Source organism: Cryptomeria japonica, chromosome 10 (genome assembly GCF_030272615.1).
Source record: "Cryptomeria japonica chromosome 10, Sugi_1.0, whole genome shotgun sequence".
Taxonomy (NCBI): Eukaryota; Viridiplantae; Streptophyta; class Pinopsida; order Cupressales; family Cupressaceae; genus Cryptomeria; species Cryptomeria japonica.
In genome coordinates, this window is record NC_081414.1 from 25,781,871 (window position 1) to 25,848,365 (window position 66,495).

Sequence of the window (66,495 nt, forward strand, 5' to 3'; positions counted from 1 at the left end):
AACAAACACTCGAACCCTCAAAAATGTGTCTTTAGTGAACTGATAGTGGAAAACTATTAGGATTAATTGTTTCACATTGTGGCATTGAAGTAGATACAAAGAAAATTGATGCTATAGTTAACATGCCACCCCCTAGAAACATTTCTCAACTTCATAGCTTGAAAGGAAAAATTTAGGCCATCCATCAATTTCTTTCACAACTTGCATATTAAACCTTTCCTTCCACCCACTTTCTTAAAAAGGAATGTGGATTGTCAAGAAGACTTCTATGATTTAAAATGTTACTCAGATAATCCTCCTAGCTTACAACCAACAATATTTGATCACCCTTTGCTTCTCTACACTACTTCATCTAATTCTCTTGCAACTTTATTAACACAACATAACGAAAATGGTAAAGAATGTGTTGTGTGTTATGTAAGATACACTTTACTCAATTATGAGGTCCTATATATTGCAATTGAGAAACAATGTCTTGCACTACACAAAAGTTGAGACATTATCTTCTTGATGTTGAAATGCATGTCATCATAAAATTTGATCCATTGAAGCATCTTTTCTCTAAAATAGATTTGTGAGGATGTCTAGCTATATGGGTTACATTGTTAACAAAACTCGACCTTAAGTTTGTTTCACAAAAATCAATTACAGGCCAAGCCATGAGAAACCACTTAGTTGATGCTCCTTCACCATTTAATCTTCCTAATTAAGATACATTCCTTGATGGTATTGTCCTCCCTTTGGATGAAGATAAGACATGGGATTTTTTCTCCAATGATTCTAGATGTTGAACTAGCTTCAGTGTTGGTATCATATTAGTACCTCCTTCAAGAAATCCAATTCCTTTATCTTATCTTCTTAATTTCTTTTGTACCAACAACATCGCTGAGTATGAAGCCCTTATAGTTGATTTGCATGTGACCTTATCTTTTGAAAGTCAACGCTTGCGTATCTTTGGTTATTCACAGTTCATCATAAGACAAGTAACGAGAGCTTATCAAGAAAAACAAAGTAAACTCTCTCAATGTAGTGACTTATCCTTAGCATTGTTAAAAAAAAATCTTCTTACACCATTGACACAATCCCACAAAAAGACAATTGACATGTGGATGCAATGGAAAGTGCTTCTCCCCTCATATCCCTTGATGATCTATTCATGGATTACCAATTTATCATCCATAATCTTACCTCACTTGCTATTTCTAATAGCTCTATCGAGATTTCTTATTGTTATAACACTAATTTGATGAGTGCTACTCCCATATAATTTGATAGTTGTGTGATGGTATGTTTCTAGATCCTACAATTAAGAATGTTCGAGATCATACATGTTACATCCTTTTACCTAACATTATTTATTGAGGAGGATATAATGGTCTTCTCTTCTAATATATCAATCAATCAAAGATCCCTATTGCCCTTGAGGAAGCCCATTCAAGTACTTGTGGGGAGCATTTTGGTGGTAAATATTTGATTCAAAATTACTTTGTATGGGTTACTATTGACAATTTATGGAAAAATATTCCTTTTCCTTTGTCAAAAAGTGCCCTTAATGTCAACAACATAACAATTTGATCCATGCTCCTACCGGGGAACTTCAAGCCCAAGTAGCTCCTTGGCCATTTTTCATATGGGGTTTGGATCTTATTGGTAAAATATCTCCTCTTTCTTCTCAAGGACATACATTTATCATCACAACTACATATTACTTTATGAAATGGGTCAAAACCATTCCACTTCAATCTATGATTGTTGAAATAATTTGTCAATTTCTCCTTGAAAAAATTGTTTCTCATTTGGTTTTACCTTCCACTTTGATTTATGATAATGGTACATCATTTAAGATCAAAGATGTGAAGAATTTCCATGAGGAATTTACATTTAACATCGCTTCTCTACACCATATTACCCTAAATCAAAAGTTCAAGTTGAAGCTTCTAACAAAATAATAGAGCAAATCCTTTGAAAAAATATTAATAAACATGGTAAGGATTGGGATGCTCAATTGTTCTGTGTTATGGGCCTATTGAACAAGTATTTGTACAATTCCAAATACTACCCCTTATAACCTTGTTTACATGGTGTTGATGCAATTATGTTTTTTAGAGTTAGAAATTCCTTCATTGCAAGTTTCTCTTAAGGGCATCCTTGATTACATATCTTATAGAGAACAACATCTTCAACGACTTGAAATTATTGATGAACAACGTATAAATGCTCTCTAACATCTTCAAGATTATCAAAAGACTATACAACAAAGCTATAATGAATGAGTTATTCAGTGTTCCTTTACGATTGGTGACTCAATGTTCTATGAGAATCAACACAACATGAACATTCCTCTAGGTGAAAAAGGGAAGTTCAGCCTAAACTAGTTAGGACCATAGATCATCACTAATGTCTATATATTAGGTGCCTATGTACTAGTAGGAATGGATGGTAAATCGCTCAAAGAACCCATTAATATTGAGCACTTGTGTAGATATTACGCTTAATCTCCTTTTATCTACCTTTACTGGATGGTATGATATCGTTTGCATATTTAAAGCATGTTATGTTCGATAGTTATATTTTATTTCTATTTAGTTTGGATTGCTTCTTTCATGACAAACTTTAGGTTGTCTTGGATTCATTTTGTAGTTTCATTTTCATAAACAAAAAAATTATGTTCGTTAAGTCAGTGTATAATTCAATATTTCATGTACCATGTTAGTATTTAGCTAGATAAATGTCAGGTAGATCACACCAACATTTAACTTAACATGTGTAAATAAAATCATCAATTGTTCCACTTTATTAAGCACTTATGATAAGTTGTAAAATTAGACCACATTCCACATGTATCATTTTAACTATTATAGCATTTATTAAGCGATCTCATTAGGTCATCTAATCAATCACAATTGTATTAAATTAGACATGTGTTCCTCATTATGTTTTACTCATATTAATGTTTCATTTAATCAAAGAAATATAATACATTAATTTGCATTAAATCACATGTGACAATTATGTAAAGCATCTCACAAAACACAAATAATATCATATATATATGCAATAGCTTTCTATATAAGATATACAACAAAATTGTCATTGGAACAAAATGTAGTATACAATAATAACAATATGTCTAATCACCCTACATACAATGGCTAGTTAAACCTTCAATTCTTGGTGGTGATTTTTGTGGGATAGATGCATGTGTCTACGCGATTTTGCAGAACATGAGTAACTCTTAGAGTGATTGTGTCTCTAATCTATGGACAGGGTCTTTGAGCTTAACTAGCTCTGCCATGACCTTTGTGATCTCATGTTTCGAATGATCTCTCTTACCTCAACTTGTAGTTCAAATCCATGTGAGATAAGTCTTCCATCCTCTCTTCACAACTTGCTCCCAAATGCACCATAGGATAAAAAATGTCCTCATGTCTCCCACACTATGTAGTGGCCTACAATTGTCCCACACTGGTTGTTAAGTGTCTATAGAAGCTACCATATCTAGTTTGACATGAACCACAAATTCTTGCCATCCTCATGTGCCAACTAAAAGAAAGTAAACAAGTATGAAATCAAGCATCTTATCATGTATATCAAAATTGAAACACATATAAATCAATGCATATATATAATATATCACCTAGATCTTCGTCTCACCTATCTGGATTGACTAAAGTGATAGGAGTCTCTAACACCATAGCCTTTACTATAGTTGGGGGCATAGTAGATTTATCTTTTCTTGACTCCCAATGCTCATAATGGAGCATTGCCTTAGTTGAAGAGGGTCATGATTATGATACACATGTGCGAGATATAGGTCCCTCTGGTGGTTTATCATCATCCCTCATTGCAATCCTCTAATATCATTCCTTATCCTCTACAATTGGTGGTTCCTAATCTTGATCCTCATCATCATCATCTCCATCCTCATCCTCCTTTGAATTGTGTCTTCGATAAGAACATGGCCTAGGATCACCAATGGGATGATCAAAGGGAAACACAAAGGAAGGACAAGCAACGCTCCACTATCTAGTATATCCTTGTGATAGTCCTACATCATCCTCATTAAAGACTAGAAAAGTGTCTCACTCCTCATCATCTAGATCACTCAGGGCAATAGCTAGTGTAGTTATTTGGGGGTCGTCTCTAGGTCTTACTGTGTTATGATTTGATTGCATATACATTGATATTGGTCAAGGAGCACATTGTATTTGACCAAACTATAGTGTCACTCAGTCATAGAAGAATGGCATAATGATGTACTCATTGAAACCAATGAAAAGTTGATATCGTTGCATCATTTCCACCTATTTGTGACGTCTACCCATGATCTAGTCATATATGGCCTCCATAGGATGTCTATAGGCTCTAATCTGTCAAATACAACTCTCCGATGCAAAAAATCACCTCTTTTCTATGGTCTCCTCAATGGATAGGCATGGTCTCATGGTCTCACTCAATCAACCTAAATTGGGTAGCCCATTGATCTTGTGCCTATAATATGCCTGAATGCCTATACTTGGAGCAGTATGCAAGTCATCAAGTTGTGTGCCTTGTATTAGACGTACCGTCTAAGATTGTAATAGAGATACACTAACATAATTTGTTCCCGTGCAAATATGTCCTACTCTCCTCCATCCCTCAAATAGTGTGTACAAGGCCTCCAAGTAGGCATGTGCCTCATCCATCACATGTTATAACAAGAGTAATTATAGTGATGATATCTGTTGTAGGACAAGAATGTACACGGTACTTTGCAACATCAACGTTGATATATGTGAATCCTCATGTCTCCTGATATGTCTCACCCTACGCGATACATCTAGTCCTCATCAATGATGGTCAGTGTGTGTGGTCATACTAACCTCATAGTCTCACCTCACACTAGAAGTTTCAGAATTTGATATACATCCTTTACTGTGATCATCATCTCAAGAATATTTTCAATGATGGTGTTGTAGACTCAAAGGCTATTCAAAATATACAAACTTCAACAAACACACAACAAAACACTCAAGGTGTCAGTCTTTCTAGACAAAACAATCCCCTTGAGCAAAACAATGCTCCAAGAAGAAAATTCAGTCTCTTAAGGGAACCTATTGAAATTGCCATGTAAAAACTAGTTCAAGCTAAGATGATCATATTACCTAAAGTTAGGAATATTGAAAGTCAAGTGAAGCCCTCACGGTACACAGATAATGAGCTTTGTCACTATCATAGAATCAAATGGCATAAAACTTTAGATTGTGTCAAATTGAAACATCCTATCCAAGACCTCATAGACACTGGTGATGTTACCATTGAAGATAATCCTTCCACGTCAAACAACAATCTCAAGATATTCAAGGATCCACTCCCTAAAAATGGAAAAAGAAGATACCTCTAACAAGTGTAGCAATGTAAATGCCAATTATTCTACCATTCTATATGAATGCACTTTTAATCTTGATTTATCTCCTAGCTTTCTTATCTAGCTATCATTTTCAAACTTACCAAAACTGTCATTGTCATAGTTATAACAAGAAGATCAAAACTCGTAAGTTCGAATTGGGTGACCTAGTCTTAAAATAAGATCAAATGAATCCACAAGTGTGAGACAAGATTCAATCGCACCACAATATAGCTTCTTGATCTATCTCATCCCGCCATACCTCATGACTAGCTAAGGGCACCTTTTTTTACCTAGTTTTTTGGTTGGATCTATATCGCTATCTTGAGAAAAGCAATATCCCAAACCTAAACTTGACACTCAAACAAACTCAAACTATGCATTTCATGAGACAAGAACATTGATCCTTCACAGAAATCATGAGAAAGAGACTAATGTTAATCTAAGTTAGCTTCCCGCATGTCTTTTTGCCTAATCTGTCTAGTATCTATTGTTATCTAGTTATCTGCACCTTTACGGATGTATCTATTCTATATTATGCCCTATCTAGTTATCACGCCTTGACAAATGTATATTTCCTATATTAGGCTCTATCTATCTACATTGAGCTTATATTTTTTGTAAGAGATATGTTGGTTATTGACTGGTTTGTCATTTGGTCTTCTTCTTGTTAATTTATCTTTTGATCTTCTACATTTATCATTTCATCTTAATCTTTGATTTTTGATCTTGAGATTTGATCCTTTGTGTCTACTAAATGTATCTTTGGATCTCTTCTTTTTGTCCCATTTCAAGGAAGCCCAAGGCAACTTGGACCTTGATATTGTAGTGAAGAGTGAGGAATGAGGTATGCTCATTTCTTTTTTAATGTTGTTTGTAGAGTCAGAGTCCATGCAAAGGGATACCAATTCGCCCTAGTTATCTATACCTTGGTGTGTATATATTTGTTTTCCCTAATAATACGCTCAATGGTGATAAAAATCATAACAAAAACACAAGAATTCTTCCATTTGCATATCCTTCCATTTTCTTATCCTTTCATATCCCATCCATTCCACACATTTTTTGTTCACTCCATTACCCATTTATATGCTTCAAATGATATTTGATCAATGATCTCAATTTCACTCTACCGACTTCATTCTACATTATTTCTATCCCATATCCTATCCTTGAACCTAGCCTATCCTTTCTATCGCAAGATTGACTTGAAATTTATTTTTCTAGTCAATCAATTGAGGAGCATCCATCCCACCTCTATCCTATCATTGGGGCATGCCACTAATATCATTTTCATTTGAAACAGTGCTATTAAAAGTATTGTCTCAAAGACGAGCAACATGTAGACATCTAAAATTGCCTAATGCATTTTCATTTTGTCATTTTATCATGATCTCACCAAATCTTTTATCCATGTTAGTTAAATATTTTTTTGTTATTTTATTGAACTAATATTTACTCTCTTATCTATAATAATTAAGTAATTTTTTTATTTAATTATCCTTTATATTAATTATTTTATTAATTCATCATTTTCCCTCCAAGATTAATTAAATTGCTTTTTGTCTTCTATAGTTACATAATTTTCAAAATTTATTTAATTAGCTAACACTTCTTCTAAATTAAAAAAATTTCAAACAATTTATTTAATTTCTCACAAAAAATAAATCAAATTAATATTGTATTTATTCTTGCTATGCATTTGATATCTCTTAATTCTTTCATCTCATCAATCCATGTGTTAATTATAGGTCCTACCCTCTCATTTTTTCCATCCATTGATCTTTCTAATTAATCTCCACCATTAATCAATTATTAGGTGGAGCATAAAAATAAAATCCTTCACTCATTAATTTCCACTAGGTGACATTATTATCAAAACTTCTAGCAAGCACTATCATTATCAAGTTATCCATCCATACAAGTAAACATACTTATCGAGCATCAAACCATCATTTTGTTATGTTGATATCAAAGTTATGCTAAAATTTGGAGAGTAATGGGACATATCAAGCATTCAAGTAAAATCAATGGAACAATGGAGCAATCTAAGGTTTTTTTATGGTATTATTGTTTATCATTTGATTTTATGCATAATTTTTAGGATTTATTGAATTAAGAATGTGGATTTAGATCTTGAATTGCATTGTTTTCATTTTATTTGGATTCACATTTTCATCCTTCACACATGTTGATGCCTTGAAAATTTCTTGCAATTTTATGTTTACTAGTATAAATTTCTTCCCTAAACCCTTTTTGTCTTCAAGTCTATTCAGGCCTTATATTTTGTTGTTGATTGTTATTAGCCAGTTCCCAATCCTTTAAAAGTCTATTCAGGCCTTATATTTTGTTGTTGATTGTTATTAGCCAGTTCCCAATCCTTTAAATTATGACTTGAGCCTTTTACTATCACGTTTTGACCGACCCTTTAGCATATAATGCTTTATCCATTTACCGGCAAGAATGTTTTCATATTTCCCTATCCCTATCGATTGATAGCCTAAGTCGTAAAATTGGGCACATACAAATTTAAATCACTTAAGTTGGTCATTCCCTGTGCCCCCACAAACTATCCGACTCGCTCAACTAAGTTCAAATATGGTCAATAATGGTCAATCAAGTCTTGGTCGTCTGATGAAGATAATTGATGGTGCAAATTCAAAGTTGAAAAATGACTATTCGTAGAGCTAAAGCTCATGCGAGTGAGAATTAATGGTAGAAATGACTGATGTGTCCACCCAAATCGCAAATGAATACGAATTCCTAAGGTTTGTTCGTCACTTGTGCATTTGATTGAAGAGCCTGCGCATTCTAGAGTGACAAGGAAATTTTTCTTCTGTGTGCTAGGATTTCCAAAAATGCGATATCAAATGAGAGGGAGACTTTCCTAATCACTATGTTTGAGAGCTATTTTATCCAGACCTATTATGATCTCTACCAATTTCTGGGGAAGGATAGTGAACAAAGAATTCCAATTGAGCTTATGTTTACAGCTATGAAATATCCAAAACCTTATGGTGAATATGGAATTTGATTTTTCCACTTATCTCTCTCATGAGATAAGTGGAGGCCTGATGAAGATAAAGGCAAATGAAAGAACAATTAATTTCAAATTTTATTCCCTACTTTGCTACTATTTATTGTATGAAGGTAGCTAGGACAAGGCTCTATAGGTGACCACAACAAATGAAAACACTAAAAGAATGTATATCCAATGATGGACATATGTTTTGGATAAGCATTGCAACAATGCTAATTTTGTTGTATTCCATAATTGTTTTGCTATTAAAATCATGGGCTTCCTTGGGGAAGATATGTACAAATTGCCTCCTCAGATTGTTATGATGTTAAGGCCAAAGGCTCTAGAGAAAGCCAAATTTAAAGATCAATCACAACTGGGGTGATTGGTACCTGCACACAAACCACATTGTTTTTAGATTGAAAGGGTGCCATGTTCCACCCAACATCTTGCCTAATTTTGTGCCTAATAGAATGTCATTTTTGGAGTACATGTGGTAGATAAATGAGGTTGAGAGAGCATTTAGAAGGGCAAAAGAAAGGCACACTCTTGCCATACAGTGTGGTTTTTGTTGATTTCACCTCAAGTAGGAAAGAATTGGAGACTATCTACTCAATCCTAAAAGGATATAACCTGCAGACTTAGGTAACAAGAAATTTTGATCTTGAAGGATTTATACACCAGTTTAGAACACAAATTAAAAGAGGATCGTACAAGCACCAAATGCATTACACAGAAAATGTATTAAGAACTTGTCAGAATTTGGAAGAAGTGTATCAGAGGAGAAAATGGGAAATAATCCAGAAAGGGAAAAGATGAAAGAAAAAGAATAATCCTGGCTACCCCGATCACTCTAAGATCATTGATCCTATGGAGAGGATCAATTTGATTATCAAAAATTTTAAAAATTTGTATGGTAAAGCCCCAATGATGGAGGATAAATAAGATAGGGGTTGATCCCTCAAAACATTATGGGATAGTTGCCTCTACCATGAAGGAGGTAGACTTTGATAGCATAAACGTCACTCCTGAAGAAGGTAAAAATATGGTAGAGGAAAGTGGTATTCTCCTCCCCTCTGAATGGGATATCACTTGTGCACCAGCCCTTGATGCAGTTAGGAATCAAAAGGATCGAGTCTTTGCAAATGATGGAGGCAAACAAAGGAATAGGGGTCAGGATTTGATCCTAAAACAAAGACCTTGTGGGCCATTGCCCCATCGACTCAAAAACCAAAAGTTGCAGAAATAACACAGCAAATGAGGAGAAGTTTAATGGTTAAAAGACTATCAAACACCTTTTCTGTAGAGGTAGCGATACTAGCAATTTATATTGTTATGTTTAGTCAGACTCCAACTAAAAACTTGCAAGAGAATGACAAATTATATAGTTAACCTCCAAGTTGCTTATAATGACTTGTATCAAGAAAATGCCAAGCTAAAGCAAAGTTCACCAGTAGGAACAACCCCTTCAACTATGGTAGTGTACAAACCATCATCTCCTGCCCCTCCATCTGTAGACATTCAACAATACAAAGAACAGGTTGCAAGCAGAATTGAGGGCCTAGAAGAGGAAGTGCAGGAAGCAAGAGGGGAGAGTAAGGTAAAAACTTTGGATGCCTTAGAAGATGTTCTCCAATATAGAGTAAAGAAGATAATTAGTAACTTGGAGGACATCCATAGTAGATATAAAGCATTGTGTTTAGTCTTGCAATAGTGCAAGGAAAATTTTTCATTATTGAAACCCATTTTTGATAGACGGTCACATAAGAGGGCCACATTGTCTACATTATGTCAAATCACTCAGTATGAGCCAGATGCTCAACAGGCCCTGAGGCCAACGGAGAAGATGACCAAACTGATTGTTAATGAGTTTGGATATTTGCAGATGGTTGAGCAACACATAAGTCAAAAATTGACTTTTTTCATACTTTGCATCACTGGATTGTCCCAGACATCCTTGATGCTAATCAACAAATAAAGGATTATAATGAGTGGAGATCAGAATTTGATTTATTAGGACCTATCTATTATTGTTTAATTTGCTGATTTAGGGAATAAAGTTAATCTTCAAATGTTTAATACCACCTTGTATAGGGTCATTATTTTGGAGTATGGATTTGATAAATTCATTATGGAGACTAAAGCAACACTAGATAGCAAGTGGCAGAAACATTTGGCCAACGCTCAACAAATTCTAGCATTCAAGTGGCCACATGAGGTCATCTTCATCCAATGGCAGAAGAATTATTGCAAGCCACTTGATTAAGTTTTTGTCATAATCAATTTTTTGTATTTTTTATTAGAATATTAACTTCTCTAGGCACATCCTAGGGTTGCAGTTAAGAAAGATTTGATTTGCATTTCAATCATCATCTTTATAGCTACCCCGTTTTGATTTTTACAAAGAAGTTAATACAAAAGATTCGATTTACATCAGAAGAGCTTCATATGCCACATAATTAGACAGAATTAATAAGCTATTGCTTCATCGAAAAAAATCAAATCAGTTTTGGATCAACATGCAGACACAGCAGGTAAATCATCAATAGAAATAACTTCCCAACTACCACCAATAGCAAACAAGGATACTTTTTGTCTCTTATGCACTCTTTTAAATGTATTTGTGTTGTTGTAACTTTAGGCGGTTACTTACTGTAATAGCAAATGAATTGTACATGGCCTTAAGCTTGTTGCTTCCTTGACCTTATAAAAGGGAATTTCGAGCCATTTTGAAAGGGTTGTTCAAAGTTTGAGTCTTATATAGTCAAGTACATTCTTGTACAGGTCTTTTCTTAGGTGCTATATAGATAATTTTTTTACTGTTATATGTTGTATCGTATGCTAGTATTTATCAGAATGAATATACAATATTGGAGTGTTTATCTCAAATGTCTCCATTTTCATTGTACTCAACCCTTTTGGAATTAATAAATAAGTGTTGTTGGTTTCATCTCTGTGCATTTTCATAGTGTATGTTTTTCTTTCTTCATCTTTTCAAGCAAAAGATTATAACTGATTTGAGTAAAACATGATCTCACATGTAGAACTGTAAAAAAAATCATGTGTTAAGGGTATTATTAGAAGTTAGTAATATTGGGAACTCTATGATAATAATCATTTGTCATTTGCATATTGTATGCTCTCAAGAATTGACTCTATAGCCCTAAATAGGCACTGCTTAGATGTTTTGGCTCTGAACCAAAATAGAATCACCATTTGAAAATCAAAAAAGTTTATTTATTTTCTGTTTTTATTTTGTAGCAAATAGGATCATATGCTCTCAAGACAAGCAAATGAATAAATCCAAGGATTGAGCCACAATTGTTGAATTAACTGCCTAGTCTAGGTCTACAATATGAGAGCTATCTGTTGTGAGCAATACCATATTAGTTAAAGTTTAATATGTTCTCAAGTATTGTTAAGGATCACCCTCCTAGGTCTTGCAAAGCCTAAAATGAAAAGGAAAACAATTTTTCATATTGTTCCTATTTGTTGGCCACTGCCCTAGAGCCTTTAAGCATGAGATGTTGGCAAATCTCTAGAAGAAATTAGGTAATCTGTTGGAACAACCAACAACACATGTGCACATGGAGTAAATTTCATGAACCAACGTAAACATTAATGTACTCAAGACACTTCAACAACTTAATGCTTCAATGAAAGAATATTAAACAAAATATATTAAGGTCTAAACAACTTAATATTGCCAACTACCTATCCACCAAAGCAATTATATTTCCATACGAGAACTTAAACTAAGAAAGACCAAGGGAATGAATGGTACCAATTTGATTTGAATGCATAAAAAGATAAAAACTCTAAGGACAACCATGGAGGATAACTTTTCATCTTCCTCAAGCAACTTTAGAGCTCTCCTTGCAATAGGAATGAAGACAATCCATTACTTCATAGAATATCCATTATAGTGAGGTCCGTTATAAATATTAGAAGGAATCTCTAAAGAACAAAACGTAATAAGAGGAGAAGAAAAGAGAGAAGGTTGTGCACTAGGAGCATCAACAAATGGATGCATAATGTATAAGGTGTTTTGAAGAGTTGTTTTCCCAACTTCATACAAGTCGTTAGAGTAACATTCTTCTAGCGGGAACATTATTGGATGATTATAATTGCTTTTAACATTTGAAAAGTTATTTGAGGCAGCAGATTGAACAAAAGTAGTCTGTGTTTCATGAGAAGATGGATATTTTTTTGGCTGAGTTTGCCCTTTGAATGTAAATAATAGACATAAATATTAGAACATTTATATTCCACAACATTCTCGCAATGGGGACAGCAAGGGACGATGAGACATCTCGGGGACAGTGGACAAGACCATTTTTCGGAGATGGCAATGCAAGAAACCACTTTTTGGAGATTGCCATGCAGAAAAATTTTGGACAGTAGGGGGCTGTGGGACACATTTCAAGGACAGCAGTGGAGGTGGCCAATTTTTTATAACGACAAATGAATGCATTATATATACACTTCTTTTTACCAAATTAAGAGCACCAACAAATATCATAATGCATCAAGTTAGATATCAAGTATATACTTTGAATATGTATTAGTATTGATTGGTTAGATATTGTTGGTTGATTAATATTAACACACCTGAAGCAAGCCTTTTTTTTTTTGTGGGAGATGATTTGGTCTCTAGTTTGGCGTCTATAAGCAAACCATTTAGCGAAAATTGTCTTCTAACAAACAGTAGAACGCAGAAATTCACATACAGACAAAGGATCAATATTCACATGAATTAAGAAAATCAATGCCCTGAGCTTCATGTGTCAATTCTTGCCCATCTAACCTGCTTGGAAAAAATTCAATTGGAAACTTAAGTTGTAAAAACTTGAAAAGGACATCAAGTTCATTCAGGAAGCTTGTAAACTTGGACATTTACCATTGTTTGGGCAGCTTGTGAACTGTCTCAAAAGGATTCATTTTGTTGGATGCAAGAAGCTGAAATGTCTGTTCTTTGTTTATGTTATTGTAAAGGGTAGACCCAACGTAATCAGCTAACGTTCCTGAGATGTGCTCCTGATTCTGAGGACAGGGGATGGCCAAGGGGTGCCCTCTTGAGTTGCAGTTGGGGATAGGGATGCGGAGTTTGTGAGTGAGGATACATCCCCATGTACCCCTGATGAATATGACAACGGTGACTAATTAAAGCTAGGCATTTCCACTTCTATTAATGACAGAAAACGAACTACATTTGTTAAAATATAAATTGGTACCTTGATAAGATTCATGACACTCCCTGCTAGAATATTGATGAGAAAATGTAAAACATACATAAGCCTTATAACTGGTAGAAATAAACTACTTATTGTTTAGAAACCAGGCTCTTTTATGCTTCCATGAGCCTGTCAAGTTCTACTAAGGATTTAAAGACTCGGAATTCAGTCAGGATAAAAAAAAAATCAATGGCCATGTATCCTTTTGTGAATTCAAAATTTCATATTTAAGCCTCTCTATGAACACTGGAATTATTGATCGTGAAACATTTTGAATTTACTTTTAAGAACATCAATTCATCTGGAGATTGAAATAGTGTACAAAATAGTTTCCAGTGTAGAACTATAGGTGTGCCACAAATTTTACCATAACTATCAAAAATAGACATATTGTCATCAAAATAATAATGACCCCAATATCACATTGCCCGTGCGAGCCAGTGTCAGATACCCGTTCTTGATTGTATTCTAAACAGGGCCAAGACTCACTAAATGGAGTAAAAATCTTTGCAACAAATGGCATCACTATCACGCCTAATTCTGCCACGGTGCACACATTTTATTAGTATTTTCTGGAAAAAACAAACACATCCTCAGCATATAGTCCTCTTGTGGAAGCCTCGCTAACTGCTTCAGTTGTGTTGTTTCCTTCTCCACACCTTGGCAGGCTAAACAGAACCAGGTTCTTGGAACCATTCGTTATCATTTCGGGTAAGAAAATATGCATCTGCACCAGCCAAAGAGTAGAGATTTCAATAAAAGATCCAAGAGTCTACCCCAATTAGTAGTAATTCCATAGAAGTAAATTCTTTATTAAATCACCAATAAATCATTTTACATCCTGCTAGGTGATTTTTTATTTGAAGTTTATAAGTTTTCCAGAAAATTGGTCAAACCATGTTTTTTTACCGAAAATTGCAATTTAATGGTGAAAATATCACAATTTCCAAAAGTTGTGATTTTTTCATAATCAAATCACAAAATTCTGATCCAAAAAATCAGTTTTTGGATTAGGGATAGGGGTTTTTTATCTTTTATTTTCTAAACACCCTATCCTGATTTTTTCCCAATCAATAGAATATATGTATACTTTGTATATATATGTATGTGTGTGTGTGTACACACACTTTGTTTTACCAATTTATGCCTGAGATTTTTACTCTATATTCATTAAAAAAAGAGAATCAGAACAAAATTTGAAGAGCTCAGACTTTAGAGGAAGTTTACATAATTCTGAATAATTTTATTTCCCCAAGATTCTATTTCAGCAAAATTTTAGACTTTCACGAAAAACTACTCATGGAAAGGAGGTGGTACAATGGGGGTTATAATACAATAAATTTTCACTTACCTGATATAAACATATCACTATATTCATCATCATCATATACAAATTGTGGAGGTTCCGGATCTCCAAGAGCAACAATGGTACTCCCACTGCAACAAAAATACAGTCAAAATATAAACTATGGACACTCATTCTATCACACACAGCACAAATAATAAACAAAGACTTAGGTGCACCATCAAAAGAAAGAGATTTGTCTATTATCAAAGCTATTTCAAAATCTTGTTTCAATTATTTCATGTGATTTTATAAAATCTCAAGAGTTAACTACTTTCCATATACTTCCCTTTAATTAGCCTTTGCCTGTATTGTGAACATGCAAAATTTATTCATTTCACGCTTGCAGTAAATTTGCATTATACAGTAAAACTAAATTTGCATTATAAATATTAACATTACAAAAAAGTTATGATATTAAACAAGATTTGCATTTCGCAAAAATAAGTTTTTGAACCAAAATTTTGAGATCTATTTGGAAGCCCTTTTCAAGTGTATAGCGAAGTCAGAAAGAACACTAAAAATGCTTTTCAAGGCCCCTTATATTCCTTTGCCCTTTTAACCATGTTGTCATAACTGCTACTTGCCCATTGTCAAAACCAAATATTCTTGTCAGTAAATTTGCATTATATCCACATTACATAAATGATAAATATTATGATATTAAACAAGACTTGCATTTATCATATGCAAAGTCTTCTGAGATCTGTTTGGGAGCCCTATGCAAGCATATAGGAAAGACAAAAGGAACACTAAAAATTATTATCAAGGCCCATATATTACTTCGCCCTTTTAACCATGTTTTCATAACTGGTACTTGCCGCAGTGTCAAAATCAAAATATTCTTGTTCTACGTAATTTGAGCATCTTTTGCTAGCATCCTCGAATAGTATGATCAAATGGGGGTCAAGGGTTGGGATGGCAGCACTTTGGGGAAGGGAATGTGGGGGCCACAAGCACGGCTTAGGAGATTGGAATGTAAATTTGCCCATCAATAACAGAAATGAGTTTTGTCCTTTTACTATCTAGACAAATGAAAGGGGAAGAATACGTAGGCATGCAAATTGTTTTGCAAAATGTTTGATTTCATTTGCCACAAATCAAGATCTCTATCAGATTGCTAAAAAATAATTATTTTTCTGAACAGAAAAGTCCACCAGAATCCTGAAGGATTTGTTAATGAAATTCAGTCATTGTGTTGTATCATAGCATAATTTCCAATTAGCATTTAAAACCCTGGCATTATGTCAATTCTGCTGCCGTGCCCCGCCATGCAACACCCTTTTTTAAGAAATAAATGACCCTGTATAATTTCTTTAGCTAGGGCTCAGCAGAAAATGCACACGATGCAGTGAAAAGAGATTCAGATCAATTTGAAAAATGAGAATCCAGATTTCTCAGTTAGAATGGAATCTTGGACAGAAGAATCTATATAGTTACCAAATTTTGTGATTTTCTCATCATCACTGAACTTTTTAAGGGTTGTATGGTCTAATTCATATATCACAAGAAAGAGGAATTCATACTAATCACAAATCTAATTCCCTGCATCTCTGCTAGAGTATCTTGATCACCTCTACGTGTTTCTTATCTATAGGCATCCTTGTCATTTTATTTTATAAGTCTAAAAATTCTTAGACATTTGCTCTGCACAATACAATGTGAAGCTCATTTTCTTCTAACATGCCCATTATAATAATAAAAAACTGCAAGCTTTGAGGAACCATGGATGTTAAATTTGCATATCTAACATCGTAGAAGTGATATCCTCCTTCAGAAAATCTAGATCATAAATGGTCAGCTTTAACTCATCCCAAACAGAATCTCTAGAATTAAGAATACTGGCTCTCATACAGACACTGATCTGGACCTGATTGAACTTGGGTAATGGCAGCAGTAATGTTAAAAACTAAATGTCAGTGTAGGATTTTTATTTTTCCTTAGTTGGATATTATATATTTTCCTACATGTTTGTTTCACATGCTTAGGTGGTTACGAGTCGGTCATTTATGAGAGGAGATGGCATCTTCTATGAACGTAAAAACCACCTATTTTTTGGTAGTTGGAATTACATCTTTTATTGGTCATGTTTGTCTTCTCTCTTTTCTATTTATCTATCCACTCACCTTGTATTTCATTGATGTATTGTGAGTTTTTTGGTTAATGCATATCGTATTATGCTATTTCCTGTCTTACAATCTTGTGCTTGTCTCTCTCATTTATGGAAGTTATCCTTATTCGAATAGTTTGATTATTGAATCATTTGTTGAATAAGTGTTTGAATGTCAAAACAGCACTAGGTTTGGGTTACCAACGCTTTTTTGCGTATTCTAACATGGTATTAGACCCATTGGCATTTTCACTTAGTTTATGTTTTCTAAGAGATTTGCAAATTTTTTTTTCTCAAAAACCTAGTATGCTCTTTTCTTAGATCTTTGGATGAACTGGAGAATCAAACTGGTTTGACAAAAAAGAAGAAAACCTCTCTGGGCTTAATCCTAGTTTTAGTGATTCTAGGTGTGAGCTAATTTTTGGCAATCCATTTGGCTGCACCATTGCATCTGGAAAGCTAGGAAAGTCACTTTATCCTTTTGTTTTGCTCAAATCGGAAACCTGGAAGCTAAACTACCATTTGGGTTTTTTGTGTGTTTATCCAATTTAATTTTGCAGATGCCGTGATTTTCAAGGCATCCTGGCTAAACTCTATCTGCACCATTTTGCTTCACAACACAAAAAACCCTAAAATTGACTATTAATTTGTTGATTTTGTAGTTCATGTCTGGAGGTGTTTTTTGTTCAATACCATTCAAATTTCACAACAATTGTATGGTCGTACCCTGTAAATGTCACTTGCACATGCAGTTGTAAATACTTACACAGTAGCGTACTTGCCAGGGAATCTTGCAGCAGTCACTAAATTCGGTGACAATTTCTCTAAATTTGGCATTTTTCCCCAATCTGGCGGCCCTCTAAAGTTAGCTGGCATTTTTGCTAGCTACATGCAAGTGTTGTTGCTTTCCTAATTCAATTTCCCAATTTAATAGAATTTTAGTTTTCTTTGAGATTTTGCTGTTTGGTTGTGTTTTTTGGAACCTTAAAATGATCCTAACTTTCACAAAACAATGCTTTTTCAATTCCTGTTTTTTTTAAGTTAATATTTTTCCAAGTTCCACAGTTTTATATTGTTTATAACTTTATATGGTTCCTCATCTGAAGCATAGCATAGTTTCAGCATTTTTTGCCATTTTGGGCCCTGAAAAACTTGAATTTACATCATAAAATGCATTGAAATAAACTGCCAAACATTGTAATTATTGGGGTGGTCATTACATTACTAATAACAAGGGGTTTTCACTTGTGCTCTCTTGTTTTTCTACATTCTTGCACTTCTTTTCAGCACTATGGATCAATGCTCAGCTCCTCTTCTTAGTCCATAAAATTACTTTAGATAGAAAGCTAAAATGCTAATCATGTTGAGAATTAGGGGAATTGTTTAGGATTACTATGGGTGAACCGTGATATGGTAGAGCTTGTTTTAGATGTAATGAAAATTAAATGGTATAACAAATGATGGGACCTATGGTTTATTGTGTTTATCTCTATCCCATGGCCTACCATTCCAAATTGAGTCATTGGACTCACCCAATTATGTTTGGACTACTTTGAGTAGTTTGTTTGGTATTCAAGATATTATAAGAGGTCATCAGTTGGAAAATGAGCTCATCAATTTGAGTCCTAGTAGTTTTGACACTATTTAGGATTTCTTCGGCAAGCTAAAATCATTGAGTGCAATTAAAACAATGTAGAATTGGAAAAAAAAAACACCCAAGTGGTCCTTAGTTTCTTATCCAAACTTCATTCACTATTAAGTTTTTGTTTCTACCTCCCATACCATAAAAGGTTCACTTCAAACTCAGTTCACTATGCTATCTCTTGATGACTTTGCGACCGCTCTCACCAAGAAGCAAGATAAGCTCATTCAAATGGGTACTCTAAAATCCTCTAAGTCACAAAACAACAAAAGGGGTCAAGCAATAAGGAAAACAAACAGAAAAACAAGACCAAAGTGGGAAAAAAGATAAAAAAATATTGCTTCCAAAGCAGTATCTAAGAACTTGTCAAAAGGTGACAAGCCTAAGAAAGAGAAGATCAAATGTTCTTATTGTAAAAGACATGATCATGACAAGCATAAATGTTTGAAGAAATAGATTTATCACGAGACACACATCTTGGAAAAGAATAACATTAGTGTTCATGAGTTAGTAAAAAAAAAATCATTAAATGATGGGTCTTCTTAAAAATCAAAGGACAACAAACAAGGAAAAGGAAAGGGTCTACTTTGTATCAATAGCTTGTTGGTAGCCTCATTTGCTTGATTCATACCTGGCCCGATTTTTCATATTTTGTTGGCATGGTCTTTTGCTTTATGCAAATGACCCATGAGTTACATTGGAAGGCAATTGAGCGAATTCTCCAGTACTTACAAGGTACTCACAATTATGGGATTCATTATACAACAAGTATTGGTATTGACTTAATTGGGTATACAAATCCAAACTAGGCAGGGCAATTCCTAGGATTGCAAATCCACTTCAAGCTACAACTTCTCACTTTGTTCAGGTCTTATATGTTCATCAAGCAAGAAGCAGCATGCTATTGCTCTGTCTTCCACTAAGGACAAGTATCGAGTGTGGGGGAGGGGGGGGGGGGGAGGGGCATTTGGCTTAGGCATATTCTCACTAAGTTTGAATATCTAGTTCAAATGGTCATCTGTCATTTTCTACGATAACCAGGGTGCTTTTTAGATTTCACAAAACCTGATCCAACATTGATAGACCATGCACTATATCTAGGAGCTTATTCATGCACAGGTCACTGATCTCCAATACTATCCAAATTCGCAGATTGCCAATATCCTCATCAAACACTTTACCAAAAGCAAGTTTCTTCATTTACTAGATTTGTGGGGGGCTACTTCTTGAAGAAGCTACCTAATCCTTCCTTTCTCTCTCTACTTTGGAGGGGCCTTTTCTCTCTCTAATTGGGGGGGGCTTATTTCTCTTTTCTTGGGGCAGGGAGCAGCAGGGCTTTTTCTCTTTGGGTGGATTTCTGTGTACATGGGTACTTCATCAAGCTTGATTTGACAGGACCCATCTTTTCACCCACCTAAGCTGCATTTAAGAAGAGGTGCTAGAGTTTTTTTTTTGTTGGATATTATGTATTTTCCTACACATTTGTTTAGTTTATTTTTGGTGGTTAGAAGTGGATAATTTATGAGGGTAGATGGCATCTTCCATGAATGTAAATCTCACTTATTTTAAGGCAATTGGAGTTACATCTCTCATTGGTCATAGTTGCCCCCTCTCTTTTCTATTTATGTATTCACTCACCTTCCATTTCATTGGTCATAATTGCCCCCTCTCTTTTCTATTTATGTATCTACTCACCTTCCATTTCATTGACGTATTGTGAGTTTTTTGCTTAATGTATATTGTGTTTGAGTCATTTCTTCTCTTGAAATCTTCTACTTGTTTCTCTCATTCTTGGAAATTGTCCTTATTCTACTAGTTTGATTCTTGAATGATTTGTCAAAATAAAGGTTTGAGTGTCTATTCCACACTAGATCTGGGTTACTATTTACTAATGTTTTTTTTGCATATTCTAGCAATGGCCTGGCATAAGTGCCATTAGCATCAATATGAATAGGAAAGGGGTTGGGAGGTGGAAGGTGCAGGGGTTTAATGGCAATAGGATTCTCAAAATTTTGGCACAGCCCAGGTTTCATCATATTTTGGGGAATTTGCTCTCAGCAGCAATAGGGGCAACATTTATCTAACCACTTACATATCCACAAGAGCACTGATTAATATGGTAAAATTAGCATGTTCATATTTTACGCATTCATATTTTATATTTCCTGCAGAATTATGTTGACAAGAACACTGGATTAGTGGAGAACATCAAACTGCAAGAGAGAAAGGAGTATCTTAAGAAGGAGCAAACCATTGTTTTAGAGGTTTGTAATAATGAAACAAGTAATCCAAACTAATGGTGAGAAAGGATACTTTGTGAAGCCAACGATTTCTAAAAAGGAGGGCAATGGGATTCTCAAAATTTTGGCACAGCCCAGGGGACAATTAAGAAATCAGCATTTCTTTCTAATGAGAACCAAAATCTACTTGATTAGCTGTACTGCATGCTAGGACCATGGAGGGGAGGAGAAGTTGGAAACTAATATCCAAGAAGAACTAGATACTAAATAACTTATGGAAGACTATTCCTACTGAAACCTTTGCTGGCTTCAAGAAGGCTAGGAAGGCAGTAATAAGGAGGAAGATGGGATCCCTGTTAATAAGGTAATTATTCCTTAAAAACAAGAATGTGAGACTAGATGCACCCCTTCCCCAGAAGACTAGTGGAAGCTGAATTTTAATGGGGCTTCTCAAGGAAACCTGAATCAAGCCAGGACTGGTTTTGTCCTGCACACCTCAAAAGACGATATGATCAAAAAGGAGGATCCTTACTTTTGGGAGGAGGGACAAATAATAAAGCTGGGTGGGAGGCTGTTATTGGCGACCTATCTTTGGCCCATTGGGAAGGAGGAAAAAATTTGATGATCAAGGGCAACTCCCAAATCATTTTCAATGGGATTCAGAAAGGGAAGTGTTTGAATTGGAAACTTTGAAAGTTTGATTTGATTCATTTATGCATTGTTTCTAGAGGCAGAATAAGGTGGAAGACCTGCTTGCTAACCAAGGCATTGATCTCTCCCCTTCTCTTCTTTCATTAGCAAAAAGATTGAAGATTGGAACAGGCTCAAAAGTCCTTTTAGAGAACAAGCCTCCTTGAATGGTTGGGCCTTATTTCAGCATAATGAACATTAAATAGATGCATGTCAAGTGATGAATTGTGATGGTTTTTCTCATGTCAGGACAGATTCACTATCATGTTTTGGCAAGGCAAGGGCAGTCACATGTGTGAAGAGTTTATTTGTTAAGGATTCATCTTACTTTTTTAGATGTTTGGTGTTTGTCCTTTGTTGGTTGTTCTAGTCTAGTATCTTGTCCATTGGATTGTGGTCTTTTGGAGAGTCGTGGTCGACTAATGGTGCATAGGAATGTAGGACATGGCCACAACCTCTTGAGATGTGGCCCAATCTTAGATCATCGCCCTAACAAAAATCTGCTCAAGCTAGTGAAAAGCATAATTGGTGAGGAACATCTACAGAATACCAGTGCACCCGAGTAGAGGGATGATTTTGGCTGACTTTCATGTAAAGTTTTGTCAGCTATGAGGGAGGAGAATCCTAACCTGTCTCAAGGTTTGGAGTCTTTATTTGGATATTGCCAGGATGTGTGCACTGTGCTTCATCACCTGTTGATCACTCATCATTAGGGCTCCCTAGAAGTGACTAGTGCATATTCTCTCCCTCACTGGAATGGAGAAAAATTGTGCAGGGCAAAGAAGCGGACACAAATCATACGTGGTGTGCAGTTCGTAGATTTGGACAACCAAGCATCTCAGGCTAATGTGAAATTGAAGTCATTGTTGTTGTGGCTGAGTGGTGGACAAAAAATTCATTCAATAGGGTGATGAAAGAATAAGTTTCAGTGATGGGAGCTGATTATTGGGGGGTTGTAGAGCTCCCATGATTCTGGAGGCTGATGAGTTTACTGCTCTTTGGATCATTTTTAATGCAGGTTTTGACCTATGTTTTGGCTTTTCTTGTTTGCCTACTATGCCCCTGCATGGGTAGTTAATGCAGGTTTTTTGGTTAGATTTGTTCTTTTGTTATCCTTTGCTTGATTTCTACGCTGGGGCCCCATAATAGACCCCCACACATACCAAAAAATAAAATAAAATATGGAAGAAAGGATGGGTATCAAAGTTTCTATAAACAAAGGGGGTGGCAGATGACAAAGATGGTAAATAACTAGTAAGGGAGGCACACTAACAAAGAGCAGAATAATTGAATGTAATAACATAATCGAAGCAGTGGTGATAAAGGACCCTAGAGTCTTACTTGGCCTGTTGATGAAGTTCTTATTGTCTAACATCAGATGCTTGAATAAGAACCCTTGATGAAGGGTGGCTAAGCATGGGATAGCACAAGATAAGAGGGGTATCATATCCTTGCAGAATATTGAAATTGGAACAACTCAAATTCTAGGATGCTGTATATATAGACACAAAAGAAATGGACAGCTAATGCCTCAAGAGAAGCTTCCAAAGAAATAGCTGTTCTTTGGAACCTCATTAATCAAGTTTACTCTTCTTGCCAGGAAGCAGAATGGTTGGACTTAAATGCAGCCTATGAAATACTATATATGTTATGGTGGTAAAGTTTTCTGGAAATTAAAGAGTTCATTGGTAGGTTATAAATTAAATGTTATCATCTGCTTGTCAGAAAAAAGATAGGACCATAGTATGCTTGTTTATATATAATAGTCAATCACTAAATATCATGGTAGATTAAATGATAAAGGAATTGGGAACACTGGGTGTAACGGAAGCACCTTTATTGCAGACATACTATAAAGCGTTGGTCATGAATTCTGCCAATGCTAAAGAGCCAAACTATGGTATGCCAACATACACAGAATACATGATTACAAACGTGTACAAAAATAAATCTTTATGAAAGTAAGACAAAGGACCTATTATTAATACTGGCACTGCAAATACATGAATTGGTGAGTGATTTGCAACATGCATTTGAGATATGACAGCTTTGTCCCTATACTGAATGTTAATTCCATCTATATATAATATATGCATGGTGACATGTTTAGGTCTCATCAGATGAATTAGAATTCATCATATCCTGGATGATGATTGCAGAGGGAAAATTCAATTGAAGTGACAGACTTCATTAATAATTGCTAACAGTATTACGGTATTGCAATAACATCACTGTCAAATAATAAATGTATAACATGTCACTCAAGTATTCCAGTTTTATCAAAGAAATTACAACTTATGAGAAGTATAACTCTATAGCTAGACCACATGTTTACCTTCCAGACATAAACACTGCATCATACTGGCCCCGGTTTGCTCCAAGCACTCGTTGCTTTAATTTTTTCAGAGATGGTAACACTTCAAAAGCAGGTGGCTCTGTAAAGACCAGATTTATTTAGTAATTATGACTGCAAAAATACAACTGTGGACTGAAATGCCCAATTTAATAGACCATATAACCTTATTAAATTAAAGACGTGTAAATAGTAACAGCTTAACATGTCACACATCTGTCATCGCTCACCTAAATCATTGATACAAAGGTTTTGTGAAATTCCACTCTTTGAAATCTCTTCAAGCAGCCAAAGCGGATCCACTGTACTTGCTTTATCCAATCGAAAGCGCTGAAAGCATAACAAATTAGTCCTAAAAATTCCAACTTAATGAAATAAAAATATATATCTATCATACCTTATGAACTAAACATAATGTTGATGATACCTTGTATACTTCAGCAGTGGAACACTCCTGCTGTGGTTTCATAAGAACCATTGGCGTATCCAAGGAAATTGGGGGTGGGATATCTTGCACAACCTAAAAGGTTCAGACAAGTTAGTCAATGCACGTTATTTCCTTTCAGAGGAGATGTCCTTAATTTATGCAAAGAGAAGCACACAGGTACAACACTTTATAGTATGTCTAATATAATGAAAATCATAATAGTACAGACCCATATTGTAACAAAATGATGATGACAACTGAACACCTTAGTTCCTAATTGCATATATTATGTCTAACATAATCCTCACAAAGATAGAAGGAAGCAGCAAAGATCCATGTGGTGGAAAAATAACAAATTCCTACTGGGTTCAAATAAAACTACTGCTACATTAACAAACATTTATTATGGTAACAGCACGGAGGAACTGCTACTAAGAAGTGTTGAATACAAAAGCCACTTGCCTCCTGATAGTAGAATTAAGATCTGTAACGCATATCTATGATGAAGGCAACATCAAATTAGAAATTAAATCAAGAATGAAATTATTAACAAAGCCTGCCACAATAATTTATAATTAATTGAAGCAAAAGATGCAACCTGGCATCCGAGGGAATTTCAATTGATACTTCCATGAAAATGTAAGCACTTGGATTTCAAAGAAAGGTTTATTTTAAGGAGGGGATTTCCTGCGATAGCATTCTTTTCACTGAAGTGTTTTGCATAGAATGACTATACCTTGCTGTCACTCCTCCAGTCTAAGAGCATGAAGTTTGAACAATAAATTTTAGTCTATTAGTTGAATGAATTTCCAGAAAATATTGAAAAGAATTTGAAAATAAAGATTATTGATTTGTAACTGTGTAGTATCTAGAAATGCTGTAACAACCATGTGGGAAAATAAAACAAAATTGCTGGGAAGGTTGATAGTTTACCAACCCTGTCTAGATAGAAGTACATGCTTTAGAAGAAAAAAGCAAGTCTAGACCCCCCTTCTTTCAATGGCACATGCAGGTGGAGTTAAGGGAGTGAGAATGGAGGCAGACAAACAAGCAAAAATTAAAAAGGCATTGATTAGAGTCATAGAGAAGAATAATGGTCTTGATTCTTTTGAAATAGCGGGTAGTAATGAGAGTTTCCAGAAATCAATCAAGCAGGCTCTGCAAGCAGAAGAGAATATTGTGGTACTGGATACTGTGTGGTTTTCTGCATGTAACAGCTATAGAGGAGACCTTAACAGTGACTTCAACCATAGATGGACTACTCAGTGAGTAGTGAAAAACTTGCAAGTTTTTTGGCCTAGCGAGTAAACTTGCCATTTACTCGCCGAGTTTTTGGAAAAAACTCAGCAAGTTGGTGCCAAAAACTCGCAGACACAAAAATAAAAGCCAAGGATGTCAAAAAAGTGAGTTATATTTTCATTTTTTGTGTTCTAGTTTGCTGCTCAAGAGGAAAAACGCCCTCCCAAGCCTTTCCAACGTGATTTGCATCAATTTTAGTCAATTAGAAGCAGATTTGGAGCAGATTTGAAGTGGATTTCGAAACAAAATCAGATTCCCAGGTAAGTTTTCTGATTTTTTTCTCTGTTTTTAAATTTTTTACTTTTATTTTGTTGCATCTAAGTTAATAGAAATTCAATAATGGCCTTTCCTAAGTAGTCTAAGTTGATTTAGAGTCCAATGAACAAGATTTCACACCATTTTTTGACAATTTTTACTGATTTTTTCACTGTTTATTCAAGAATCTCTACTTTTCCAAAAAATTTCAAACCCTAACACTTTTTTTTCTTTTCAACTTTCAATGATGTCTAAAATTATTTAAACTAATTTAATTTGTTTGCTAAATTTTTTTATTAAAAAATTAACTTTGTGTTTTCACTTTGTAATTTGTATTTTTCAATTGTAGGTGTCGGAGCCCTTGGAGAGTTCTCCACTTGGTAGATGGGGATCAAACCCCATTGGGGTATATTTATGAAGCCATGGATAGGGCCAAGGGGTCTATCAAAAATTACTACATGGGGGGCAGCCTCAAGTTCGATCCCATCTGAGAAATTATTGATAGGAGGTGGAATAATCAGCTCCACCAACCCATTCATGCAGCAGGATACTTCCTCAACCCTCGTTTTAGGTTCAAGGATTCTTACTCGGATCCCAATGGAGAGGTCATGGAGGGCCTCACCACATGCATTCAAAAGATGATACATGAGGTTGAGGTGAGAGACCTCACTGTGGCCGAATTCCAAAATTACAAGGAAGCAAGCGGCAAGCTATTCTCTTCAGAGTTGGCCAAGAGAGGAAGATCCACTCAAACCCTAGGTATAATATTTGGAGTCTTTCACATGTATCTTACAAGCTACAAATTTAGAGTTTACAATTTTACAAGTTACAAGTTGTAACTTACAACTATTGATAATTTGATAAAATATGTTTTCACTTTGCTTTCTAACTCTTCAATATTTTATTTTGCAGATGCTTAGTGGCGAATTTGGGGTGGAAATACCCCAAATCTCCAAAAATTTGCCCTTAGAATTTTATGCCAGCCTTGTAGTTCATCCAATTGTGAGCACAATTGGAGCTTGTTTAAGGCCATCCACATGAAGAAGAGGAGCAAGTTAGTTCAAAAACGCCTCAATGACCTTGTATTTGTGCAATATAATCTTCGGTTGCACACAAGGAAGGTAGAGGAAACACTAGCTGGTCCAATTGATTTGGAGGATATAGATCCTTACAATGATTGGACATCATAGGAGCAACCTCCATTGTTTACCAAGGATGATATCTATCATTTGGAGAGGCAGGCTATGGAGGAGGAGGGTGGATTTGTATTCACACTGGATGACATTGAGCAGGATGAGGATGAGGATGATGAGGAGTCATCGCCAATGCCATGAGCAGCTAGAGGCAAAGCTACAACCAAGATGGAAGTTGAGCCACAGCCAGTCACGCCGAACGAGGAGGCACAGCCACAGTAGACTCCTAGGACTAGACCCTTCAGTTCTACCTCTCCCCTAGTTTTTACTAGAGCTGGGAAGAGGAAGATGTAAATGTATTGATGTATTTACTTTTAGTTTTACAAAAACTATTTACTATTTTGCTTCCAGCCATAAGCATTCCACATGAGAATGCGGTTTTGTACCCAATTTGCATTTAAATCAATTAAATATATCTAGACTCAGCTTGTTTCTTTTGTGTACTCATTTATTGACTCATTGGATACTTCTCATTGAATTTTGCAAAAAAAATGCATTTCTAATTAAATTTAAGCAATTTTTTAAGTTGTCGAGTTTTTTGCCGAGTTTTCGCTGAGTTTTTACCGAGTTTTCTTTCCGGGCCTTGGCGAGTTTTTGCTTTTGGCAAGTAGTTCAACTATGACTTCAACAGTAAGATGACCTTCGGAGGAGGAAAGGGATGTGGTTAGTATCCTCTTTTACCAAAGAAATTTCTGGCTGTTACCACTATCTCTGAAATGAATGTAAATGTGAGAAACGGCAAGGATAGAATGAAAGTGTTGCTATATTTTTTTGGTGTTTGAATAAGGAACCCCTCCCATATAGGGAATTCTTTGACAATTGAGTTGCCTCTGTATGGGGTTGAAAAATAGGTATTTACCTTGTGGAGAATGGTGCAGCCAGAGTTGTTAATGGTCATACTTAATAATTCTAATATGCAGAGACATGTTTTCAGTTGGCCTTTCTCGAACATGGGCTGCTCAGATTTCAGAAAATTTTCTTGCAAACCTAACTTGAATCCTTTAGATGTTTGCACAACCCCTAAATAGATTGAAGTTCAGAATGTTCCAACTCAACTTTGGGTTTTTTTAATCTCATGCCTTGAAACCCTTAGGAGAAGCGGTGCAGGTGGACGAAATGAGATTCACTCTGCCACATTTAACACTAGGTTTCTAATCTCTGCTAACTGGATGAAGATATTCCTGAAGCTTTTTATTTTGAACTTGAGAATAAAGTGTCTCAATATGTAATTAGTAAATTGGGACGATTTAATGCATGTTTTTTGTGCAAAAATTTTGGACATTTAAACCTAGGATGGATGTGCCTAAACCTAATACTGCTATCCCTTCCATGGAGAAAGACATGCATAATGTTCCAAATTTTGAGGTTGCTAGTGTTATATTTAGGATATGGAGGAGGCTCCTTTATAGAAGCTTGACTCTGCTTCCATTGTGGAATTTAAATTGCTTCTTTCTTCCTCTCAACTGATTTCTTCTTCTGTGCTACAAGATAAAGTAGCTGATGAGAAGGTTGAAGTATATGTATCTCAGAGGTGTCCTGAGAATGCTCTTTCAGATTGCCGAGATAGTCAAACAGTCCCTAAGCCTAACATCCGTGCTAGTGCATATGATAGTAATCACCCTGTTTTTATAGGAAGTTCCAGAAGGCTAAAGGTTGGACCTGCTAGCCATAGTCCAGATTCTTAGGATGGGGAGGGAATTACACCCATGGTTTATGATGAAGCTGCTCCCAACAGAAAAGTTTTGGAATGGGTGAAGAAACTGGTGGACGAAGGTAGAAAGAGGAAGCAAAATGACTCCATTTTGAATCCTAAAGTTAGTAAAAGAGTAAAGAGGAAAAGCTTCCGAAGGCCCTATGTCATCCTTTAACCTGCTCACTAAATGAATTTGAAGTGTATAAGATAGAATATTAGGGTTTTTGAAGTTGCAGATAGAAGGGTTGTGGTGACAGTGTTTTGTAATTCTAGAGATAGTTTGGAATCTTTGGATTGTTAATGCTGCAAGAAGTAAAAACTGTTGGTTTTTCTTTTGAATGTGCTTTCAAGTTCACTTGGAAGAATGCTTCTTACCTTTTTGTTAAGTATGATAAAGGGAGGGGAGGTTATTCTATTTTGCTTTCCCCTAAATAGGCCTCTTGTGTTGTGGATAATGGTTCTTCTACCTGTACCAAGCTTGTTTGGGTAATTCTCAACTATCATGGGTCTCAATTTGGTATTTGCTTCTTGTATACTTCTAACGAGTATAGAGATAGAGTAAGTTTGTTGAACTAGTTGGCCAAAAACCTACCCAAGGTGTCATGGATTTTAGGAGGTGATTTTAATATGATTCAAAATAGCAAGGAAAAATGTGGTGGCACAAATTTGGTTGGAAAGGCAAAGAAGTTAAGAACTTGTCTTTTGATCTAAAATGAAATGGATTCTCAATTTAGTTGATCCTCTTGGAGAAAAACAAGAAAGATGGTAAAGGAATCTAGTTTACCTAGTGCAATAACCAAAGTGGTAGTAAAAGACATTATTCTAGACTAGACAGATGTTATATGCAGAAAGATTTCTGACTATTCCTCCTTTAGTTATTTATAATGTTATCCATGTGCCCCATATACATTGTTGCATCATCACCGGATTGAAATTCTTCTTATGCTCAATGGGGAATCTCACTAAATTGCTTGAAAGAAGGAAAGGTGTTTAAGCTCAATATTATTCATCTTCAAGAAAGTCATTGTTTGGATGGTATCAGACTTCTTAGAAATCTTGTCAAAGGCTCAATCAATATTATTCATCTTCAAGAAAGTCATTATTTGGATGGTATCAGACTTCTTAGAAATCTTGTCAAAGGCTCAAGCTTTGCTTCTTCAAAAATTGGTCTTCGACATAAAGGTATTTCTACATGGCAGAGGTTCTTTAGAATAGTTGGGAAATCTAGAGCTCTGAAATGAAGCAAATTTGCTAGGGAATTGGAAAAGAGTCTGTTAGATTAGAGGAGAAATTGCAGGATAAGACCAATTATGATTAGAGATGCAATCAAAGCTATGCAGCCCAAGGGACTAAAATTAGATCCAAACTGTCTTAGATCAAGAATGAGGACAAGGGCGCCAAGTATTTTTTTAAATTGCTCAAAGCTAAGCATGCTATAGAAAATTGGTCCTACTGAGGCTGGTGGGGTGTCTACTGAGGCTGGTGGGGTGTTGTGTGATGATCTAATTGAGGTTAAATCTGTCTCTCTCTTTCCATAAATATTTACTTCTGATGGTTGTAAGGATGATAACATGAGGGGTAAGAAATTGTGTAAGGATGTTATTCCTGAGAAAGTTGCAGAGAGTGATGCCTTGTTATTGGAAAAGGATATTTCTCTTGTAAAGATTAATTTTGTCAATGGTTTCTTAAACAATGATAAGTCTGCCAGTTGAATTTTAGGATTTACACAAAACTAATAAGGAATGCATTGCTAGTTAAATCTCTTGGAAACTCATAAAAAAAGTCATCCAGGTCAGCTCTTTAGGGATGGATATTAATAAAGGTATTATTAAGTTGCTTCCTATGAGTGGAGAGAAATCTAAAGTCAAAAATTAGAGACCTATTACCCTACTCAACATGTCCTATAAAATCCTGGCTAAGGTGATTGTTAGTAGACCATGGATGATTACCTCTAGGTTTTGTTCCAAAATGCTATTGCTTGTGGAAGCTAGTGGTTCCTTGTTTCAACCCTTTAATCTATAGAGATCAATAAGGCAAGGTTGTTTGGTTGCCCCCTCCTTTGTATTTGCAGTTGAGGATATCCATTAACTCTTACAGATGCTTCCATTGGTCTCTTGGTGGAAGGCATTAGACTTCTCAATGGCTCTGATTTGATAGATTTTAAGTTTGTAGGTGACATCTCTTTAATCCTCTCTTTAGAGGAAGAGAACTTCTCTAACATCATGTAGTGAAGTGGATCCTAAGAGCTTTGGATGGGTATGAACCTTGAAAGGCTTTGGATGGGTATGAACCTTGAAAGGCTCTAGATAGAAACAATATTTGCAATGTCGTTCCTAAGAATAAGAACTGAAAAGGTCTCCTCCCCTTTGATTTGTTGTTCAGATACTTTTATGTTAAGCCTGCAAGGTCTTTAATTTTTGGTAATATTTGGAGAGCATGGGAATCTGTTGGTATGAAGCATTCTCCAAGAATGATATAGTATTCAAAGTTTCAGGTCTATCTGGTGGAGTCTTTCTTAGAATAAGAAGCCACTATCTCTTGCTATAGGCTGCTCTGCTAAATGTTGGTTCTCCAAAAGTATTGAGGTGTTCGGCAACTTTTTTAAATATAAAGCTCTTATGTCCTGGGATGTTATTAAGAGTGATTTTTCAGTCATTGAGTCCCACGAACTTATGCTAATATTGCCAAGGTTGTGCAAAGACTTCTTGAGCCTATTAATCTTTTCTTCAATACTGAAATCTGGAAGAATATTAAGTGAATAGATTTTCCTCCCTTAACTGAGATCTCCAATAAAGCTTTATATGATAAATTGTCAATCACCCAAGATATTTTATTATCTAAAAAATATATGGGATTTAAATGTGACACATAAAACTTGAAAAAGTAGATTATGTGTCGTTTGGTCTTCTTGGATAGAACCTGAAAAGTCTTGTTTTCATTGGCTTTTGCATCTTCAAAAATTATTTGTTGGCTTCTGATTTTTTTGTCTCTATGTTCTATTTGCAATATCAACAAATCTTGTTATCATTTCTTCTTTCATTTCTCTTTTTCCAAGTGTATTTGAAATCTTGGGGCGGGGTTGTGTGGCTGGTAAAGATTGTATTTCCTAGACTGGTATTCTATTTGAGCATGTTGATTCTCCTAATAGTTTGTGGCAAGATTATAGAAAGTTTTGGTTAGTTTTACTTTTAACTAATAAATTTTTGTGGTATTTGTGGAGAGAAAGGAACGAGTTATTTCAGGGTAAAAAGAGGTTACTTAGTGAATTTTGTCATGAAGTCACTTTCTCCTCTGTTGCTTTGCACATTATCTCAAAGAAAGATTATCATTAGCTGTTGAAGCAAGGTTCTGTCACCATACACAGACAATAGGGACACGTTGAGTGGTAGCCTGATGTGGTTGACAGTGATAGTCAGTCTTTGAGTTCCCAAAATAATACTCATGAGCAGAATAAATTAGACTTGCAGATGGCAATTCGGGTGTCCCAGAAGATTTGACAAAGGATCTACGACACACTCCATCATTGTGAATGACTCTGACAACCGGACGAAGAACATTGCTGCAATGACTAAGTGGGATCAGCCGATCTATGAGGTATTTGTTTATCATGATGCTAAGATACTTTGGCTGATTACAATTATGATTCTGTTGATTCTCAGGAAAGGAAGAACAAAGTTGTTAATGCTCAAGAATATCTTAAGAAACTCTTAAAGTAGATATGTTGAAGTTGTCTTCTAGGACTATGGTATAAATTTGTTACAAATGTTTCTCAATTTAATTGTGTATCGATTTTTTAGCATCAATATTTCGGATCACGCTCCATGATCCATCATCAAGATAAGAGAAACTAAGGATGAGAAAGATGTCAAGCTGCAGACCAAGACTCCTTAAAAAGAGATGAGAAAGGAAGGGATGAGGGAGCACTAACTACGAGGAAAAGGAAAAAGAGATAAGAAAATAATAAAAGAAAGCAAATAATAAAAGTAAACGGAAAGAAACACAAAGAGAATGAAAAGGAGCCCAAAAAAGTATAGAAACATAAAACAACCATAAGCCAAAATAATTGAATAAACCTATAAATATCAATATAAATAATCAAATAATTAAAAGACTAAAAATGCACAAAAACAAAAATTAACTAAAGAACTATTAATTTGGCTCGTTAATGGGCTTGCGAGGGTTAATCCTCCAAATCAACCAAGCTTTAAAGTGCACTGGGCTCTGCCAGAAAATGGATGGATTAAGGTTAATTTCGATGGTGCAGCAAGAGGGAATTTGGGTCCCTCAGGTGCGGGTTGCATTGCAAAAGATTGTCACGGGAAAATCATAGCTACTGCATGTCGTAGACTCGGAACGGGCTCTAACAATGAAGCGGAGGTGAAGGCGGCACTCTTAGCAATGCAATTGGCAAAGAGTTTGAGGGTAGAGAGACTACACCTTGAGGGAAATTCTCAAATAATCGTGCACGCAATCGTTAGGGGTAAGACAGACATTTGGAAGCTTGACAAAAACATCCTAAGCATCAAGAACGAGCTACCTACCATACGAGAATTCAAAGTTTCTCATGTTAGGAGAGAAGGCAACCAAGAGGCAGATAGGTGTGCTAATCAAGCCCTTAGTCTTGATAAAGGCAAAATTGTTTTGAACGTAGTTAAATGAACCACCAAACCGTATTTCAAATTTGAACCCCAACTAGCTGTTAGCTTGGGCTCTTAGTGGCAGTGTTTGAGAATGCTTTCACACATGCCAGCGTGGAGTGGAACACTAATGTAATGACATGGGAGAAGATTGAATGCATGTTAGGCAAATTAATGCCAAAGCTAGGTGAACGCCATTCAAAAGATTCAAATCTTTCCAGGAAGAGTGAGGTGCATATCATTTCCTATGGGAAGTGCTGTATGGACGAGGTGGCGGCAGTTTTCTCAGGCCCGTACCAATACAGGACATACTTGAGATGAAAAGGGCTCGATCTCTAGCTATCGAAGTGCCAAGATAATTAATGAATTCAATTTTGTGACGGTTTGTAGCACGATGGCTTTGGCGTCTGAGATAAGACAGTTTTTCCCTGGAGCTTTTCCTTGGGTTTCAAAACACATCTTGTGAGCACTTATAGTAAGTGTGTGTTGGGTCTCTGTGAAGTGTGCAAAGGAAGAAAACACAACTTGGAAGGTGTCTTTCCGCAGAGCGAAATGGAAGCAAATTTCTCATTGTGCGCGGCGAGACCGATGGTGGCGTTTTGGGGCCCTGTAACAGATGAATGCCTAACGAACGTCTTCAAAATCTTAGAAAAGACTTTCATAACGCGGGTGAAAATTGTATTTGGGGATGAGTTCATGAGCAAGAGCTTTCGGTAAAGAACGAACACAGACATCGCCTCCCTTTTCCTAGCATGGTGCCTAGAGTTGGAATCAAAGGAGGTGGCAATGTGGATTTTCACCAGCTGCGTGTACGAAGAATGGTGTGGGGGTTTGGAAAGTTTCCTGGGAATGTCCAGAGAGGGCAAGGGCTTTGTATGCCTGGGTGGCGAATGGCTCCAAGTGAGTGAGTTTATCCCTCCTCTTCGGCCTTACTGAATATGGAGTACGAACAGCAATAAATAAGTTAGAAGGGCCACTGGTAGAATCAGTATGGATGGGGTGAAAGCCTTACTGAAATCTCTGGAAGCGCAAGCCATTCAAGACGAATTGTTGAAGTGGGGGCATTATGAGAAGCGAAAAGCCTCAAAATCGTCAACCCGTTCCCTGAAGCGTAAGAGAGGTAGACCAAGGGGTTCGAAGAAAAGGAGGCGAGTGAGCACACTGCATATTGGTGAACCGTCGACTCAAGGTGAAGAAGCCAGTGCCTTGGTAGCTGCAATTGAATGGGTGCCACCGTTGGATGATAAAGGAAAAGCTATTATGGTCTGAGTCGCCGTAGATTGTCTGTTTTTTGGGTATGTGATCAATATGGTTAACTGTTTCATTGTTTTGGTCTGGGGTTATCTGCATTATACTTTTGTATGGCATTGCCAATGGGGTTATCGGTCTGCTTGATATGAACTCCGTTTTTTGATGAAGAAGATGTACTGGTTTTTTCTATAATCAATAAAACGTAATACTTACTGATCAAAAAAAAATTAACTAAAGAACAATGGACAAGAACATAAATAAATAAAAAGGCAAAATAAGCACTACAAACAAACAAATGAAATAAAGAAAACAAATAACAAATAAATACAAACCAAAGGAAAATAAGCGCTAAAAAGGTAATAATAATAAATTATAATAATAACAAGAAGAAATGTACAACCTGAGTTGGCTTAGTGGTGGAGAACTTGTGCTCTTAAATGAGAGGTCACAAGTTCAAATCCCACAAGGGGGTAGGGTATGTACACCTTATCGGCTTCGGCCCATTACCGATCAAAAAAAAAAATAACAAGAAGAAATAAAGAACAAAGACAAAAATAACTAAAATAAAAATAAAACTAACAAGAAAGAAAAAGCTAATAAAATAGATCATAATTAAATAAAGAGGCAGAATAAGCGCCCAAATGAAATAAAGAAAACAGATGATAAATAAAAACAAACCAAAGGAAAATAAGCAAAAATAATAATAATAAACATAAACAATAAAGATAATAAAAGGCTAACAAAAGAATAAAACCACTGAAAAAGCCAAAGGGGGGACGACACAGGAAGAGAGGTCAAGGGAGAGGGTGATTGCGGTTTCTTAGGGCAGATAACAAAGGATGCCAAGATAGACTTAAAGTCCACCCTTCATCACGATTGAGGTTGGCAGGAAGATTAGAAATTTATATCGCTTCTTTCAACTTCCACTTGAAGAATTTGTCCTCTTTGGCTAAGATTTGAGTATTTTCCAAACAAAGTGATGTTTGGTAGAGGAGTGTTCTGTCAAGGCCGATTTAAAAACACGCTCATACTTGATATCCACACTATGTTCTTTAATTCTGGTGTTGAAAGAGCGGCCCGTTTCCCCAATGTAGGGAGAACCACAGGAACAAACACCCTTGTAGACTCCTGACTCTAGGAAGACATCCCTGGAGTCTTTGAGAGGGGGGATACAGTTTCATGGATTGTGGAAATCTGCTATCTTTAATTTTATGCTATAAATTGTTTGTTTTAAATGTTTTGTACTATTTTAACGCTCCTAGATTTTGATCCTTGTTGGATTTTTGGCTAAATCTGGTATGGTGCTAGTACTTTGATGTTTTGCCTAGAGGCTCATATATGGTAATTTCTTGTCAACTGTCTGCTGACTCTGCAACATATAAAAAATTTAATGATTTTAATTTTTTTACAATTATTATTCAGCAGTCTGTAAAAAAGAGTTCAGTTTTTTCATTGGTAACATTGCTTCTGTTATAGCAATTTGAAAAGATATCATTCAATACACCTATTGTAGACAGCAAACTGGGATAGTTATTTTCAGCATACCTCGCCTCTACTGGTACAATATGCTGCCCCACGTGAGAAAAAAAAAGGGATGTCAGAGCCAATTTCCCCAGACCACTCCTGAAGCTCCTCAACACTGGCAAGGCAATTGTTAAATTGATTTGCTGCCCAAAGTGCAGTTGCTGCATTACCACTTCCACCACCTAGACCAGCTCCTGTTGGTACCCTTTTATCAAGATGAATCTGGAAATGATAGTTGTCAGAATAAGATGAAGTGCGGCACAAAAAGTGCATTTCAAATGTATAAAATCGAAAAAAGGAAATCTGAATAATTTAGATCAAATCTATCTTAAATTGCTTCATTAGGATCATTAGAAATACTGTGTTTTTTTAAATTTTTTTGCAAGGAGATCAAATATCTTACCCAAAAGAATTGTTTAGACCCTGTTTTCTTTCTATACAAGTTGAGTGCTTTGATGATCTGCAAAATAAATGGATTACAAGTTAAAGCAATACGAAAAAGATAGGAATATGACTTTTTACAGGAACTTTGGTTGCTTGAGGATGTTGTTTATTTCACCCACGTATGTTCTCAACACACAAGGATACAAGTGCATAAAACATCTCTGAGAGCAGGAAAAGCAAAAAGGAAATAAGTGTTTTTTTCCCTTTTTATGCCAAACAATGAATTTTATAAAGCTGAAGATGCTCATATGTTACTCTTAACATGCTTCATAAAACATCTCCAAAATGATCCTCTGGTAATTTACTAATATTACAAAATGAAACTTAAATAAAGCAGTGTGTTAATATCAACTTAAGCTTGACACAAATTTGGCCATTAATTGATTTCTGCATGAATTAAACAAGAGACAGAAGATTATGTTGCAGAAAATTACCAAGTTCTTTTCATCAAGTGGAACACCTGGAGCATTGGTTGATAAACAATCCTTTGTATTCATTGGAGATAGAGAAAATTTTATTGTATCTCCTAAGCTAATTACCTGCCAATCAGCCAAGAACAATCTCACTAATGTCACTGAGGATGAAAAACCATTAATAAACACAGCATCATATCAGATATTTAAGAGTCAAAATTCAGCACCACCAGCAGATATTGTCCTTTTCTAGTCTCTTTAGTGCCCACTCATTCATGACTTCATGTGGATACCTCATATCATATATCTTGACGTTTAAACCAGAGCATGATGTGTAATCCAATTGTGGCGAGATAACTTAATTTTAATGCTTAATGGTTGGAAAAAAATCTAAATGAGAGGCAAAGAATACTGACATGAAAAAGTGATGCAAGATCATGGAAACCATCAGATCTCTTGTCTGTTATTCTGAGAAAAACATTTATCTGCATACCAAAATCATACAATTTCATCTCAGTGACCACAAATGTATAAACTATAATTCCACTTCAAATGTTGAAAAGGTAATTCTTACTCGGTAGGAAAAATAAAAATTCAATATGCTACACTTTCGTCTCAATGACTGCATATGTGTAAAACCATTTCAAAGAAATGAAAAGCTAGTTCTAAGTGAGTAGGGAAAAGCAAAGGAAAATTTATCATTGTATTTTGTAGTGCTGTGTGTCCAGTACCTTTGATGGTGAGAACAAAGTTAGACGGGAGAGATCATTGCTGGTGCCCAACTGCTCAAATTTCTCCATGCGTTCCATTGGATCATAGATAAGCTGCAAATATACACAATTAAATATTTAAAAACAATATTTCTCTTAAGCATGAGTGTCAATTATAAAAGAGACTAAACTAAAGAGAGATTAGAGTTTTTGTGCTGCATAGGGTACACGAAATTAGATTGAAAACTAGAGGGAGATTAGATTCTCATGTTGAGAGCCTCTAGAAAAATGATAAAATTAAAATTGAGAAAAAAATCTCGTACAACAAGAACATCATCGACCTTAAACTACAAATCCCCATTCCATTTCCCTTCAGCATGCCCTTCCTTCCGCTCCCCGCCAATCAAGAAAAATGATAAAACTAAAGGTAAGGAAAAACTCCGGCATGATAAGAATGGTATCGACCCTAAACCACTAATCTTCCTCTCCCCTTTCCTTACGCACCCCCTTCCCTCCTCTCCCAGTCTTGTAAAGATAATCATCCTGAAAAAGAAATACACGACTGCAAAATGAAGAACCAATTCATATGAACTACACAATAGAACTGGTAGATGGACCCACTTGAAGACACCCATGGAACAAAAGGTTTGTAAAGTGTGTAGGATAAACCAACAAGAGGATATAGTACATTTTCTTTCAAATTACTCCTATAAAATTATACAGATAATGGGCAAAACCAGACATAACCACACATAATCCAGTACATGAAATGTTAAACAAAGGAAAACAAACAAAACTTGGAGAATTCATTCTCAAACTAGATACCCATTGTTGGCGGCAATATTGTACACAGAAATAAAACTAGTTAATTAAGTTGTAATTGTGTTGGTTAGTTGGCAACCGAGGGTTGGCGCTCCCACCCCTCGGTATCTTTATATACTTCCGAATGTAACTTGTAGGGAAAACGATTATGAATGGAATAACATCTGATATATTGCATCTGATATCTATGGCATTATTATTCTGCATTACGTGTTTTATCTGTGTGCTTTAAGTTATTTACCCGAGAGGGCAAACACCCATATGATATGAGATTTTATCCCCATATACCAGTACGTACTATTCTGTGGGACCATGGAGCCCCATCTGAACTCTAATGCAGGTTTCAAGAGCACAGCAAGGAAATCCAGAGGACCAAGACCACATTTGAAGATAGGTAGAATCGTTTACTAAACAAGCTTCGGGAAGAAATTTCGAGGAAAGAGCGGCCCCTAAGCAATTTCTTCCTCAAATTATTTCATATAAAATTTAAATTTGAAAAAAAATTATATAACAACAATCTTCTAAACAAGCAAGCACAGCTTTATAACCAATTTGGCTTAAAGGACCTCTAGTATTGAAATAGAATGAAACTAAGTTTGCAAATGGCCCATATCGCAATTCAGCTGAAATTCACATAAACATAATCAATCATAGGAATTAAAAAATATATCCTACCTCCATTTGCCTGCTGGTGTTGGTGGAATCTGAAGAAGCAGCCATGGATCTCACTGCAAACAAGTACCCAGCTCCTAACTTCTGAGGTGGGTTTCTCCATCCTTTCCATTTGAGCTGCTGACTGGCGGAATTCCTTCTACTCAATTTTTTTGGTAAGGAAACGTTGCCCCTGCAACTTAAATGGGCATTCTGGGACGCAGAAGAACAAGAATGAATAGAATAAAGTGAAGCAGCAGCCATTGAACCAATTGCTTTAAGGAGAATAAGAATTAATCATGTGAGTATTGTGTCTGAAATTTGAATGCATTTTGTAGTGGGATGAATGATAATAGGAGCGAGTAGTTTGACTGACAATGCCACCACACGACAAACTGAGGAATCATCCCTTCATCATAAGCATAGAATATTTCTTATATGGCATTAAAGATCGCCTAAATCTACTAAGCCCTCGGAATCTCAGGCCAATGTTTTTAGATACCTTTCAGCTATTATATGACTAGAATAACTACAAAGAGGATCAAATTTTAATTTATAATTAATAAACGGTAAGTATATAAATGTAAGAAAAAATAAACTTTCTCTTAGGTTAATCTAATAAGAGGTATATAAAAGCATAAATTAACTTTTTAATTGATAATATTTTTTAAATTTAAAAAAAAATTAATATTAGAAAAGTAAATTTTAAGAAGGTTAATATTATTTAATTTTAATTTTTTTATTGAAGAAGATTTGAACTCAAGATCATCATTTAGATGTCTACAATACGAATATTGTCATTAAATCAAATGCTCTTTGGCCAATATTATTTAGTTTGAATTCGATGAAGAATAAATTTGATACTTACAAAAAATAAAACATATTATATAGAAGACTTAAAGAATATTTGTGTTGTTGCAAGTTCACTTGCACTAAAGAAGAATACCTTATATATTGTAGCGACTTCACTTGCAATAAAAAGAAAGACTCATTTAAATAATGTTGATATTGGGATGGTAGCATGTTGCAAGTCAATTGAATTTAATCTTTGGGTCATTTGGTTCAAACAATGTATATCGCTTTCAATAGTATTAGAATGTCAAAAATGTGTCCATCAAGAGTATGGTTGGAGTTTGGATCTATAAGTGGCTTGGTGGTGGTCAAGAATAGCACTAAGCTAAGGAGTTGAATATTTAGTTATATGTTTGTTGGAAGTTATTTTATTGACCCATCGAACATGTTGGATGATGTTTAGGCAAGAAACTGTTAATGATAGTGTTTTCTCTCTTATTCTTGTTATTTGATTGTATTTAGTCTTAGTATGAGCTCACATAAAGATATTTCAAGGCAATGAACAATTATGGGACTGGCAAACTATTAGGCTACTAGAGGTCACAATTGTTGATGTTCCTACAGTGAATAGTGTTGATTGATAAGTAGAACAATAGACCACTCTACCTCTCTTGAAAAGCAAAAAATCTCACTCCAAGGTTCCTTTCCATTCAAGACTTGGCTATGTCGGATAGCTAAGTGACCTATGTGATTTGTTAACAAGGGGGTATTTGATAGTAAAATCAACTATTGACAGATATTAGTAATCAAATGATTCAAAATTATTTGATTATCAATGATTTAACCTATTAGAACTCAAATCTGAAAATTTTATCAATTCATATATCAAGATAACCGAGATCTACAATGTTCTAATTCCTAATATGTGATATAAATTTAAAAAGATCAAATATTTTGAGGATTAGTAGAAAATAAAAATAAAAATGAATTCAAGAGACAATGCCAAGCCACATGTCATTTATCAAATCATCAAATCTGAAAGGTTAGATGAGATCATAAACCAACATTGCAATGATTAGTATTTCACATAACCATAGACAACATTGATGCAATCATCTAAGAAAAATGTAATTTCAAATGTTTTAAGTTGCATGCAATTAAATCATCATATTTCATGTGTAGATTTAAGACAAAACATTATGAAAAGCACAATTAAATATAGATCTAACTAGATAATTTAATTTATTAAACCAAGTGTCGCATTTCAGTTTTAATTATCAAAACGTCAATAGGTGTGACCCTTTGATTGATTTTAAAATTTGCAAAATTACAAGGTTTAGTAAGGTTCTCACACTAAAATTGTATATGAGTCAGTAACTTCTTCTCATAGGAATCTTAGATTCAAATCAATGAGTTATGAAAATCATAAACAAGTATAATCTTCAAAAATGCACATTTGTTCTTAGAAAGCAATAAAAGAAGACTAAAAGAAAAGAGAGGGAATTTGGTTTATGTTTTAATGTTTCATTTTGTCTCACAAATTTTATTGCAAATGTAATATGAAATAAGAATAATGCAATTGATTAACCAGTTAATTAAGTGATATGCAATGATAACAATGATGCAATTGGTTAACAATTGATTAAACGATGTGAAGTAACAATGTTGTGATCAATTAAGCAATATGAGATAGCAATATTATAATTAATAAACCAATGCAAACTCATAAGCAATAAATTTTAGAAATGATTGCATTTAAATTAGAAATATATGTAAATAAATTAGAGCTATGCTTTAAATTCAAAAGATATGCAAAATGTAAGACAATTTGGGTTCACCAAAATGATATGTTGGGGGATAAGATACTATCCTATGGATGCAAACTAAGAACTCAATTGTCTGACATTATCATTGTGAACATAAATAGGTTGATCTACAACATTAATAAGAAAGTTGAACACTTGGATCTATGTTCTCGTTGGGGGTTGCAATTAAATTGAGATGAATGTATGTGTGATCTAGGTTTAATGATAGAAAAATGATGACTTTCAATAATAACAATAAATTACATAATAGAAGGCTAACACAATAGACTAGATCTTTAAATAAGACATGAAAAGGAACTTGGATTTGTAAACTAAATCTAAAAGTGTCATACTGGTATGTTGGGTGCCCAAAACTGTAGTCAAGAGGTTTTATAGGTTTATCTCTTAGAAATTCAACTAAAATAGTCACACATGTGTGTTGGTCACCCTAGTCCACGTATTTTCACCTATCCAAAAGTTGTGGCAACATGTGATAGTTTGCTTTATGCTCTAGTAATACTTTGTATATCAGATTTGAACTTGCACACACAAAAAATGGGGAAGAAGGTTTGTGTTGTATAGGGGCTTGCCTAATTCAAAGCCCATGTTGGTGTTTCCACCTTTAGAACAGCTATGATGATCAAAAAGAGTGTGTGTCCTCAAAAGGATAAAGGATAAACATGTATGGAAATGCTTGAAATGATAAATATTACTTCAATATGAAACCCTATGCATGAAGGCTTGCACAAGGCTTTATGTTGCTTAGAAAATGTTAATGCATGCCTTCATCATGGAGAGACGCATTGTAATTGATCATGATTGTTGTAACAAATATGTATGCTTGAATGATTTGCTCCTTGATTACAAATTTGTGCTCAACTGAATTAATTCTCCTCAATAGGATGTGATAATTAATAGTTGATATTAGGTAGTGCTTGAAATGAGAGAGGGGCTTGTATTTATATGCAACTTATGCCTTTTCAAAATTAATTTTCAGGGAGAGCCAACATTGGAGGGAAAATTCCCACTATTTGCAAAGTCAACATTCATCTTTCAAAATTAGGGGCCAAATTGTTTAGATATGAGCACCTAGTCTGAGCAATTTGAGTCATGTAAAAGGTCATGAATAAGGTAATGCAACAAGTTTACAAAAATGGTCTTGAAACTGAGCACAATCGGGCATAAATTAGGTACAAGCTAGGCACAACCACCGAAGTGGGTCCAAACTAAGTTTGAACCATACAGGGATACAATTTACAATACTACAATGTTATGTTTTGTCCACATCCTATGTGGTTTCTAAGAATCTTGTATTCAAAGACTAGTGCAATGTACAAATATCAACACAACACATTGTCATCACCTAATTATACAACGATACAATGACCATTTTTTGACTTGCTACTAACTCTTCAACTTCCAAAAATCCCTTTGTAACCATTTTCAACCTAGTATGTGAATGGGTTTGAATGATATCATGCAAACTACTTTTGGGGGACATTTTTAGGTTAATCAAACATTATCATTGCATCTAGAAGGCTTAAAATCTCTTTTTTCATATAAAATTTTATCTATTTTGATGCAAGGTGAATTTGGGGTAAACAAAATTTTACTAGAGAACTTGTTGGACCCTTACGTAGTACGGTTTACAAAAATATTTAAATAAATTGGCTCCACAACTCAGGCAAGTATTAGCACCATTAACCACCAAGTCATGTAGCCTCATTGCAACTAGAAGTGGGTTTTAGTTCTACCAACACCTTCAATGGTGACAAATTGTACCTACCACCAACCTCTACTCAGCCGACCAAACAACCCAAAGGTGTTTCCCACCCTAAAATCAATAATTTTTAATTCAATATTAGAAATTTTGTTTTTGAGCAATAGCTTCAATTGAAGTCATCAATAGTTTAGGAATATAATTGTTGATAGGGAATATTCTAGTTGCAATTTTCTAGTGAATGATATCAACAAAATACGGGCACATTTTATCCCCCATTTTAGCACTCTTCATTGTTGGCAATTTGGTTTTTGGAGCTCACTATAAAGGCCAATATCTTAGGCATACAACCTCCTTTTTCAACAGTTCTTTTTTGCTAATTTACTATGCTCTTCATGGTATTACGTGTAAATTTTTATTTTGATGTATTAATTGACTCAAATTTATAATTTTTAATAGGTGACACTAAATAGTTCGTTTTTGGGATCTTGTGAGGCTTGTCGAGACACACATGTGCACCTTTTTAGGTGCATTTTTTTAGAGCATAATTTTTCATGTACTTAGCAATGTTGTTTTTAATTTTTTGTTTTCAAATACTTTAACTTTTTGAACCTATTTTTGAGAATTTGTAAAAAGAATAGAAATCAACTCCACTTTGTATTTCTTACCGGTGACAATTATACTATACTAATTATAAAGTGTCAAATTATTTTGTTGGCAAGAGTCATTTCAAAAATTATTAGCATGAGGATTCTCTTGTGTTCTTTTCATTTTTTCCACTCTTGAACTTCTTTTCTACAATTACTTTTTGCATCACGGATCAAATTTCAATCCCTATTCTTGCACCATAAAATTACTATGAACAGAAATCTAAAATGGCAAAATAGCTTAAAAACAATTTTACATCAAATCTCTATGTGTTTAGAACTTGAACTAACTCTAATTGCAAAAAAAAGTGATTTAATAGAATGTTGAAGCTAATGGAACATTGTGTTTGGTTGTATTTTTTATCTTCTCTTTTACATTGAATTGTTGTATTCTCCCAATGAGATTTGGAGCAAATTGGACACTCTATTTGGAATAGGATTATATCAAACACCATCAATTGTATAATGAGTTCATTAGCTTGAGCCTAAATAGTTTTGACACCATGCAAAGAAAACAATATGGAATTGAAAAACAAAGGTGAGAAATTGGTCCTCAATATTCTGTAAACTTGATTTTTAATATTTAGATGTTGTTTCTACCTTCCATGCCACCAAGAGGCTCTAGCAACTCAGTTTACCATGTCATCTCTCTCACCAAGAAACAAAATAAGTTCATTTGAGCAAGAACTCTAAAATCATTTGTCGCGTGCCCTATTTGCCAACCAAGATTAAAAAAAGATCATAAAATAAGCCTAAGATAATAAGCCTAAGAAAGAGAAGGCCAATTATGCCTATTACAAGAGGCTTGGTCATCATGAACATAAACCTTTGAAGAAACAAGTTGATTACCTAAAAAATATTTCGAAGAAGAAAAACCTCCTTTTTTTGAGTGGGTAAAACAGACTTCGTGTGGACTACTAAGGCAAAAGATAAAAACAAGAGGAAAGGAAAGGCAAATCCCTCATAGTAGTTGCTTTTTCTTTAGATTCTCAATATAGGTGTTTCACAACACGGGGCTTCGTCTCAAGATTTGTTCACATCTTTGGAGCCTTGTTCTACACTAACCATTTTGATGGGTTATAGCATCCTATCAAACTATGTGGGAAAGGATTTGTTGATATGGGGGATGACACATTTTAGGTGTTCTTTGTGTGTCCATTGTAAACTAGTGTCCTATCAATTTATTAGATCATTCACATTAGTTCCAACAAATGAGTTAGAGTTCACTTGTGATTCAATGGTCATCAACGAGATGGATGATGGTTCTATAGTTCCAATAAGGAGAGTAGATTGTCAGTCTCATATTTATGTTTTTCTTACTTTGTTCATCATCCTTCTTCGACTATTCTACTCTCATTTTGATGAAGTAAGTTATTGCATGACTGATTTTGCCAGCTTAACTAGTCCTACTTGCAACATCTCAACCAACAGAGCATAATTATGAAGTTGCCTTCAATTCACTTTTATGATGTTGTTTGTAAGGATTGCATCATTGGTAAGCATCTCAAAGAAAATTTTGACAAAGACAAAACATGGAGAACTTCACCAATACTAAAGTTAGTTCATAGTGATTTGGCCAATTCATCTCCACATCCTTATGCAATAGGGCCATACATGTTTTGACACTTATTATTGAATTTTCCATATACACTTGGGTTTACTTTCTCATACATGGGTCTAAGGTCTTTCAATACTTTTAGGACTTCAAATTTTTTGTAGAGAAATAATCAAGGAAAGTTATGAAGATTGTGTGCACTAAGAATAGTGGTAAGTATGTTGACTATCATTTTGAATAATTTTACAATTCAAAGGAGATTGATTAGTAGCTCACAATTCTATAGACCTCAACAAAAATATGTGGCATAATTTCAGAATTGTTTTTTGAAGGAAATGACAACTACACGGTATACTCCAAATATCTTGCACCTTAGTATTAGGTAGAGACCATTAACGGTGTTTGTTATATTTAGAACCATCTTCCTTATTGAACCTTGAAGGGAGTAACGCCTTTAGAAGGTTGGAGAAATAAAAAACCAGCAATTAAGAACTTTATATTGTTTACATGTTTAATATGGACTCACATTCCTACAAAGAAACATAAAGCCATGGAGCTACATAGTTGACCTTACATATTTGTTAGTTTTGTATATTGGTTAAAAACGGGTTTTGAAAGGACCCATAGTAGATTAACCATTAGGCAAATGGAACAAGTAACATGAGATATGGAACTAAACAACCCAACAAAATGAAATATAGAGAGATACAGTTACAACCTAGTTGCCACCAACCACCACTACTACAAACAACACTATGACCTAGCCTAAACAATACTAGGCTCAGCCTTAATCAATACTACACCCTTCACTATAGTGTGATATTAGGAAACAGAATTGGGAATACTTTTCTTCCACCTCTGTACAATAATCCATGTAATTATATCATTCAAATCCATAGAATAAGGTGGAGGTGATTCCTCCACAAAGTGTCCAATGAGGTGCACAAAAGGAACATCAGTATGTTGAGGTGGACCAAACATATGTCAATCAACCATCACTGGATTGGGTTGAATCAAATATGAAGGCCTTGTAGGTTGAATGATCAATGAAAAGGGTGGATCTCCCATGGGAACTAAGGGAAAAATAGGGCCTAGGCATGTCATATCAATAGCATGCTCATGAGAATAATCATCTTGAGAAAAATAATCATTCTAAGAGGAACCAACCTCCTCAAAGTCAAAGGCATGAATAATCAAGTGATCACATGAGCATCTTTCACCATGTTGTAGTAGCCTTGCATCACGAAAGAGAACAATTAACAACTTAGTGTTTGATGGTGAAACATTGTTTGCATATGAAGAGGAGACCCACATAATCAAGTGGTTGAGTCCAAGGTCCATCCCCTACTATCAAACTATATCCTTGTGAATCGGCTTGGAGATGTCAATGTCCACCAATATGTGAGTAAAAGTAGAGTGCCCCATATAGGTTTTTTGGAATCAACCTTCAAGAAATGTCCAATAGAGTTGCCTATGGCCTCATAGCATGAATCCACCTAAAACTAGAGGATGAGATTTGAAGGATGAACCCAAAAAATTCTAACATTAGAAGGTTCAAAAAGGGGGTTGAAGGAGGTGTACTTGTTGATGTGTTTTTTATGCACATGCGAACACAGAATAAAATACCCAAAAGTATCTTATCCTCTCTTGAACAAAGTTAATCAAATGCTGAAGATTATCTTAAGGATCACTTGAGACAACTCCAAGGTTCATAAATTCCAAGTCTTGAGGTTTGGATAAGCTTTGTTGGTTGATGTGATTGCTAGTATCACAAGGGGAATTATGTTGAATTGTTGAATGCTTGAATTGCTGGAACTTAGATCATCTGATGTTGCAATCTTGTGATGCTCTTTTGTCCTAAACTAGATCACATTGGAAAAAAAAGGGAAAAAGATGAAGGGTTGAGAAAGTCTATTCTAAGGCCTAGAATGTAAGAGGATGGATGAATGATTAGACAAAATCCTACTGGGTGAGGTCTCACCATCAACTTGAATAATTTGACACAAGCTCAGTGCAATCTTTTGAGGACATTTCAAAGATGTTCAAATCATTATCATCAAACATTTCTCACCATTCAAGTTAATGCATAAAACATGGATGTATAGCAATTTGAAGTTAAGTGCATAGCATTCCAGTTGACCACACAAGGCACACTTACAATTAGCAAGAGGCTAGTGGTATGGACTAAACGCATTCCACACAAATGCATTCAACAAATTCCTCCATCCAATCTAATCAACATGAAAGTAAATTGAGAGTAAAGATTTATGCAAGTGGTTGAAATAAGAAATCAAATTCACCATAACTTCAATGAAATCAATTGATCTTTACAACAAGGTTTGACGACAATCTTTGCATTCCTCTAATCTAGCCTCTATTATAATCTAGCTATTTTATTCTTCTCTATTTCTTTGCTAGTAACTATTCACTACTCACTATTAACTAACTATTAACCTTTACAAATGAGAGATTTTTAGAGCCTTTTATAATGCTCTCTATACAATTCAATGGCTCAGAACAATTTGAGATCAATGGCCGAGATTTTACAATGAAAACCCTAATTAGGGTTTGTTACAACAAACTCAATTATGGCCAATGAAATAATTACACACTTTGGTATAACCAATAGATAATAAGGGTAGGTGCCTCAAAGTTTTTGCCATCATTGATGAGTATACTAGGATGGGGAGAGGGTTAGGTAGGTAAAGGTATAGGTTAGAAGGTGGGATGTAAGGTAAGGGAGATTGAAGTGGTAGGTTATGTAGAGTTATGAAGGAGGTTAAGGTATGAGGGTATGGAAGGCGGATGGAGGATAGGAAGGTAGGTGAGTTAGAAGGTATGGTAAATGGAAGTGAAAAGTGGTAAGGGAGGTAGAAATGGAAGGAAATGGATTGGTGAAATGGTGATGGCAATGATGAGAAATGGGAATGGGTGTGATCGGGTTTGGGCACCACTGACAGTGCTGGGAGAAGTGGAATTGATTATGCCTTGGTTGGGCAAAGGGAGTGTTGAACCTCACTTCATTCTTAAGAGGGAGGCTTGATCAGCTCCTTAGCAACTACAAACAAAAGGTTAATAGCAAAGAGTCAACAACAACTAACAACTAAGCTAAGACGACTAACCTAGAAAGCAAAAAAGTGGGGGTCCTCATTTGCAATGGGGTGATGTGTGAATACCTCACAACATTTGGTGCCACCTAGAATAGCTCAAATTCATTTACTTTAAATTTTTGTTGATGTGTTTTTTATGCACATGCGAACACATGATGAAATACTCTAAACGTATCTTATCCTCCCTTGAATAAAGCTTCTCAAATGCTGAAGATTGGCTTAAGGATCACTCGAGACAACTCCAAGGTTTATAAGTGTCAGGTCTTGACGTGTGGATAAGCACGAGTGATCGTTGTGATTTTGTTTCATCAAGGGGCCTTTTTAACTTGAGTGGAGACTCTTGAAGTACTTTATGAATAATATGCTATGAAGTTCTTTTCTACTACTACAAGATGTTTACAAAAAAAAATAGCAAAAGATGAGGGTTGAGAAGTTCTAAGCTATCCTAGGAATGAATGGATGAAAAATGACACAAGTGAAACTCTACTAGTCTTAGCATCGCCATACAAGAACAACTACACCAAAACTAGTGCAATCTTCTAAGGAAATTTAGAGATCTTCAAATCGTTACTAAGCATAGACACCATCACTTGGATGCATAACCATGATTGAGCAACAATTGAACTTAAGCACTTTCAATGATTCCAGTTGACCACACAAGGCGCACTTACAATCAATAAGAGGCTATTGGTATGGATTACGAGCTTCACTATACATGAAGTATAACATTTCATCATTCGATCTAAGCACTCAAAGTAATAATCAAAATTTGACTTGAGAAGATGAAAAACCATGCAATAAGCTTCAAAGATTGAATAGAAACACCATGACTTCAATGTTTTATTAATCCAAAAGCCAAACAACAATAGTTCTTCAACTCCTTCTCTTATCACTCTTGAATTCTATCTCTATTATCTAATCTCTCTCTAGCTTACTAATTCTTTGATCAACTTTCTATTAACCCCTTACAAATGAAATGAGTGGAGCTTATATACTACTCCCAAATACAATGAAGAGCCGAGATCGAATGAAGATCAAGGGCCAAGATTTTGCCACTTAAACCCTAATTAGGGTTTGATATAGATGGAACCCTATCTAGATAAACATTATCATGGAATCCACCAATGAGAAAATAGCATGTGCTGACACAAAAATCGAGGAAGCATGCTCCAATGAGAAAATGAATTGCCAAGTAGGATCATAACAAACTATCTTCTAGAATCTTGTTTCCTTTCCCCCCTTTCCTTCTGGCATATTCAATGAATTTGGTCACTATGCCCTCTATCTCAATCATCGGGATCTCAGGTAGAGACTTTAACTATTCCTCCATATGTATGAGTTCATCGAAGGCCTTGATGATGGCATTCTCCCATTCAGGTTCGAGTTCTTGAGTCTTGCTAGCTAATACCACAAGCTCCAGCATATTATCCGACTGTCCTTTGGTGATCATTTTGTCGGTCCCATGGAAGATAACTCTTATCCATTCCTCCAACTCTCTAGCCTCTATAATCGTTCTGAGATCAATCTTTCTCTCCAAGACGATTTGTGCCACTTCTACTATTTTATCATGAATACGATGCATATCATCTTGAACTAGACTGCATCTATTTCCAATCTCCTCAAATATGATCTTCTTTGTGCGAAGTAAACTACTCCATTGTAGAAATTTGGGTGTAGATCCTTCTCTTCTTATCTTCTCTCTTGATAAGACTTCCCTGGGTGTTTTCCTTATTACTTGCAATATGAGAATGATGACATCTCTAGCATGAGCAAAGGCTTCAAAGGCCTCTATGAGAACATGAGTTCTTCCAAGGATTGTGTCGAGCGTCTTCATTATGCCCTTCGTGAACTCGCTAACTCTTGTACATGTATCTTCTATCCATGTATCCATCAATTGTGTTGAATTCCTCATATTCTTCATATGATCAACCGATTCCGAAGGAAGCAAAGGAGGCGATGTAGCTACTGGACTCTGATGTCTCAATGGTTCCTGAAATTGTTGGACATAGTTCCTCCACGCACTTATCTCCTTTTCTAATCTTCTATTCTTTTCTATTTCAGCTCTCAACATATCATTAACTGCCTTTAATGAATCGGTAGCATCCCCTATAGCTTGCTCGGAAGTGAGTGGACCCAAATCAATGGTCTCCATATCATACTCATCTGTTGTGATCTCACCTTCATACTTCTCAACCCTTGGAGTAACTATTTGCAACTTCCTTGATCTTGAATCATCTCTAATCACCTTGGACATCTTTGTTGCCTTTATCTTCTCGGTAACTTCTTGAGTCTAGCTTAGAAGGGTGGCTATATCGTATGTTGGTTCTTCATCAACTGCTATCACTTCTTGGGATAGTCTTTCCTTAAGCCACTCAGGAATGGAGAATCTTCCTTCTTGGATTTGTGTTTCCTCATGTATTTGCTCATCTCTAGTTAGTGAGGTAGTCTCATCATTGTCTTCTTCTCCATCTCCTTCGATCACTTGGGTGTGATGAGTGAGATCTTCTTGCCCTTGTGATGATTTTAATTTACCTTTGTCATTGTGAATTGTGGACTCCATTGATTCATTTGCTCCTTGACTTAATTCCTTTTCCACTCTTTGTTCTTCATGTCTTTCTGATGAATAATGATAAACTACTAAGGTCCTAACCGATACTAAGACGGGGGGGTGAATCAGTACACACAAAAAACTGCTTCAACACTTTGTCATATCAAAACACAGCTGACCGGTTGTCTTCACCACTGAACTTAACCATAGCTATACCAGTTAAACCAAAAATACTTTAGACAACATTCAATAGATCTCAAACCGTGATAACTACTTCACTGATATAATCATGCATGATTTGTACCAATAATACCACAACCATTTAACAATGCATGCATATCTAACTTAATCAAAACCACACAATCATCACATGAAAATCTCACAACCCATAACACATAGATTTTTCATGTGGAAACCCAAATGGGAAAAACCACGGTGGGAAATACACACAAGCTGTTTGTGAACTCTTTTGAAGTATGCTCTGTTAGGAGCCTAGTCCAGTTAAAGACTTTACAATAAAGGTCTTGTTAGGAACCGATCTTGTTAGGGATCACTCGGTTAAGGGATGGCTATATACCCTGTTAAAGGTTGAAACCCTGTTAGAATTTACCTCACTAGAGGATTTAAATAGCTCAATAACCTTGAGCCACCTGGTTAGAGGATTTACAACAAAGCCTGTTAAAGCTACCTGGTCAAGGGATTTACTTTCTATTGAAATGGTTAGAAGACAACGGGTAAAACACCGATCTGATAAGAACACTTCTTGCTAAGGCAGATCCTTTTCAGTTCCTCTCTTCTGCAATCACACTCTACAGATTCCTCACTTTGGTTCGGCAAGTATCAAATCTCCAACACGCGAACACAAATACAACTTTTGCCAATGCCTACAATAACTAAACTCATCGACCTTATAGACAACAACTAGGTTGGTAGCATAAACCCTAAACCCTAAATATTTTAAGTTTACACTTACAAGCAGTCCAATCCTGACTGTCCAAACATATTACATAGAATGAAACAATTTAAAACAGATCTCAAGACATTCTGCATCATCCAATCTTCACCGCATCTAAAAATCAATAACCCATCACGCGCTCTTCACACACTGCTAAGAAAAACGCTCATTCTCGAGGTAGGCATTGAATGCATTCAATCTTCATGTGCAAGAACCACAAAGAAATACTTCACGTGCACATAGTTGACGTGATATCTCGATCCTTATCCTTATTCTTTAACTAATTGGTCACAAAACATCATCGATTTCACCGCACAAGCCAAACCAGTAACCCTAGAGTTGAATAGAGACTACCAACCGGTAGTCACACTTAGTGAACCCCGACACTGGTCCACTACATCCCGGTTGACCATAACCACTTCTGATCTTCATACCAATTCACCTACTTGAGCACTTATTGACATCAATTACAACATACATTATCACCGCTTCATCATATGCCAACAAACTCCCCCTTTGGCATTGATGGCAATACTCAGTGTATCATTGCTCGGTATCTGCACCATTCTCAATAACATATACCGGTTCAACTTAAAAGATCACCACCACCACCTAGACTAGTCAGTGTGCACTTTGCTCAATCACTTCTCACACCACTTATTTCATCTCCCCTTTGCATATTGACCTTCAAACATATATCTTCTCCCCCTTTGACAACAATGCCAAAGTGGAGGCACAAGCTTTCGGGCTCCACTATGTTGCTCCCCCTATGGAGTAGCATCCTTCAACACATCAATCCTGTAAGATCTGACATGGTAGTACCTGACTGATGTGGAGCACACATCTTTAATTTACTTCATGAAGGGGCAAAACCCCTAATGCACCTCTCAAATAGGTAAATGTAGTCTTCGGTAAGGGCTTAGTGAATATGTCTGCTAGATGCTCCTTACTGGAAACATGTTCTAACACAACCTCTTTATTCTGAACCTTTTCTCTCAAGAAATGATACTTAAGCTCAATATGCTTGGTCCTAGCATGCAATACCGGATTTTTGGAAATATTTATTGCACTGGCATTATCACAAAATATACTCACCAGTTCAGATATAATCACTTTGAAGCCATTCAGTACATTCTTCATCCAGATTGCCTGAGTGCAGATCATAAATGCTGCCACATACTCCGTTTCAGCTGTAGACTGGGAAATACAGCTCTGCTTCTTGCTCATCCATGAGACTAGTCTTCCACCAAGGAAGAACGCTCCACCGGTTGTTCTCTTCCGGTCGTCCACATTACCTGCCCAATCTGCATCGGTAAACACTTTGAGATCAAAGTCACCATTGTATGGATACCACAATCCATAATCAACTGTCCCTTTCAGGTATCTAAGAATCCTCTTTACTGCTACCAAGTGGGATTCTCTTGGACTCTTCTGAAAACGAGCCACTATGCCCACTGCATGAGCAATATCCGATCTGTTGTGCACCACATAGTGCAGCTTACCGATCATTGATCGGTTTTCCTTCTCATCCACCAACGATGTATCATCCTCCTTTGTTAGTTTGCAGCCGGTCACCATCGACGTTCCAACTAGTTTTCTCTCCTCCATACCAAAGGTCTTCAATACCTCTTTGATATACTTGGACTAGGTAATGAAGATACCCTCTTTCATCTAGTGAATCTATAGACCAATAAAAAACTTTATCTCTCCAATCAGAGACATCTCAAACTCCTTTTTCATCTCATCTGCAAATGGATGACTCATATCATAATCTCCACTGAAGATTATATCATCTACAAATACTTCACATATCAGAATCTGACCACCTTCAGATTTCAAGTAGATGTTGTTGTCCTCACTTGTTCTCTGAAATCCTATCTTCACAAGATGAGAGTGTAACCGTTCGTACCATGCCCTTGGTGCCTATTTCAATCCATATATGGCCTTGTGTAATCTGCACACCATGTCACTATCTTCTGACAAAGCAAACCCATTTGGTTGCTCAATATACACTTCTTCCTCCAGGATTCCATTCAAGAAGGCAGACTTCACATCCATCCGGTATACCTTAAATCCCTTGAATGTTGCAAATGCAAGTAGCATTCAGACACCTTCCATTCTAGCCACTGGGGCAAAGGCTTCTCCATAGTCTTCTCCTTCTTCCTGAGCATATCCCTTGCATACAAGTCTTGCCTTGTTCCTTACCACTGTGCCTTCTTCATCCAGCTTATTCCTGATGACCCATTTGGTACCTATGACATTCTTATGTTCCGGTCTTGGTACCAAGGACCATGTTGCATTCTTCTCTATCTGGTCCAACTCCTCTTCCATTGCCTTTATCCAATCTTCATCAGTAAGTGCCTCTCTAGCGGTCTTAGGCTCAAATTCTGAAATCATGCAAGAATTTTCTTTCACCTTTCTCCTTGTAAGTATTCATGTATCTTTGTCTCCTATGATCTGCTTCAAATCATGATGCAGTCTTACATACCTAGGAATGATTGTAGCTGGTTCAACTTGCTTTTCCTCTTCTTTTTCCGTTTCATTTTCTTCTTCACCCACTGAAGCTTCTACCAGTACAAAAACACTGATGTCTTTTCGGTTCATCTTCTGTTTGCTTGCTGTCGGTTTCCTCTGGCTTCTCAGGGGATTCATCAACCTTGACATTGATACTCTCAACAATCTTCTGAATCCTGCTGTTGTAGCACTTGAGAGCTTTGTTTTTAGTGGAATATCCCAAAAATATTCCTTCATCACACTTAGTATCAAACTTACTCAAGTGCTCACCTCTTCTGATATAGCATTTACTCCCAAACACTTTGAAATAACTCACATTGGGAGTTCTCCCGTTCCAGTACTCATAGGGGGTTTTCTCTTTACCTTTCTTAATGAGTACCCGGTTCATGGTATAGACTGCAGTGCTCACCGCTTCTCTCCAAAATGTGTGAGCGACATTTCCTTGGATCAACATAGTTCTGGCCGCTTCAACCACAGTCCTGTTGTTTCTTTCTGCTATGTCATTCTGTTGTGGTGTCCTTGGGGCAGACAATTGCCTCTTAATCCCATTCTCCTCGCAGTACTTATTGAATTCATCAGAAGTGAATTCACCTCCCTGATCGGTCCTTAGGCATTTTATCCTTCTACTGCTCTCCTTCTCCACCAATGCCCTAAAGGCTTTGAAATTTCCAAATGCCTCAGATTTTTCTTTCAAGAATGTGACCCACATCATTCTTGAGCAATCATCGATAAGAATCATGAAGTACCGATCTCCCTAAATGCTTCTAGTTTTCATCAGACCACACAGATCGGTGTGCACTAGATCAAGTAAGTTCTCCATAGAAAAAGACTCACCTTTGTATGTTGAGGAAAATATCTTCCCAAGTTGGCATTATCTGCATAAGGCATTCTCCGGTTTGTTCAACAAAGGCAATCCTCTTACTGCCTTGATCTTACTAGCCTTTACAATATTGTCAAAATTTATATGACAAAGTCTCCAATGCCATATCCAACTGTCATCAAATTTCACCACCAGGCACTGACTAATCTTGGCATTCAGCTGAAACAGGTTTCCTCTGGTCTGCATACCGGTGGCAATAAGTTCACCAGTCTTTCCAATTATTCTACAAACTCCACCTTTGAATTCCAGTATGAGTCCTTTGTCGTTCAGTTGAGCAACACTCAAAAGATTATGCTTAAGGCCTTCCACCCAGTAGACATCATTCGCACTGCTCTTTCCATTTAGTGAGATGAATCCTTTCCCTTTCACCATGCAAGGTGCATCGTTGCCAAACTGGACAACACCACCATCATATTCTTCAAGAGACAAAAACTTTCTCCGATCATCGATCATGTGGTGAGAACACCCGCTATCAATGATCCACTCGTTAGAGTTGTCAATATGTGAGACAAGGGCTTTCTGGTCACACAACTCTTCTTTGACAACCACAAACACTATGTCCTCATTCTCTTCATCCTCAGATTCATCATCAGTAACACCTCCATCCACTGCAACAAGACAATTTCTCCTACCTACTCCTTTATACTTCCTAAACCTCTCTAGTTTATCATTATTGTCATTGTTAGGACAGTTAACAACTATATGTCCTATCTTATTGCAGGAAAAACACTTCACAGGAAGCTTACCTCTGTATTTTCCGGTGCCTTTTGGAAGTCTCCTGGCAAGAAGAGCTTCAACCTCCATCAGAATCTCCTCATCATCCATATCTCTGCTTGTCTTGGATTCATAACTAGTACTGACCTCTTTTCCTTTCCTGGTTGGTGTGGAGGAAGCAGGCGCTCTAAAGGTTGATTCGGTCTTCTGAACACTACCATCATAACCATTCAATTCATATGTAGTCAACTTTGCAATAATAGAGTCTAAAGATACCTTGGTTTTGTTGATAGACCTTAGCTTCTGAATAGCGACAACCCTGATTGCATAGACTGGTAAAAGTGATCTCAGAACTTTACTGACAACAGTGGCATCATCAATTGTTCAACCAGTGCTCTTGATCTCTCCAACCACTGTCTTGATTCTTATGCCATACTGTTGAATGGTCTCTCCTTCAACCATCCCCATATCTTCAAACTTTCCTCTAAGGCTTTCTTCCTTAGCTTGCTTGACATGTTCATCACCGCCATTAATGGATTCCAGTTTGTCCCATACTTCTTTCGGATTGTCCTTATCTTGTACATCAATGAACTCTACATTGGACAAGTTGCTAATAAGGGCTTCCATGACTTGCCCATTTTCTTGTATCTCTCTTTTCTGATCATCGGTTAGAGTGCCAGACGGGACTACATAGGCATTCTCAACATAGTTCCAGCGTTGTGCACCCAAACTCTTGATATATATCTTCATCTTGTCTTTCCATATTTTAAAGTTGTCCCTGTTGAACTTAGGACCTTCCTTGTTCATCATTAAAACAAGATATTTTGCCTCAAGCGGTTAAGCTTATATCACTGAGGACCTGGATGGGCTCTGATACCAATTGATGAATAATGATGAACTACCAAGGTCCTAACCGGTACTGAGAGGGGGGGTGAATCAGTACACACAAAAAAAACTGCTTCAACACTTTGTCATATCAAAACACAGCTGACCGGTTGTCTTCACCACTGAACTTAACCATAGCTATATTGGTTAAACCAAAAATACTTCAGACAACATTCAATAGATCTCAAACCTTGATAACTACTTCACTGATATAATCATGCATGAGTTGTACCAATAATACCACAACCATTTAATAATGAATGCATATCTAACTTAATCAAAACCACACAATCATCACATGAAAATCTCATAACCCATAGCACACAGATTTTTCACGTGGAAACCCAAATGAGAAAAACCACGGTGGGAATGAATACACACAAGCTGTTTGTGAACTCTTTTGAATTCCGCTCTGTTAGGATCCTAGTTTGATTAAAGACTTTACAATAAAGGTCTTGTTAGGAACTGATCCTATTAGGGATCACCCAGTTAAGGGATGGCTATATACCCTGTTAAAGGTTGAAACCCTGTTAAGAGTTACGTTGCTAGAGGATTTAAATAACTCAATAACCTTGAGCTACCTGGTTAGAGGATTTACAACAAAGCATGTTAAAGCTACTCGGTCAAGGGATTTACCTTATGTTGAGTTGAAATGGTTAGAAGACAACAGGTAAAACACCGATCTGATAACAACACTTCTTGCTAAGGCAGATCCTTTTTAGTTCCTCTCTTCTACAATCACACTCTGCAGATTCCTCACTTTGGTTCGGCAAGTATCAAATCTCCAACACGCAGACACAAATACAACTTTTGCCAACCCTTGCAATAAAAAAACTCATCGACCTTATAGACAACAACTAGGTCGGTAGCATAAACCCTAAACCCTAAATATCTCAAGTTTACACTTACAAGCAGTCCAATCCCGACCGTCCAAACACATTAAATAGAATGAAACGATCTAAAACAGATCTCAAGACATTCTGCATTGTCCAATCTTCACCGCATTTGAAAATCAATAACCCATCACGCGCCCTTCATACACCGCTAAGAAAAACGCTCATTCCCAAGGTAGGCATTTAATGCATTCAATCTTCATGCGCAAGAACCACAAAGAAATCCTTCACGTGTACACAACTGATGTGGTATCTCGATCCTTATCCTTACTCCTTAACTAACTGGTCACAAAACATCATCAGTTGCACCACACAAGCCAAACCGGTAACCCTAGAGCTAAATTGAGACTACCAACCGGTAGTCACACTTAGTGAACCCTGACACTAGTCCACTCCATCCCGATTGACCATAACCGCTTCCAATCTTCATACCGGTTCACCTGCTTGAGCACTTATTGACATCAATGACAACATACATTATCACCACTTCATCATATGCCAACACTTTCTTCCCAATTCACTTCTTCTTCATGTCTGGAGGAAGGATGACTTGAACTTGATTTATTCTTCTTCCTTGAGGGCTCTTTTTCTTCACAATCTTCCTTTCTCTTTGATCCTCTTGAGTGAGATGGTTGAGGAGTGTTGAGACATGGACCAACTAGGACTTGAACCTAGGACCTTCTATACGTTGTTGGAGTGCTCTACCACTAAGCTACTAGCCCCTCTTGGACCAGTCCATCATTGGTCCAGGTGTGGCTTATTTCCAACACCAACACCCCCCCTTAAGCCACACCTCTCGTGTGCTTGGGGCTCCTAGCCTGGACCTAGCTCTGATACCATGTTGAGACATGGACCAGCTAGGACTCGAACCTAGGACCTTCCATACGTTGCTGGAGTGCTCTACCACTGAGCTACTGGCCCCTCTTGAACCAGTCCATCGTCAGTCTGGGTGTGTCTTATTTCCAACACCAACAAGGAGCACTCCCACTTGCGCTTGCTTCATCTTCATCATCTACTCTTTCTTCTAAGTGAAATGTCATTGCTAAGTTTTGTTCTTTCAATTTTTGGTGTTGTATGTCTATCCATATGTGAGTGTATTCCAAAACTGGTTTCATTAATTCCTTCAAATCAACAACCTCCAAATCAATCCACTTGAATTTGATCTCTTTGTCTTCTTTGGCGTAGGCCGATTGGAGATATTTGCTGCTATCTTGAACTTGATCAGCAACATGAAACAACTTGCATTTCCTGATGAAATCGAGAGGTAGCCTAGAATACATCTTCTTCTTCACTTCCACGTCATCTTGAACATTCATCCAATAGTCCTCCAGCTGACATTGGTGTCTATACTTCTTCCCCAAAATTCCTTTTACATTATCGTATGGATCAAAATAATCTCTAGGAGTGAATGGCTTGAGTGAATGGAGTGCTAATTCCTTCTCAACATCTTCAGCTACATGAATGGAAGGGCATACCTCAATAGAGTCTCCAATTGTAATGGGAAAAGAAACATTGGTCTCATGCTTATGCCTATATGCCTTGACATATGTCGCCAATTGTCTCACCACCTCAAGTAGCACCACTCTATTTGTCAGGTAGCGCAGAAACATGTAGGGAGGAATAGGACATCCTTGTACTCTGGTATAGGTGAACTTCGGGAATTGGATGAACCATGCACCATGTTGTTGCACCAATGTTTGTGCCTTTGGAGAGAGTCTTTGTTGTAGTCCACCTCAAAACGTTCTAGTGATATGCATAGTGAATGCATCATTCACTCTCCTATAATATTGTTTAGGCGGATCATTAAGATGTGTATAACACTCATGCATTATCTCTCTAGGTCTCCTTCCAACTAAGCCCTTATACATAAGTCCTAGATATGCGAAATTTCTTGCAACGACGTAGGAGCTCATATAGAATGTTCCTATTTGCATCAATCTTCTTAACTGTAGATCAATATTGTTGCTGATGAGCCTCACCCAATTGATTGTATCCTTGCCATGAGTAACAGTCTCTATGAAGTAGAACATCCAGTCCTCGAAATAGGAAGCCTCGGGTGCACCAAGCAATCAATGAAGTAGGGTGATGAAGTCTTTGAATTCATCTTTGAAGTCCACCCTATGTAGTTTGTCGGGCCATCTGCTTCTGCCACCTGTACTCTTCTTCAGCCAAAACTTGTCGATGATCTTTGAACAAGCATCTGGATCATCATCGTAGGTGGATTTATCTCCCTCCATACTTATGTAGACCATGTCCTTAGGCTCTGGTAGATGGAATGCTTCATTGATTGTTGTCTCCGAGAGATATGCGAGCACTGTTCCATCTTTCGCCACTATCTTACTTGAGGGAGAGTCATAATGTTGGGCACATTCCACAATTAGCTCGTAGCATTGCACCGCAAGAGGAAAGCCAACTGCGTTTATGATCCCCCTTTCAATCATCTTCTTGGTTGTAGCGGTAGGTTCACTCGTGTATGATGGGTGTTGGAACTTCTTGGTGTTGAACCTCTCGAGATTGATGTCTCCTATTTTGCTCCAATGCGAGGTGATCCTACTTTCGAATGCACCGCTCTTTGAGTCTTCCTTGATGAGTGCATGACGAGTCATGGTTTTGTTTCGTTTAGGAGCCGCCATCCTTCACCTATGAGAGATATGTAAGTTAGGGTAGTGGTGAAATATTGATGCAATGAAGCCTATTCACTTAGTAAGCTAGTTATGCAATTAGTCCAAATCAATCTTGCATCTTAATAAATGTGAAATTAATTGCTAGATAGGACTAATTCGCTCCTTTAGATGAATTAGGGAGGTCTCATTTGCCTAAACAAAATCACTTTCTAACCTTAATCAAAACTGTACCTGATTTTGTAATAGTCCAAATGATGCACTTACTTCTGATTTCTAATGATTTATCCTCATAATCTGATAAATGATATGACTATTGATACCCAAGGATTCGTTGTCTTCCTAAATTCGCTTTTATTCTTTGCTATTGAAGGATGAAATTCACCTTTCAACTTGCTAAAATTTGTCCTTGTGAGGATGAAATCGTTGTCTCTTTGGGGTAAATTCGTTGTTGAGGATGATTGAATTCGCTATCTTGCTACTAAAATTTGTTGGTATGCTCCTGAAGTTCACTAATTAGAGAGACAAGTTTGTTTGATTAATGTTTGAAACGAATGTTTGCTACCCCTCTTATAGGCGATTAGGGAAAGGTTGTGTCTTTTTCCATATAGACCGATTTGTTTAATTAAATTAAAACAACAAATTACCTCAAGCTGGCCGACTTACCTCTTTGAATTTGAATTTAGAATTAATTTAGAGGGCGCCAAAACAATGTTTGATTAGTCATTAAAAATTTGAGGAAATTCGCTCATCTCTCTTGAATCTTGAAGTTCGCTCATATACCTTCATTCTTGAAGTTCACTCATCCTCAAAATATGAAATTCGCTCATGTACCTTGAATTTTGAAGTTCGCTCATATAGCTCCAAACATAAAGTTCACTCACGTGTCTTCATTTTTTACGTTCGCTCATCCTCTTGAGAACATGAAGTTGGCTCTTATACCTTCATTCTTGAAGTTCGCTCATGTGGCTCAAGTTGTGAAATCCATTGATTCTTAATCCTTGAAATTCACTCATCTACCTTAATTCTTGAAGTTTGCTCATGTGGCTTCATTTGTGAAGTTCGCTCATGTGGGTTGATTTGTGAAGTTTGCTCATCTTCTTGAGTTTATGAAATTCGCTCTAAATTGAATCAACTCAAGGTAAATTGCTACCAAATCTCCTTTTCTCCTTTACTTCCAATTTCGTTCATCTCCTTCCAACATGAAGTTCGCTCATGTGGGCTGATTTGTGAAGTTCACTCATGTGGGCTGCCTTGTGAAGTTTGCTTCTGTCACCAAGCCCATGAAGTTAGATCCTATCATCCATCACATGAAGCGACTCTTGAACTTCATCTTTTGATCTTGCTCTGGAAACCACTCTTTCCTTAGCTTGTAAAGTTCACTTCAATGTTGCTAAAGGTGAAATTCGCTCATTTATCTCAAATTGTGAAGTTCGCTCATCTCCCCTCAAACATGAGGTAAATTGCTACCAAATCTCCTTTGCTCCTCTACTTCCAATTTCGTTCATCTCCTTCCAACATGAAGTTCGCTCATGTGGGCTGATTTGTGAAGTTCACTCATGTGGACTGCCTTGTGAAGTTTGCTTCTATCACCAAGCCCATGAAGTTAGATCCTATCATCCATCACATGAAGCGACTCTTGAACTTCATCTTTTGATCTTGCTCTGGAAACCACTCCTTCCTTAGCTTGTAAAGTTCACTTCAATGTTGCTAAAGGTGAAATTCGCTCATTTATCTCAAATTGTGAAGTTCGCTCATCTCCCCTCAAACATGAGGTAAATTGCTACCAAATCTCCTTTGCTCCTCTACTTCCAATTTCGTTCATCTCCTTCCAACATGAAGTTCGCTCATGTGGGCTGATTTGTGAAGTTCACTCATGTGGGCTGCCTTGTGAAGTTTGCTTCTATCACCAAGCCCATGAAGTTAGATCCTATCATCCATTACATGAAGCGACTCTTGAACTTCATCTTTTGATCTTGCTCTGGAAACCACTCTTTCCTTAGCTTGTAAAGTTCACTTCAATGTTGCTAAAGGTGAAATTTGCTCATTTATCTCAAATTGTGAAGTTCGCTCATCTCCCCTCAAACATGAAGTAAACTTGCCTTTCATCATCGTAAACTTGAAATCATTCTCTCCTAAACGTGATGAGGCATCAAATTAGTTTTAAGGAAAATGCATCTTGTGGTAGGTAAATGAAACAAATTCGCTCTTCTAAGCCTAATCATGAAGTTCATTCTTCTCCTTGAATTCATGAAGTTCGCTCACTCATGCTCAAACATGAGGTTCGACCATATCTTCCATTTTGTGAAGTGCACTCATGAGGGCTTGGAGATGAAGTGCATTTCAATCTCATTCCTTAGTTTATCTCATTCAAACACTCAAACTCATATTCCCACATATACTCAAACAAGGCTCTCAAGGGAAAATTTGCTCTCCTACCTCTCAACAGTACCAAGGTTTAACCAATAGAGAATGTTGTCAAGCCACAACCTACCATGAAGTACCAAATCCATGCCCTTTGAATATTTAACAAATGCAACGAGGAAACCTCTAGCACAGGAGAAGAGCTCAATCTTTTCCACAACTATAAGCCTCCACAACTCCAAAATCCAGTTTTGTAGATTTGGGAAAGAAGGCCAAAATTTGCTAAATCTATAAATCAAACCGCTACATTGATAGAAGTCTTTGTTTTCCACCACATCCTTGCCACAAATCACCACCAAAAAGGATTTAGCACAAGTGATGGAATGAAGTTTTTTCCTACGAAGGGTGACCAACACCAACATCTAAAGCAACAACTTCAAAGGGTTGACAAAAATATAGCTATTATATGAATAGAGGTGAAATCAATGGAAACCCAACTCTACCAACCAACATAAGGGACAAACAATCCCCAAGGGGATTTGCCAACATATCACACACAACCAATGGAAAGGACGAGTGTAGGAAGAACCAAAACAAAAGAGATGCACATTGATAAACCAGGCTATGAAATGTCATTACACCACCAAAAGGCCCTGAAATCGACCTAAGATGATGTCAAACCATCTACAGAAGGTACAAAGCATGTTTTCAGATGAAAACCATCTCTAGAACTAGCAAATGGAGTGGTTATTGCCAAGATCAATTAAAGTGCAAGAGTTCTTTCCTAAGTGCTAGTAAATGAAAAAGCCATTGATTATTTAGTATATGTTTAGGGATTGCACATTTATAAGTTATCTATATGTTTTTAAGGGTTATTGATTGCTCCACCCTACTATATGCAAGTTGTTCATTGAAAGTGGTGTTCGCTTTGAGGAGAGCTCTTTAAGTTCTACTCTTGCGACTTCTCCACCTCCCCCCATTTACATTGGAGTTGCTTTGGTTAGATGACAATTCTTTTGAGGATTCAAATCCACCTAAATAAATTATTGGTGATGAAGTCTTATTCCTTCACTTCAAATGCCAAGTGATTATGGAGATTCACCTTCTTTCTCTCCTATTCATCATTTAGAGGTTGATTATCCTCTTGATTCTTTAACTTCATGTCTACTTTGAGGTTGACAAACACTACAAGCTACAGGCAATTGGGTTGGGGATCCATCAAACACTAGGCAAACACATTTACAATTTCAAGGGCTTATACATGTCTTCATTGTTGTTAACTCTAATCTATAATCGTTTGAAGAGGCATCAAGTGAATCTATCATACAATATTCACAAGAAATGGGTTAGTGGATAAGTACAAGTCACAATTAGTTGCAAAAGATTTTTCTCAAGTTCTTGGTGTTGATTAGACCTTTGCACATGTTGCAAAGTTAAATTGTGTTAAATCATGCTTGCTATAATTGCAACACATCGATGGGAAGTTCACAAGATGGATGTGAAGAGCACATTTGTTCATAGAAACTTTGAGGAGAAAATATACACGGATCAACCACATGGTTTTCTAAAAGACTTCTTTTTTGCAAACTAAAGATATATATGGTTTGCAACAAGCCCCTCAAGCTTCATATGCCAAGATGGATTCCTTCCTTCTTACACTTGGATTCTCTCATGGCCATTCAAATTCAAACATCTACAAATTTGCAACAAGATGATCCACTTCTCTTTCTAGTTCTCTATTTTGATAACTTATTGATTATGGGGAATTCTTCTTCATCCATTACAACAGTGAAAACTATACAAGTTTTTTTATGACTAACCTAGACTTTTTACATTATTTTCTCATAAATAAAAAATATCTGAATTTGCTTCCAACATTAGCATCACACGATCCAAGTATGTTCTAGATTTAATTTTGAATTTTCATGATTAATTGCAAACCTACTCCAATTCACTTTTGTTTTGGAGTCAAATTGGAACTCGATGTTCTTCAAATTTGGTTGATTGTGCCTTGTATCAATAGTCAGTTGGGACCCTCCTTTATTTGACACACAAGACCCAATATTTCCTATGTTATAGACACAATCTTTAAGTTTATGCACGGTCCTATAAGATACATGACAAAGCAACCAAGCAATTTCTCCATTATATTTAGGGTGTTCACTATTTTGGAATCCACTATATACCATACACTGATATTGACTCGGTGAGCTACAAATATTCAAATTGGGTGAAAATTCTTAGAATCTCAAGTCCACTTCAAGTAACAACTCTCTTGATTCCAATCCTATTAATGGTTGAGCAAGCAATTTGCTATTGCTATATCTTCTATTGAGGCCAAATGTTATGGAATTGTGAATGCTACTAATATTGAGACCATTTGGTTTCACCACATGTTGACTAAGTTTGATTTCCAACTCAAACAACTATCAATCATATTAGTGACAATCAAAGTGCCATCCAAATTTCATGGAAAACAATCCATCATCAACAAAACAAGCACATTAAATCCCCTCATGCATTACATTTGAGAGTTTATCAATAGACAAATCATTGATCTCCATTACTACCCAACTTTCAAGCAATTTGTCAATATTGTGACCCAAGTGTTCACAAAAGCAAATCTCTTTATCTACAAGCTTTGATGGGGTGTGAGTCTTCACCTTTGAGGAACCTTCTTTGTCCTTTCTTTCTCATTTTACAATGGAGGTCTTTTCTCTCTATGGGTTGGCATTTCTTCTCATTGGTAGTACTTGAATATCTCATCAAGCTTAATTTGTCAAGACTCATCTTTATATATCATCAAGCTTAATTTGTCAAGACTCATCTTTATATATCATCAAGCTTAATTTGTCAAGACTCATCTTATCACCCACCTAAACTGCACTTAAACGAAATATTAATATAAATTTTTATTTTTCTAATGGGTTTTTCTTTTCCATTATTTAAATGTTACTGCACTTTTTATTAGATTTACAAATATAAGCACTATAAGATGTTAACGTCTTCTATGAGAATTAATCTTTCTCTTCTAAGTACTTCTCGAATGATATCCTTATTGGATGTATTTGCCACCTCCTCCCTTTAACAGTCTATATATACTTCACACTCCTAGCATGCATTTTCAATTCCTGCATTCATGTTTTAATACTAT

At 36.2% G+C, this 66,495-nt stretch overlaps 1 protein-coding gene across 1 annotated transcript; it reads right to left on the reverse strand.

The window, feature by feature from the left end:
• Positions 1-13,879: 13,879 nt before the first annotated feature.
• Positions 13,880-39,860, reverse strand: LOC131044285 (4-diphosphocytidyl-2-C-methyl-D-erythritol kinase, chloroplastic). Its single transcript, XM_057977577.2, has 11 exons — positions 39,363-39,860; positions 37,887-37,979; positions 37,572-37,640; positions 37,177-37,281; positions 36,702-36,758; positions 36,320-36,520; positions 24,447-24,539; positions 24,250-24,349; positions 24,002-24,101; positions 14,991-15,076; positions 13,880-14,366 (listed from the first exon to the last, which is right to left on the reverse strand). The coding sequence occupies exons 1-11, from the start codon at positions 39,600-39,602 to the stop codon at positions 14,308-14,310; spliced, it is 1,203 nt and encodes a 400-aa protein (XP_057833560.2). The 5' UTR covers positions 39,603-39,860; the 3' UTR covers positions 13,880-14,307.
• Positions 39,861-66,495: the final 26,635 nt, after the last annotated feature.

Excerpts from the sequence above, each read along its gene's own strand:
- LOC131044285 (XM_057977577.2), bottom strand. The coding sequence starts at position 39,602 with ATGGCTGCTGCTTCACTTTATTCTATTCATTCTTGTTCTTCTGCGTCC. Across the intron at positions 24,102-24,249 it reads CCTTTGTATCAATGATTTAG|AGCCACCTGCTTTTGAAGTG; the intron begins GTGAGCGATGAC and ends TGGTCTTTACAG. Across the intron at positions 14,367-14,990 it reads TAGTGATATGTTTATATCAG|ATGCATATTTTCTTACCCGA; the intron begins GTAAGTGAAAAT and ends TGGCTGGTGCAG.